Raw genomic sequence first — 72089 nt, 5'->3', positions numbered from 1 at the left:
TCAGCTGGTACTAAAATGTAAAATTCATTTCTTTCAACTTGATTCTTTTAAAAAGACATTACATTCTCTAGAGAGTTCACTTCTGATGATGAAAGCAATATAATCAGCTTCAGTTTTCGTTTAAAACAAAATATGAACATAATGTAGCTTTTACTATTTATGTCATTGCCACAGTTAAATATACAGTGGTATATTTAAAGACCTCAGAACACACCTAGCTAATGAACAAATGTAGCAATATTGTAGGTTTCTACTTTTAGTAAGTATCAGAGAATATTAGCTTAAATGACACATTCAAAATATTATTAGTACACTAATGTAAGTCACTCAAAATACCTTCCCCTAAATGTTTAGATTTATGATACATTTAAGGCATAAATCCACATTTGTCTTCTAAATTGCTTGTTCCGTAATTTTCAGTACTGAGTGGAGTTCTAACACTGAGCTACATTCTCAGCCCTGGAAAATACATTTAATTATCTCTATCCTGAGGATCCATAACAATACTCTGGTCAACATTTAACATTATGGTTAACCCAAACAACACTTAAGTGAGCCACGTTTTTCTGGTGATAAGGAAATGACAAACCTCTAAAATGGTGGAGATGGTAGTAAGGAAGTAAGTGCTTCCTGGGAACTGGTGGCATACCAGGAACATCGTCAATGCTCTTACTCTGTGGTTTCACTTAGAAAAGATTATTGCATAGTTTCTCCATTGAATGTGCTAATCTAGCATTGCTTCCAAATTCTATCGCATCTCTCTCCTTTGCTGGCCCTTCATGTAAGCTTCTGTTAACAGAACAAAAGACTTCCTCACTATATACACTTTTAGATTTCAGATTAAGGCATTAATCAGATTCGAAGTTTTGTTGTGTTACTAGAAACATGTGATTTGTCTCTTAGTAAAAGTGCTCTGTTTTCCAGTCATTACTTCTGAACAGTATCAAGTGAAGAAAATAGATTTTTTTCCCTGAAGTTTAAGATATAGAGATTTTGAAGACACTTAGATGTCTGATAGAAAATATCCCAGTGCAGTAATGGCATGCCAGAAACTAAGAACCCTTTTCTAGTTTATTCTATTGTGGGCATACAGCCTCTCAATCAAAAGGTAAAAAAAGGCAAGCAATACCCCAGTATGAGATTTCAAATTTGTAACACCAGATTTTATAGCTATGGAGATGGATGCAGGAGGGTTGGCAGTTCAATGGAAGTCTGAGATCAATAGACAGACCCTATCTCATCTCAGGACACACACACACACACACACACACACACACACACACACACACACACACACACACACACACACACAGAGAGAGAGAGAGAGAGAGAGACAGAGAGAGACAGAGAGAGACAGAGAGAGACAGAGAGACAGACAGAGAGACTCAGAGGGACAGAGAAACACAGAAAGAGAATAAGACAAAAGGACAAAAGGACAGAAGATAACAGAGAAGAGTGTCTTGACCCTTCACAAAAATTGCTGGAAGCCAAGAAGAGAAAAAAAAATTGAGATATTGAACTCATAGGAAACAGATAAAACATGAAATAGTAACCAAATCAAAAGACAAAGGAATGGAAAAGAAATCACCCCAAAGCAACAAGTTAAAAAAATACAAGATACAAGAGCACAGGCCTTTGATCTCAGCATCCCTGAGAGAGCCAGGTGGATCCGCTGGGTTGTAGAGCGGCCTGGTCTACAGGTAGAGTTCCAAGCTAGCTAGAACTATATTGCAAAATCATCTCAACAAAAATGCAATAAATTGTTTTATTTTTGTTAACCGAGTGTTTGTATATAAGACAAATGTATCGACCTTCAATAAGGAACAAAAGAAAGAAAATTTAGATAGTTTAATTTATCATCATCTTCCTGATCATTCATATGTAGTTTTCGGGTAAGAATTTTATGAGTTTTAGAGTAATGTTCTTAAAGTTCCAAATTTCTCATAGAAACTTCTAGGATATCATTTAAAGTAAACCACAATTTAGTGTTTATAACAAAATATATGACCTAAAAACTGTGCTATCTTCTGTGGTAAAGAAGAAACTAAAGGCCATGTCAAGAAGCAGAGAATAGTCTAATGTAATCGCGGTTCTGTTAATTAAATCCCAACATTTATGAAATATTAAGAGAAGAATTTATTTACTGACCTGAAAGGGAAATGAGAAACCTGTACACTGAAAGGAACTAAAATATTTGCTGCAGCTTAGAGACTTGATACATTGATGCATTTAAAAATCAGGACAGAATCAACTTTTAAAATTTTGAAAAATCCAGTTTTCAGAAATTTAAAGTAGATTTAAGAAAACATTCTTAGATTTCCAGTGGTAACGTGTAAGCTAGGGTAGCCAGCACCTACATAGGCATTGGTGTCATTTGTATGAGCTAAGCCATATGTGCCTAGCCACTTGTAGAGACACAAACTTAATAGTAACACTTCATATTTTTATAAAATACAAAGTAGATGATAAATTAGAGGATGCCCCAACATATAAAAAGACACGTGCTCCACTATGTTCATCGCAGCCTTATTTATAATAGCCAGAAGCTGGAAAGAACCCAGATGCCCTTCAACAGAGGAATGGATACAGAAAATGTGGTACATCTACACAATGGAATATTACTCAGCTATCAAAAACAATGACTTTATGAAATTCGAGGCAAATGGTTGAACTGGAAAATATCATCCTGAGTGAGCTAACCTAATCACAGAAAGACATACATGGTATGTACTCATTGATAAGTGGCTATTAGCCCAAATGCTTGAGTTACCCTAGATGCCTAGAACAAATGAAACTCAAGACGGATGATCAAAAATGTGAGTGCAGATCGCTCATGAGAGACACAGCCAGAATACAGCAAATACAGAGGCGATGCCAGCAGGAAACCACTGAACTGAGAACGGGACCCTGTTGAAGGAATCAGAGAAAGAACTGGAAGAGCTTGAAGGAGCTCGAGACCCCATATGTACAGCAATGCCAACCAACCAGAGCTTCCAGGGACTAAGCCACTACCCAAAGACTATACATGGACTGACCCTGGACTCTGACCTCGTAGGGTTGCAATGAATATCCTAGTAAGAGCACCAGTGGAAGGGGGAAGCCCTGGGTCCTGCTAAGACTGAACCCCTAGTGAACTAGACTGTTGGGGAGAGGGCAGCAATGGGGGAGGGTTGGGGGAAACACCCATAAGGAAGGAAGGGGAGGGGGGGGATGTTGCCGAAACCGGAAAGGGAATAACATTCAAATGTATATAAGAAATACTCAAGTTAATAATAAAAAAAAAAAAAAAAAAAAAAAAATTAGAGGATGCCTCCAACCAATTTGAAAGTGCTGCCTTCCAGTTGTAGACCTGGGTTATGGATATTTATGGATCCATTTTAATTGGACTAACACATAGATAATAGTGCCAATATGATCTACACACAAGGAGTAGTGGTAGTAAAACTTTAATTCCCATGACATATTTGTCTCAAGGGAACAAAATATAGCACTTATGCTTCATGCTTAGTGCAAGTGACTGTAACCTTTGACCAGTGATGGTGCTCTAATGGGACTATGTAGGTCTAAGATTTCCATCTCCGATAACCAAGTATCTTTGAAACTTGACCCATATGATTTATTATACTAACTAATTGAAATAACCTGCAAAGCTATCACTTAAGTTTCTTTGTTATGTACCCAGTACATTTTTAACGTCCATAAATCTTAGAGAAAAATGTTCATAGTCAACTTGTGTAAATTTCTTCCATTAACACATTCACAAGGTTTAGTTAAATCATCCGACTTTTAATATATATTTACTGCAAGTAAATTTAGTAGTAGCTTCTTTTGAGCCTCTACAGCATGAGAAGTTGACAATTGGGTAAAATAAATACTGATTGATGTGGCCTGGTAGCACTCCAACAAGGGCATACATAGAACTTTAGACACTCTAGAGTCTCGCCACTCTATTTTCAGAATTCAAAAACCTAATTTTTTGGCTTATATCATTAACTACTATTTTCTTTTGAAAAATAATTTTTATATGTTATCTGAAGCATTCTTTATCCTTTAAATTTTTGTAGCAAATTTTTGGAAGAGGACATTATGGAGCTTTGTCTGAAAGTTATTTCCATTTTCAGTTAATTCTTAACCTATACTCAAATAAATGAGAGGAGAATTTTGACCATATGATTTTAGCTGAGACTTCCTGGTACTATGAAATAAGGTATATTTCAGTCTCATTTATAGGGAATTAATGATATTTATCAGAATGATATTTAAATATTAGTTTATACGTTGCAAGCTTTCCAAACCTAATTGAGGGTTTTTGATTCAGATTAACTGTGCTCATCAAGCACATGAAGAAAGGGAGTAGGCGCAGCCCAGAGACTCAAATGCAGTATTTCAGAATGAGTCTTGTCCCACTGAGTTCATCAGAAAACTTTCCCCATCATCCTCATGGCCCATTCTCCCCAGGTACCTTCTGTAGAGAAATGTCTTCACTCCTTCACCTGTGATGATTACTCTTCATCAACAACTTAATTAGATGAAAGGATACCTAGGGCATTAAGAAGGACCTTCATTGTTTACATCTGTGAGGCTCTTCCAAGAGAGAGTTAAGTAAGGGGAGAATCTAGGAAGCATCATTGCATTTGTCTAGGGCTCTGGATTGAGTAAGAAGGACAATGCTAAGCACAGATGTTCATCTACCTCAGTTTCCTGACTATGTATGTGATATGAGGAATCTTCATGTTCTGCCATCAGCATGGATGAAATGCTTCAAACATTGAGTTAAAATAACCTGTTGTCTTCCATAAAGCACGTCTTGTTGAATATTTGGTTATAGCAACAGGAAACAACACAGAAAATTAAGACAAGAAATGTGGTTATTGCTGTGACAAATGTGATTTTATTCTACTTCAGCTTTCTAAACAACTTTGTAGAAGAAACGTAGAAGAGTTTGGAGTTTCATGCAGTAAATTCCCTAGAACACTGTAAACAGAGCCTAATGGATCATCAATTATGAGTTCAGAGGTCCCGAATTTCAGTAGAGATGCAGGCCAGAAGACATCACTCAAGCTTTTAAGAGGTAAACAAGGATTCAATTGTTCAATGGGTTAAAATGCCAATCATGTTACAATCTGGCAAAGACACTGGGTATGTTCTGCTTATGTCCAGAGAGCAGGACTTAATTAAAAATGTGAGTGGTGTTTAATTTGCATGAAAATTCAAGAAAGGAAAATGTTCAGTGTATGGTATGGTCTCTGCTCACTGCTCTAATCCAGCTTTACAGCAAGAGACCAGCAATGAAGCAGAAAGTATGGAAAATGTACAGGGAATTAAGAAAAGGAAAGGGGCCAAGATGAAAGTTGCTGGGAGTGTGGGAGCCAACAGAACAGCTTCAGTTGCTAATGAGATCAGCAAAATTAACAAGAAGCCACTTAGCACTGGGGTTTCAGGAAAGGTGGCTTGAGGGCCTTGGGTTTAACCTTTCTATATGAAGCATGAGTGTGATAATATCAAAAAACTGGATACAAGAGAAAGTGTGACTTCATTAGAAAGGAAGGGTAATTAAATGCATGTGATTATATATGAATATAAAAGCAACTACTGGGAAATGAGAAAAGAGTGAAAATAATTTATGACTACTTAAAAACACTTTAGAATATTAACTCCAAACACTCATCAAAGAGTGTAAATATATCTAAAATGTTTAATGAGCATCTACTCTGAACCATCTAATGAATGAGTCATTAATACTGTGAAGGTAAATAACACATATCACATTCAATAAGTTTAGGATTTTATGGAAGTTAAACTTAATAACTTCTCCATTGTGACAGGTTCCAAATAAAGATAAATTGAAATCTCATTAAATGTATAAGATGACAATGAATATGTTGTTAGTATATAATGGTTACCTCTATGGATTTTGTTAGTAGAAAAAAATGTATTATTATGTGATTAAAAATGGTTTGGAGGGTTGGGGATTTAGCTCAGTGGTAGAGCGCTTGCCTAGCAAGCGCAAGGCCCTGGGTTCGGTCCCCAACTCCAAAAAAAAAAAAAAAAGAAAAAAAATGGTTTGGAAATAAATGACTAAAACTAATTTATGAGAGGCTGGAAAATGACTCTAGGCACAAAAGCACTTGCTGTGAAAGCATGCCATCAAGTGTCTAGGTCCCCAACCCAATCCTCAGCACTATTCAGGGTGAAAACAGGAAGAACCCTGGGTCTTGTTGACAACCAGACTATCTCTATGCCCAGTGTCCTGTGATAGACTTTGTATCAATAGACTAAGGAGGAAAGTGACAAATCTTGATACCTCAAGTCTTCTGGTCCCCCAATCATACATAATTAGGGCTTCATACACAAATGTGTTTAGAAACCTAACATAAACAGACACACATAGACCCAAAATAGTAATTCATGAAATATAATTCTTCATGAATATTTTAGCAATACCTAAATTTATGATGCAATATTATTTATTCAACCTTAAGTTTTCTACACATTACCAGGGTAATATTATATACCATCATAACTGCATAGCATAATGAAACTAAGTGGAATTTTCCCACTATACAATCAAGAAAACACTGATATCAAATTGAAGCATTTTGCATAATCCAATTGCAATATCTAATTAGGAAATCCAATTACAAAAAAAGGCCTGAATTAGCTAGTTATACCTCTAGACAAGAAAAGATGAACATGTCAAGCAGAGTTCGGAATAGGCCATTCTCAGACTTCCAAGGAACTTAGAACTCTGATACTGGAGAATGAATGCTACTGTGGTGTATGCAAAAGGTTTCTAATCCACGGCGACATAGAGCAAACCATGGGCGTTGGTCTCTGTATCACAACCGTGCAGTGTGTTCATGAGAAAATCCTCAGAATCTATTACTTTAAACTATTAGAATATTATTTAGACTATTTAGAATATTTTATATGTAACTGATTATTTCATATATATATATACATATATGTATATATATATATATAAAATCTTACATATAAATACTGATTACTCTACTTTTCTGATACCACCAAGGGAAAGAAATCATGAAAAGATCGAGGAATAAAAGTGATATAGACAAAGATGCACAGGTAGCAATATACTCTGTATATTTAGACTAGTGCATCATCTGATAAAATGACTGAGACTAACATAATCTGATCAGAACAGAGGTAAGCATTATAGTTCACTAATGACAGGCTATCACTTTTATTCAAGGATTCTTCTTCCTATTTCCTATAAGTACCTTTCTATATCCTAGTGAATATGAGTCAGATTTTCTAATCTCTTTCTTCCAGTGCATATTCTAATGGCTCTGAAAATTCCATCTCATTGCTTCTGCAGCCCCAGATTCAATTAAGGAAAGAACCTGAGGTTGACTAAAGTTTAATGTGTTAACCAATTTTTTTTTCTGAAAACATTGGTACTTACAGGTATGTCTAAAACACCAGTTTTATTCCTGTTATCTATGAACTGTCTTCCAGGTGTATTACTCATGTCACCTGAAGAGATGACTTTCATAAACTCCGCAGTCTAGAGAATTCTCATGGAAATGAATGCCTAGTGTATTAAGTTCTGAGAAGCAGGGATCAACATATGAATTGGTCCATAATGAGACTCTCTTTAACCAAGCACCTCTTGGAAAAAATGATTTCATTGTTTTTCTTTTGCTTTCCTTTTTTTAATCATGGCTTTTTAGAAAGTTATTGATTGAAGGAATTTTTGGATTATTTGGAATATCAAAGAATATTTTGATAGTTGGTATAAATAAACAAAATTTACCTTTTACATTATTTTCTGCTTGGGATATTTCCTTCAGGAGAACACACACAAACACACACACACACACACACACACACACACACACACACACACACACACACACACACTGGACTACTCCATTGTGATGAGTTTCATCATCTAAGGTACACAGAGAAAGGATAGGTAGGTTAGGTCAAAGATTGCAATGTAGACAAATTGTGTTCATTAAAGCATCTTAATGTGTATAAGAGTGACGAACTGAGTAAATATTTGTTGAAAAATAATTTAATTCAAAAGTTGAGCAATCATCTCTTGGTTCCATGAGAAAGGTCACTGAGAAGTGCTTTCTCACATTCCTATGGGTAAGTGGTAAAGCAAATGTCACATGGTGTCACCTGGATCGGTGTTCTTAAACAGTACATGTGAAACTTTGCGTCTTGCCATTTCACCGTGATCTTTAGCATTTACCAATTCTCACACAATTCTTAGAGTACTTTACCAAATCGCACAAGTGGCTAGCTTCCCATTTTCTTTCTGAAAATTTCTATGATTTCTAGATACTTAATTTTCTTGATTTATAGTTTTTCCTTTCTCTATTATTAGTGGTTGATCCAAATTATTTTTCTGAAAATCCTTTTAATTGCAATATCTTGTTTATTTAAAAGTCTGTTTTTTAATTACTGACTTAAGAAACTACCTTTGCTGTAAATATTTCTACCTCATTTTTGGCTTATGTTTTGTTTTGTTGATGATTTGAGTAACTCTATGATTTTCAGTAATTGATATTTTGTACACAAGGTGAACACATATTGACATTTCCCTTTTAGATTTCTTAATCATGAGTAATTTTTCATATCAAACTTAAAATGAGGCTCATATGAGGAAGAAACATGGACATAAACTAGTAGACTAATATATAAAGTGATTTTGGGGATGTTTTCCAGTTAAATTTATAAATCTTGACATAAGTGGATTAGTTATGCCAAGCCATTAGATTTAATAATGTTTTTATCTTTCCATCTGTCCTATTTATTTCTGGATTTCTTCATTATTAATTGTCACCTCTGAAAATCTGTGAAACACAGATAAAATAATCTCTCATTACTTGATGACATTTGTGTATATGTGATATATATATATATATATATATATAATTTGCTTTCCTTCAGTGTAAGATTCATATTAAGAATATATTACTTCTTTTATGTCTGTGTTCGAAACATGCAATGTACTCAACTAGTGGTCAAGGTGGGAGGACTCAGTCCATTGTGGGTGGTGCCGTCCCTGGGCTGGTGGTCTTGGGTTCTATAACAAAGCAAGCTGGGCAGGCCAGGGGAAGCAAGCCAGTAAGAAACATCTCTCCATAGCCTCTGCATCAGCGCCTGCTTCCTGACCTGCTTGAGTTCCAGTCCTGACTTCCTTTGGTGATGAAAGAGCAATGTGGAAGTGTAAGCTGAATAAACCCTTTCCTCCCCAAGGTGCTTCTTGGTCATGATGTTTGTGCAGGAATAGAAACTCTGACTAAAACAATCATCACTGATGCTATCTATTATCACTGAACAAAATGTCATCTTTCAAACATTGTAAGCCTTGAAATTAGCATTTTAAACCTAGTTTGTGAAGCTTATCAAAAAGGACTTGAGAGAGCCATGAGTATATTGCTTTAGAGATGAGACAACTAAGGCTTTGTACACATTTAAGCATTGTTCCCAGTGCCTTACACTTATTGTGGCTAAGGTAGGGCAGAAGACAGGCAGGCTAGCTCTAAATTCAAGTTCTTTAGAGATATACATTGTAAGATGAACACATCTAAAGCTAGTTTTCCATTTGAGGCTATTTCCTTGCAATTTCCAATTTCATTTAAAGAAGAGAGTTTTATCTAGTTAAGTAACAAGTCAAAGAAAAAATAATGCATTCTTCTGTTGGCAAGATATATAATGTAATAATTTATTTACTTTTAACCAAATGGTGTTGGGGTTTTAGTATTTCTTTGTGAAAACTTAATTTCATATATTGTATCTGAAAAGGGCAATTAGTAATTCACAAGTAATTTAGGAAAGATTGCCTATAATATTGTAGATATTTACACAGTTTCCATAAATTATAATAAAAAACTATAATTTTTTGAACTGGAATTCTGTTGAGAGCTTACATTTACATAGAGTATCCAAATGCCAAATGTCCACGTGGATTTTCAAAAGCAACAATTTTAGGGGCATTTCACCATATAATTTAAATTAAATCCATTTTTATTCCAAAAAAACAGTAAGGCTTGTTTGTATTTTTTTTAGGCAGTGGCCACAGAGGGGTAACAGGGATAAATTATGCATACCCACTAGAAGGAAGCACTTGAAAATAATAGCAAACATTTCCCCCACTGGAGAAGCAAGTTAGGTGCAACTACCACAAATAGAGTACCTAGTTCACCTATGTAATGATGGGAATTATAATAAAAATGAAATTCACAGTATTTATTAACAAAGTATCTACCAAAACAAGGTAAGATCAAAAATGAAGAAAAAAATAAAAAGAACTGAACCTTGCTTAGTCAAAAAATGGAGATTTGAGTTAGAAGACTTATTTTTTTCCTGAAGTTTATAGCAGTTTAACATTAAAATGTGTGGATCTCTAAAACGTATCCACAGTGTCACATTTCATATGCTCACACTAACCAGCAGTGAACACTATTACTCATTCATTTCTTTCATTAGAAGTAAGTGCCTTTCCTATTTGAGCATTCCATTCAGTTCTGAATGACATGACACTCCACCCTAGATGTTTGACAAATAGCCTTCCTTTTCTTACGACATCCTTCCCTTTTTCTCTTCCCCTTCATCATTATTTGTTAAATAATTCCTATAATCATTTAAAACTTTCTTCCTGACTGACAAAGAACTATGAGACAGGCGGTGTACGTGAATCTGAAGCAACAGTAGTTAACTGGAAGAGAAAGCCCAGCTACTGGAATGTAGCACACATAGGTTGTTTTGACCAAAGAAGTAGACGTCACTTTCATAGGCCAAACTTTGGAGAATTTATCAACTCTTATTTGTTTTAAGCAATTTTTTGTCAGAATGTAAATTTGAGCCACAAGGAAGATAGAATGCTGAAAATTGGTCTGGGAAAAGGAGGTGTTTAGCTACAAAGGATCTTAGGAAAGTCCAAGATGGAAACCACTAATTATTATTAAAAGGAGATTATCCAGATGGACCCTTTGGAATTTTAACAGACTTTTCTCTTTGCTATGTCAAGAGAAGGATTGGCATTGGTGTAGAAATCAAAACAGCCTGGGCTGAAAGGAGAACATTTCTTTTTTTATTATTTATATTTGGAGTAATTGCCTGGGCCAATGTGGACACAGAGACTAGGAAAGGTGGTCTTACTTTGCATATACTTTTAAGATGAAACTAATAGCAAAAGCTGGCATTCTTGTGTGATTAGAAAAGAAAAGATACAACAGATGAAAAGGTTTTAAACATAAGCAGTGAGTATAATGAAGTCAAGCTTGTGAGCAAAGAATACTATGGGGTTTCATGCTGATGTTTAGGGGATGAGCTTAGAAAAGTCCCTGCTGTAAATCCTTTTTTGGGGGTTTTATGAGAGAAGTACATAAATAGGTTCTAGAATTTGAACTGAGATTAACATACAGTCATAACATGTTACTATCAACCAATATCAATATATTATTTAAAAATATTTTGGGAAGAGATCTAAGGGGGCCTCATTTACATGGAGAACATGGCTTAATGGAAAGAATGAATCAGAAATTGCCCCGATGGTGTGTGTGTGTGTGTGTGTGTGTGTGTGTGTGTGTGTGTGTGTGTGTGTGTGTACAGGATGGTGCAGGAAGTGAGCCAATAGAGAATGAAACAGGAAACCATAAAGAAAAAAAAAGTTGATCTAGTGTATGCATGAAGCAATTTTTATAAAACAGAAGGTAAGATTATGCACTCTGTACAGGAGTCATTGGCATCCTTGGTAACAGATACTTCTAAGGAGTCAAGGGTTTGAAAGCTTCCTTGAAACAGTCTCCAGCGAAACCATGAGGAAATGACAGGGCACAAAAGAATTCTACTCTTTGCAGGCTTTGGATATGTAGTAGAACAAAATGTGAGACCTGACAGAGGCTTAAGAAAATTGTTCCTCTTATTTTAAGCTGGGAAACTGAATTACATATTTATATGTAATAGAAATGAACTGATGAAAAGAAAAGTATCACCAGTATAGGAAAAAGAAGGAGACTTTTTACTAAAGAGAGGTCTGAAAATCGTGACAGAAAATTAGATTCAGTGCAAAGGCATCTGCACCTCATAGAAGTACAGTCAGACTCACTTAGTGGAAAAGGAGGAAGAACAGGCTAGATTCTGTTCTTTGTAGCAACTGTCACTATCATAATTAGCCATATTACTTTCTATTGCTGGTGTCAAAGTACTAAACACATGTTTAAAGAATGAAAAATGTAAAGACAGTCTCAGCAAGAAAGAAGTTGAAGCAAATATTTGCAGTGCTGTTTTCTTCTTTGGCCTGATGGTAGTAACCTTGCTTCAAAGTCTATAATTTCTGACACCATGTATATGTTCAACTCATGGTCCAGATGTTATTACAAACCCCTGCCTTCATCATCAGATCCTCTGGTAATTCAAATCTATTCTGTTTCTATTGTGTCTACATTGGGAACCAGTGATACCCTGGGTAAATCTACCCTGGCAGCATTAGGACTAACCTTATAATGTGCTAGTTTCTTGTCAGAGAAACAAAAAAATATACTTCCAAATTCTGGACACTACCTATTTCTGGTAGCTTAGGTGATCACAGAGTCTTTTACATGTGTATGATATGGGTATATTTATGCAAATGCATATAATATATTACCATTGACATGCCCAAACTAAACATATTTACTTTTCAGAATGTTGCAGAATTTAAAACTTCTGAGATTAATGTGCAATGTTTATGATAATTCAAAGTAAGAATATATTCCAAGATCCCTCTGTATCTCTATATCTTGTGATTATTTTAATTTCCCTTCTAAGAAGGACTGAAGCATACACACTTTGGTTTTATTTCTTTGCTTTCATATGGTCTGTGAGTTATATCACGGGTATTCTAAATTTTGTTTTTTGGGTCTTTTTGTTTTTTGTTTTTAGCTAATATGCACTTATCAGTGAGTACATACCATGTGTGTTCTTTTGTGACTAAGTTTCTTCACTCAAGGGGATATTTTCTAGTTCCATCCATTTGCCTATTAATTTCAGGAAGTCATTGTTTTTGATAGCTGAGTAATATTCCATTGTGTAGATGTACCACATTTTCTATATCCATTCCTTTGTTAAAGGAAATCTGAGTTCTTTGCAGCTTCTGGCTATTATAAATAAGGCTGCTATGAACATAGTGGAGCATGTGCATTTGTTATATGTTGGAACATCTTTTGGGTATATGCCCAGGAGTGGTATTGCTGGGCCCTCAGGTAGTGCAATGTCCAATTTTCTGAAAACCATCCATTCTGATTTCCATGAGTGGTTGTACCAGCTACAATCCCACCAACAATGGAGCAGAGTTCCTCTTTCTCCACATCTTCCCCACCATCTATTATCACCTGAGCTTTTGATCTTAACCATTCTGACTAGTGCGAGGTGGAATCTCAGGATTGTTTTGATTTGTATTTCCCTGATGACTAAGGATGTTGAGATTTTCTTTTTTTTTTCTTTTTTTATTACTATTCTTTTATTGGATATTTTATTCATTTACATTTCAAATGTTATCTCATTTCCTGGTTCCCCTCTGCAAACCCCCTATCCAATCCCTCACCTTGCTTCTATGAGGGTGTGCCCCCACCCACCCACCTCCTCACACACCCACTCCATCTCACCACCCAGGCATTCTCTTCCACTGGGGCATTAAACCTTCACAGGACTAAGGCCCTCTCCTCTCACTGATGTCAGATAAGGCCATCCTCTGGTACATATGTAGCTGGAGTCATTCAAACTACTTCAGCTCATTCAGTCCTTTCTCCACCTCCTCCGTTGTCACAGTGCTCAGTACAATGGTTGGCTGCCAGCATCCACATGTGTATTTGTCATGTTCTGGCAGAGACTCTCAGGAGACAGTTATATCAGACTCCTGTCAGCAAGCACCATTTAGCATGCACAATAGTGTCATGGTTTGGTGTCTGTATATGGGATGGATACCCAAGTGGGGCAGTCTCTGGATGGCATTTCCTTCAGTCTCTGCTCCATACTCTGTCCCCATATAACCTTTAAACAAGAGCAATTCTGGCTAAAAATTTAGAAAGCACTCCTCAACGTATAACCAAAATGTTCTCCAACATATAACAAGGACACATACTCCACTATGTTCATAACAGCCTTATTTATAATAGCTAGTAGCTGGAAAGAACCTAGATGTCCCTCAATAGAGGAATGGATACAGAAAATATGATACATTTATATAATGACTTCATGAAATTCACAGGCAAATGGATGGAACTAGATAATATCTTCCTGAGTGACAGAATATAGTCACAAAAGAACACATATGGTATGCACTCACTGATAAGAGGATGTTAATCCAAAAGTTTGGAATATCCAAGAAACAATTCACAGATCATATGAAGCTCAAGAAGAAGGAAGTCCAAAATTAGGATGCTTTAGTCCTTCTTAGAAGGGGTGTCAAAATATTTAGGGGAGGTAGAGAGAGGGCAGGTCTTGGGAGGAACAGAGGAGTAGGCAGGAAGGGGCAGTATCGGGTATGGCAGGAGACAGTGATGATATACAAAGGGCCAGGAATTTTAACAGAGGTGTATAGCAATGGGGGATGAGGAACTAGGGGTAGCCACCAGCAAGTCCCAGATGCCAGGAATGCAAGAGGCTCCCAAGATTCAACAGGGATTAGGTTAGCTGAAATGCCCAACAAAAGAGAAGGAGAACCTGTAGAGACCAGATCCACAGGTTAGGCAAGACCAGAGTTTGGTGGATGGGGATACCCTCTCATCTCTAAATTTTTAACACAGAATAGATCCTGCCTAAAGGAAATACTGGGACAAAGTATGGATCAGAGACTGAAAAAAAAGGTCATCCAGAAACTGCTCCAGCTGAGGATTCATCCCATATACAGACACCAAATCCAGACACTATTGTGGATGCCAAGAGGCACCTGCTGACAGGAGCTTGATACAGCTGTCTCCTGAGAGGCTCTGCCAGAAAATGACAAATACAGATGTGGATGCTTGCAACAAACCATTGTAGTAAGCACAGGGACCTCAATGAAGGAATTAGAGAAAGGACTGAATGAATTGCAATCCCATAGAAAGAACAACAGTATCAACCAATCAGAATGCCCAAAACTTCCAGCGACTAAACTGCCAACCAAAGAATACACATGGAGGGACCCATAGCTCCAGTTGCATATGGATGGACTTGTCAGGCATTAATTGAGGAGAGGCCCTTAGTCCTGTGCAGGCTTGATGCCCCAGTGTAGGGCAATGCCCAGGCAGCAAGGTAGAAATGTGTGGGTGGGAGAGGGAGCACCCTCATAGAAACAGGGTGAGTGAGATGAGATAGGCGGGTTCTGGGGTGGGGGGGACCTGGAAAGGGAGATAACATTTGAAATGTAAAAACATAAAATATCCAAAAAAATAATTTTTATTAAAAAATTGGAGATGAGTGGGTAGCTACAGCCTCCAATCAGGGGCTCTGTGTAACCTCTGCACATGGTATCTGCAAGTTCTCCCTCCCCTTTGATGGACACTTCAGCTCATCGCATGCCTTTGGGTCCTGGAAGCTTCTTGCTTTCCGGGAATCTGGGGACTTGTTGGTGGCTACCTCTAGTTCCCTCTCCCCCATTGCTACTCACATCTGTTCAATTACCTGGCACTCTGAATATCATACCTGTCTCCTCCCATACCTGGCCCCCCCCCATGTTTTCCTGTCCTCCTCCTCTCTTCCTCCAAAGTCCCTCCCACCTTCTACATCCTGTGAGTATTTTGTTTCCCCTTCTAAGAAAGACTGAAGCATCCACACGTTTGCCCTCCTTCTTCTTGAGCTTCATATGCCCTTTAAGTTGTATCATGTGTATTCTGACCTTTTTGTCTAAAACCCACTTGTCAGTGAGTACATACCATGTGTGTTCTTTTGTGACTGGGTTATCCCACTCAGGATGATATTTTCTAGTTCTATCCATTTGCCTATGAATTTCGTGAACTCATTGTTAATAGCCAAGTAATACTCCATTTTGTAAATGCACCACATTTTCTGTATCCATTCCTCTATTGAGGGGACATCTTGGTTCTTTCCAACTTCAGGCTATTATGAATAAGGCTGTTCTGAACATAGTAGAACATGTGTCCTTGTTGTATGTTGGAGCATCTTTTGGGTATATGCCCAGGAGTGGTAGAGCTGGGTCCTCAGGTAGTGCTCTGTCCAATTTTCTGAGGAACCTCTAGACTGATTTCCAGAGTGGTTGTACCAGTCTGCAATCCCACCAACAATAGAAGAGTGTTCCTCTTTCTCCACATCCTCACCCGCATCTGTTGTCACCTGATTTTTTGATCTTATCCATTCTTACATTAGTAGAATTTCAGGGTTGTTTTGATTTGTATTTCCCTGATACTTAGAAGTGTTAAACACTTCTTTAGGTGTTTATTCGCCATGGGATATTCCTCTGTTAAAAATTCTTTGTTTAGTTCTGTAGCCCATTTTTCTTAGTAAGGGTTATTTGATTCTCTAGTGTCTAACTTCTTGAGTTCATATTGGATATTAGCCCTTTATCAGATGTAAGGTTAGTAAAGATCTTTTCCCAATCTGTTGGTTGCCATTTTTGTTTCTGTTTTTGTTTTTTTGTTTATTTGTTTGTTTTTCCTACTGACAGTGTCCTTTGCCTTATAGAAGCTTTTCAGTTTTATGTGCTCCCACTTGTCAATTGTTGATCTTAGAGCATGACTGATTGGGTTTATGTTCAGGAATTTTCCCCTGTTCCAATGTGTTCGAAGTTCTTTTCCCACTTTCTTTTCTATTACATTCAATGTATCTAGTTTTATGTGGAGGTCCTTGATCCATTTGGAATTGTGCTTTGTTTGGATCAATTTGTAGTCTTCTACCTGCCAACTGCTAATTGAACAAACACCATTTGCTGAAAATCCTCTTTTTTTCCACTGCATGGTTTTGGCATCTTTGCCAAAGACCACATGACCATAGATGTATGGGTTCATTTCTGCATCTTCAGTTCTATTCCATTGATCTACCTGCCTATACCTGTACCAATAACATTTAGTTTTTATCACTATTGGCTTGTAGTACAGCTTGAGGTCAGGGATGGTGCATCCCCCAGAAATTCTTTTATTGTTTAGGATGTTTTTTGGTATCCTGGGCTTTTTGTCATTTCAGATGATTTGAGGATTAATCTTTCTATCTCTGTGAAGAATTGAGTTAGAGTTTTCATGGGGATTGCATTGAATCTGTAGATTGCTTTTTGTAAGATGGCCTATTTTACTATGTATAATCCTGTCGATCCATGAGCATGGGCAGTATGGCATGATAAATGCAGATGTGGATGCTGGCAGCCAACCATCAAACTGAGCACTGGGATAACAATGTAGGAGTCAGGGGAAGGATTGAAGGAGTTTAAGGGGGTTGCAACCCCATAAGAACAACAACAATATCAACCAGCCAGATCCCCCAAAGCTCCCAGGGATTAAACCACCAACCATAAAGGGGCCCCATGACTCCACCTGCATATGTAGCAGATTTCCTTATCTGGCATCAACGGCAGTGGAGCCCCTTGTGCCTATGGAGGCTTGATACCCCCAGCATAGGATAATGATTGTGTGCCAAAGCAGGTGTGAGTAGGTGGGTGGGGCTGTAGCTCTCTCATAGAAGCAGAGGGAAGAAGGGTGGAAATAGGGGGAATGTGGAGGGGAAACTGGGAAAGGGGATACCATTTTAAATGTAAATAAATAAAATAGCCAATAAAATAAATGAAAAAATGCCAATATATTCTAGATTGACCAGTGATTATATTTTGTCTGATTTCTGAGAATGCTGTATGTTCAGAAAATTATCTAAAATGTACTGATGCCCACATGACGTGAAGAGTAGACTAAGCATGTAGTGACTTATGTGGGCTTATCTAGTAGAAACAAGCATGATATTGAACAGCAAGAACTCATGCTTACAGTAAAATATAAAGCCCGCAGCCCATTTTCAAATGATAAGCAAAAATGATTTTGGATTTAATGAAACATAAATTTACTGAATTAAAATGATATGAAATGCAGAGTGTTTCATTCACAGTTAATTCAGCAGATATCTATTGATAGAAAACAAAATTGTAGAAAAACACTTTCTTGTTCTTATAGGGTGAGTAGGGATACTTGCTACTTTTTTTAGTGTAAATCTTTTTAATTGGATATTTTCTTTATTTACATTTCAAATGTTAGCCCCTTTCCTGTTTTCCCCTCTGAAAACTCCCTATCCCATCCCCCTCCCCACGTTCTATGAGGGTGCTCCCTCACAATCCCACCCACCCATTCCCTCCTGCTTCCCTACACTGGGACATCAAAACTTCACAGAACAGAGGGCCTCTTCTCCCCTTGTTGCTTGAGGAGGCCATTCTCTACAACATATGCAGCTGGAGCCATTGATCACTCCATGTATATTCTTTGGTTGTTAGTTTAGTCCCTGGGGGCTCTGAGATGTCTGGTTGGTTGATATTTTTGGTCTTCCTATGGGGTTGCAAACCCTTTCAGCTCATTTAGTCCTTTCTCTAATTCCTCAATTGGGGACCCTGTTCTCAGTCCCGTGGTTGGCTCTGAGCATCTGCCTCTGTATTTGTCAGACTCTGGCAGAGCCTCTCAGGGGAAAGCTATATCAAGCTCCAATCAGCATGCACTTCTTGGATCCTTGCTACTCTTACAGAAGACCTGCGTTCTGTTCCCAGTAACCATAGAATTGCTCACAACTGCCCATAACTCTGTATCCAGGGGTTTCAATGCCCTCTTCTAAAATCTAGGGATGTCTGTCAACCAAGCAGATAATAGACATACAAACAGTCAAAATACTCATACATATGAAATAAAATAAAGAAATCTAAAAAAATATAAAGGTAATTAAGCAACTATAGATCAGAATGAACAATACAATGTTTAAGATGTTCACAGAACTCTGAGAATAAGAAGGAAAGGAACTAGATCCCTGAAACAACAGAGCAGAGTGACTAAATACCTGTGGGTAGATGCCTGATCAGCCTTTAGAAAGGTACTTAAAAACACAATGACTTTTTCAGAGTGCTAGATGAGCAATATCCAGAAAAAGAAACTAGCAGAAAGCAAGGCATCCTTCCCAAAAATCAACTGACCAACATGCTGTGTAGAGACCACCCAAGCATGGGCATAATGGAATTAGTATGTCTCACATATACAGGAGTGACACTGTTTGTACCATAATTGTAAATAATTTTTCAAGTTTCTTATATTGTTGCCAGTTTATTACAACCTACAACATTCAGCATTGATCATAAAACTCGCTTTAAATAGTTCTCTTCATTCCAAAATAACACTTATGTCTGATTCATTCAGAATATTAAATGTTTAACACTGGTCTCTTTCATAGACTAATTTATTTCCATAGCTCCCAAGAGAATGTATTCAGCTTGACACATATTTTACCTGTTAAATGTTGTTTTTCTATTAAAATTCATAAAGTCAAGGAAAACTCCAATTCAATAGAAGTTAAATGCTTTACCTCCCACCTGTCATCTGCACAAACCATATAATTTTCCTAAAATTATGCAAAAATTAGCTAATTAAATTTTAATTTGCTAATCCTTGCTCAGTTAAACTAGTGACATATGTAAATTGGCTGCTAAGCCTTTTAAAAATTTCAAAGCAAATGATAAATAAAATATCTTAAGTTTAAAAAATATAAAGAATCTAGTAATTGACTTAATATATTGGTAGATATTTAAGTAATCCTATATTTATTATAAGCAAAAATCAACATATTAATAAAAACTTGATGGAATGCATGCTTAAGTATGATAATTATTATAACATAAGGCCTATAAGTATATAAGAATATAGAAAATAATAGTGGGCCTCAAAATGACAGTATACTCCAATGTTTACTTAGGACATTATACTAATTTTATAGATTTTCTAAAATAATCATTCACTTTTGTTTGCCTCAATAAAGAAAGTATCTACTATACTTATTAGAGAATTAATTGTAATCAATTAGCATTGGATTTCATTAAGAAATAAATTATCGAATATCAACATGATTTCTTAAAATCAATGTGACTTACAAATTATGGACAGATCCAAATCACTATAGTTGATGGATTGAAATTTCAGAATTAAGGCAGCTGAGCTTTTGAAAGGTGTGCTGTGCCTACCATTGTGAGTGCACATAGAGACCTCATGTGCATGAGGAAATAGCAATCTACTAAGAGTCAGTTCTCAAAAAATAACAAAAACAAGATACTAAAGGTAACTAACCACATGAATTTCTTTAGAAAAAGTCTATTCAGTGATCAATTCTTTTGACAAATACTTTATTTACTTATGGTAAATTGTTGTAGGGCTGGAGATCTACCTGAGGGTATTGCATGCCAAGCAAGGGTGCCACCACTGTTACATGTTCCCCAGGTCTGATCCTACATTGTTTACAGTAATTGAGTAATATTTTGAAAATCCTAAAAGGATATGAAATGTCGCTCATCTATTCTATAATGGAGAAAACTCTCTTGTGCCATTCTCACATACTGTTTGTAGAAAGCTTCACATGTCTACTAGTTTAAACAACTTTGTGACAATGAGTCATAACAACATAGAAAGCCAATACTGGTGCTTACCATGTTTACCTACTTTGTTCAGAGTACTATAGCTGAACTGATTACACCCTATGCTGACCTATGGAGATGACTATTGAATAAAACCGAACATCGACATTCATCACATTCTTGCTGAAATCTGAAATTGGACTAGTTACTCCTAGAATCAGCTTGCTTATTCTTGGCATTTTTAGATACAACTTATTAGAGTAGGGAAACTCAATGGAGTCATCTACGTTGAATTTTACTGAAGCCAAGATTCACAGCATAGTTTTTGGGTTCTTGATGATTTCATCTGCAGAGAGTTTACATATATGATGAAATTTGCTAGGAAACTTATGCTTGTTTATCTTTGCCCTGTGCAATTTTCCATTTTATAAACATTATTAACCTTTAAAACAATGCTTTATATCATGTGTGATCTATTCATGTAAGTTCATCCAAGTACCACAACTAGATAAATTCCATAGCATTATGAATTTGAGTCTTCCAGGTTTTATTTAAGTGAAGTTTTAGATATTGCATTAGCTTTACAAACCATGGCCACCTGTTACAAGCATTTGTCATTTGATAAACTTTTGGTTACACTAGGAAATCATTTAAATATTTTATTAAATGCACATATTTCTTGAAAGATTTCTCTGAATATACTGTCCATTAAACTTGGAACTGCTAAAACTACAAAATTTGATTGAATTAATTCCATTAAAACCCTTAAATATATATAATCTCACAGATATGACTTTAAGACCAATTATACCACTCATCTATATTTTATAAATACACTTTCTACTAAATGCCCATTAACATTGTTCAGAAGACCTTTGAAACAATTGCCAATGGGGCAGATTAGCAAACATGCAAAGAGCCACTGGCTCTGAAGGGCATTTCATGTCATAGCAGCAGAGAGTAATCAACCAGAAATTAATCCTTTTCATGTTGTGATCCATATAACTGTGGAGTGAAATGTGATCTTGACATGGGGAATTACAGTTGCTGGCAATCAGGTAAGAGAAATGCTCTTCAAGTGACACCATTTTGTGAGGTTTCAATTAGTTCACCCGATGGGGGGCTTCAGGATGGCAGGAGCATGTGTCAAACCAGTGTCAAAGGGCTATGAAAACAGAGTCACTTCAGGGAATCACGTGCTACCTCTTCTCATCAGCCCACTTAGACGTTACCCTCAAGAGCTGATTAATAGGGAGTCTTGTGGAGGTTTGCTTTGCAGATGTGGAACTTGGTGGCCTTTCCTTTTGATTGTTGCTCCAGTAACACAGGCTGTCTCATTACATAACAATAATAAAAACGTAGAGAATCCCTTAAGGATTAATGGATGGAGATAGTTTTGTGCACCAGAGGAGTTGCGAGCTACTGAAGCTTATCTATCATTCCTTCTTCAAAAATATGTTGGAAATATGCTTTTTTGTTTCCTTGAATTAAATAAATGGTAAAAACTACACATTACCAATGTGGTCACTTCATATTCATCATGGGAATTCTTTTACACAAAGTGATGATGGGTGTATTTGATTATACTATAATAGGTATAATTGAATGTGATAATATGTTTCAACTTATTCATCTGTTCACCTGACCAAAATCTGTGCTACCTATATGCTTATTGTTGTGAATGTGAATGGTAATTCTAGCACTTGAGATGTTTCCCAAGCTGAAGAATAAGGTATAATGTTTTTCTGTGCTTCTAATCACAAGTTCCAATGTCATTTTCACTCTACTCAATTTCAGAAGTCAAAAATAAACACAAACTCTTAAAATGTGCTAATCTGAATTTAATACACAAAATCACGTGTAGTAGAGACAAGTGTAAACCCAGCGTTTCACCATATAAAACAACGATGCCTTAGATAAGAAGAACGAAGAACATTCTGCGGATCTCAACACTAAAAAAAAAAAAAAAAAAATGAAAAGAAAAGAAAAGGAAAGGAAAGGGAAAAAAAGGAAGAAGAAGGTTTAGTGTACTAGCCAAAAACATGCAACAGCTAGGCAGAACATTGGCACATTGAACGGGTGAAAAATCTTGCACAAACCAGGCTTTGGAGCAAATGTTTGCTATAAAGCTACCCCCACTTAATGAGAATTTAAAGAGGTCCCAGGGTAGCTGAGGCTGCGCCAGGCACTCACGCAGAGTTGCAGCTCTGCTTTATACTCTGATGGAATCTTCACCTGTCCAAGACTGAAGAGGCGTCAAGGGCTGTTTTACAACTTAAAGATCTATAATTTAAGACAATTTTGCCTATGGGAGAAATAATCACTTTTCCAAAGCCAAATTACTAAATATAATTTTGTTTTTAATGAAAATTTTATGAAGTACGTATAATACTGGGGAACTTAAAAATTCCTCATGTTTGTGATTTTTATTAAATTAAAGTACTTTAGAAGGTTATATTTGTTATGTTAGAAAACAAACTAGTTAAAAATAAAATATTAAGGACATTTAATCTCTAAATGAAGAAAATAACAATAAGAAGAGAAACTTTGTAATTAAGGCCAGTGTTATCAAAGACTGCAAGTGAAACCTTTGCATTAGGTCAAATTATAAATTTTGTCAAGGTTAGTAAAATTATTTTAGGAAATGTTGGTCTCTAAATTTTTAATTATAATTTCACAAAAGTTGATAATTTAGAATATATCCCTCTGGGTGATGACATCTGCAAGACTCCTAAATTATCTATCAGGGATATTAACTTATGTTAAGCCAAGGCAGTTACAAATAAGTTTGAAGAAAAAAATCTACAAATTTTTACTGAATCAATCATGGTATATGCAGTTATACACTAAATTTTGTATTGAAGTTTGTATCAATGTGCATCATTTTTATCTATTTAAATGAATTGTTAATTTTTATTTAATATAATCTGTTTTCTTATCCTCTCACAACTACTTCTATATTCTCCTGACTTCCTCTTACTATCTCCTCAAAAAAATATTAAAAAAAAGTCAGAAAGATGCAAAAATGAAAGCACAACAAATGAGCCAAGAGATTTTTAAGACAAAATGCAAAAACAAAACAAAAAACAAAAAGCAATAATCCCACAAAAACATACATGGTCTGGAACAAGGCCTCTGTCACATATGTAGCAGACATATGTGCTGTAGATGTAGTTTAGTCTCCATTGCTGCCTTGTCTGGTCTCCGTGGGAGAGGATGTGCCTAATCTGGCAGAGACTTGATGTGCCAGGGTGGAGAATACTCAGGGGGGCCCACCCTTTCAATCCCCTCAACCTCTCAGAGGAGAAGGTGAGGTGGTTTGAGGTAGGGTCTTTGTGAAGGTGAGACATAGACCAGAAACAGCTTTTGGAATATAAACAAACAGTCAGACAAACAAACAAACAAATAAATAAAATACAACTAGCTTGGTTTTGTTTTGGCCATCTACTCTTAGGCATGGTGCCCTGGACTTTGATTGACATAATAAACAGTGACATTTCATTAGACAAAATTGATCACCACCTCCACTTGCCAGCAGATTTCAATTGCAAGTAACTTCCTTGCAAGGGTGGGGCCCTTGTCCACTTCACCTTCACAGTGCTGGGACTCTATTTTGCTTGACCCTATACAGATTTTGTGTGGGCTATAACAGTGAATTGAGTTCATGTATCCATCAGTCTTGTTGTGTCTAGAAGACACTTTTTTTGGAGTCATCCATCACTTACAGTTCTTAAAATAATTTTGCTCCCTCTTTCACATAGAACCCTGAGGAAGGAGTTGATGAAAACATCCCATTTAGGAATGAGTGCTTTAAAGTATCTCACTCTCTGTGAATTGTCCATTTGTTCTGTCTTGATTAACATTTGTTATAAGAACAAGATTCTCTGAAAGGGATGGATATTGTACTGGTATCTGGATATAGCAATATGGCATTAGAAGTGATTTTATTGCTGTATTTCTCTTTAGTAGCATACTAGGTTAGGTTTTCCCTTAGGACCGAGTATTGTTTAGTATCAGATTCTTGGACACTTAAGCAGAGGGACTTGTGAGTTTCATCTCATGAAATCTGCCATAAATCAGGTTAGAAAAAGTGGTTGGTTTTATCCATCATAATTGTGCCACTGTCACACCACAATGTCTCTCAGGCAAGACTCACAGTTCTCACGGTTCGAGCTGTAGAGTAGTTAGAAGAATACCTTCTACAACCATGAATGCTGGTCAGCAGGGGTGAATCTTTCAGTTAGGAAACAGTTTTGCTTCTCTGGGATTGATGATATAAGAAAGTGTTGGCTTCTAAATGGAGTCTTACCATCAAGTGGTTATTGAGAGCAACTCTGTGTTGCTTTGGGGTTTCTTGGTAATCCTTTGCCTAATGACTCAGCAAAATTGAAGACCCAGAAATGAAACCATTCAATATGGTCACTTGGTCGTTGATAAAAGAACTAAACCATCCAATGGAAAAAAAGACAGCATTTTCAACAAATGGTGCTGGTTTAACTGGCAGTCAGCATGGAGAAGAATGGAAATTGACCCATTCTTATCACCATGTACAAAGCTCAAGTCCAAGTGGATCAAGGACCTCCATGTAAAAGCAGATACATTCAAACTAATAGAAAAGAAAATGGGAAGTGATTGTTCTGGGAGGGTGGTAATGAGGGGAGGATGGGAGGGAAGCCCATATAGAAGGGAGGAGGAGGGTTAGGGGATGTTGGCCCAGAAACTGGAAGGGAATATCAATCAAATGTAAATAAAAATACTCAAGTTAATAAAGATAAAAAAAAAAAAAAAAGAAAAGAAAGAAAGTGAGGAAGAGTCACAAACACATGGGCACAGGGGAAAATTTCCTAAACAGAACACCAATGGCTTATGCTCTTAGACCAAGAATTGGCAAATGGGACCTCATAAAATTACAAAGCTTCTGTAAGGCAAAGGACACTGTCATTAGGACAAACCAGTAACAAACAGATTCGTAAAAGATCTTTACCAATCCTACATCTGACCGAGGGCTAATATCCAATATATACAAAGAACTCAAGAAGGTAGACACCAGAATATCAAATAATCCTATTAAAAATGGTCGACAGAGGTAAACAAAGAATTCTCAACTGAAGAATGTCAAATGACCAAGAAGCACCTAAAGAAATGTTCAGCATCCTAAGTCATCAGGAAAATGCAAATCAAAACAACCATGGGATTCCACCTCATACCATTCAGAATGCCTAAGATCACAAACTCAGGTGACAACAGATGCTGGAGAGGATGTGTAGAAAGAGGACCACACCTCCATTGTTGGTGGGATTGCAAGCTTCTACAACCACTGTGGACATCAATATAGCAATTCCTCAGACAATTGGACATAGTATTATCTGAGGACCCAGCTATATCACTCATGGGCATATACCCAAAAGATGCTCCAACATATAAAAGAACACATGTTCCACTATTCGTAACAGCCTTATTTATTACAGCCAGTAGGTGAAAAGTACCCAGATGTGGTTCAACAGAGGAATGGATACAGAAAATGTGGTACATTTACACAATGGAGTACTACTCAGATGTCAAAAACAATGACTTCCTTAAATTCAAAGGCAAATGAATAGAACTAGAAAATATCATCCTGAGTGAGCTAACCCAATCACAAAAGACACACATGGTATGCACTCACTGATAAGTGTATGTTAGCCCTAAAGCTCAAATAACCAAGATACAATTCATAGTTCACATGAAGCACATGAAGAAGGAACACTAAAGTGTGGACTCTTCAGTCCTTCTTAGAAAGGGGAATAAAAAAACCCACAATAGGAAATACAGAGACAAAGTGTGGAGGAAATAATGAAAGATAGGTCATCCAGAGACACTCCATCTGGGGACCCATCCCATATATAGATACCAAACCTAGACACTATTGAGGATGCCAAGAAGTGCTTGCTGATAGGAGCCTGATATAGCTGTCCCCTAAGAGCCTCTGACACAGCATGACAAATATAGAGGTGGATGCTCCCAGCCAACCATTGAACTCCAAACAGTGTACCCAATGGAGGAGTTGAGAAAGGACTGAAGGAGCTGAAGGGGTTTGCAACCCCATAAGAAGAACAACAATATCAACCAACCAGTTTCCCCTAGAGCTCCCAGGAACTAAACCACCAACCAAAGAGTACACAGGAATGGACCTATGGCTCCAGCCTCATATATATCAGAGGATGGCCTGGTTGTGCATCTATGGGAGGAGAGACCCTCAGTCCTTTCAAGGTTAGATGCCCTACTGTAGGGGAATGTCAGGGTAGGGAGGCAGAAGGAAGTGGGTAGGAGAGTAGGGGAGCACCCTCATAGAAGCAGGGGGTGGGAGGCAGCACATTTCTGGTGGGGAAACTGGGATAGAGGATAATTGCTTGAAAGGTAAATAAAAAAAATCCAATAAAAAAATGAAAAAAGTCACAAGCAACAAAAGACTACTCATTCACATATTCAGAAATCCCAGAAGAACACTAAACTAGAAGCCATAATGCAAAGGCCAAAGACAATCTTTGCACTTCTTTTAGAGGCTCCCGAGCCTGCAAAAGCCATTCTGTTTGGAGCTGAGTGTTTCAAGTTCTCTTCCCCTGTATAATTATGGGTGTGAGTTTCTAGATGTTTTCCCATCTGATGTAGAAGGAAGCGTCCTTGATGATGGCTGAGCAAGGCACTGATCCATACAGGTGACTGCAATTAGTAGTTGTTTTGTTGCTACATTTTAAAAACATACATTTATTTATTTATTTATTTATTTATTTATTTATCTATTTATTTATTTTATATTTTATATTTTATAATTACAGTGTTTGTTTTTACCCTAGATACTGGATGCTCTAATCTAAGTTTTTGGTCACCCAGCCAGCATCCCGTATACCTTGTATTATTTGCCTTATGCTTTATATCAAATCAGTTACTGTTTGGTAACTCTACAAGCTTTGTGTCCAATTTCCCCACGATATTTTGTAGGTAGGAAGCCATTGTTAATTCAAGGTTTGTTGCTATCTATGGTTTCTCATTTGATAGCATGCAAAGTACCTTCCTGTACCAAAGATGCCATAATGTATGGATGAAGACTATGTAGACACCAGTGTGAATTCTTTACAACCAATGAGTTGTACTGGTACTGGAATCTTCATTTAGTGGCAAGTTATGGCCACTTGAATCTCTGTACAATTATTTGGTGATTTCCTTTAAATCATCTTCATATATGTATATATTAGGAAGTCCCATAAACCATGTATTAGGTTCCCATCCTACCCTTAAAATGGCCCTTAATTTTAGCTGTTTATCCCCATATTCCTTCCCTCCTCTTCTCTCCCCTTCCTATTTGATCTGCCCATTCCAGCCCACCATCCGCCCATAAATATCTATTCTATTTCCCTTTCCAAACCATATTTCTATGTACCCCAATTTCTAACTCTATACTTTTTTGTGGCTCTATTATTTATAGTTTAGTTAGCCTTGACTTAACTAATATCCATATAAAAGTGAATATTAAACAATCTTTGATAGATGACCAAGATAAGCTGCTTTTTGAAGTAGGTCTATTCCCATAATCCTGAAGAACCACAACACTGATTTCCAAAGTGACCATTTAAGTTTACATTCTCACCAGCAATAAATGAGTGTTCTCTTGGCTCCAAATCTTCACCAGCACACTGTCACTTGTTTAATTGGTTTTAGCCATTATGACAGGTTGTGCTGATTTAATGAAAATGGATTTAATGAAAAGGCCCACTAAGTATGGTGCTACTAGGAAGTATGACTTTATTGGAATAGGTGTGACCTTTTTGGAAAGGGCATATAGCTTAAGTTGGGCTTTCAGGTTTCAGAAGCTCAAGTCAGATCCTTTGTTACCTTCTCTTCCTGCTGCCTACTGATCCAGATGTAGAACTCTCAGCTACTGTTCTAGAACCATGTCTGTCTGCTTGCCACCGTGCTTCCTGCTTTGATGATAATGGACTAAACCTCTAAAACTGTATGTAAGACCCAAATAAATGTTTTTCTTTATGCGAATTCTTATGTTTCTGGTATCTCTTCAAAGTATTAGAGACCCTAACACAGGTATAAGACATAATCTCCTATAGTTTTGATTTGCTTTTCACTGATTACTAAAGATTTTGAAAATGTTTTTAAGTATTTATCTGCCATCCGAGGTCCTTACTTTGTGAATTCTCTGCTTAAATCTGTATCCCCATTTTAATTTAATTATTTATTTTCTAGATATCAAAATCTCTGAAGTACTGCTGCTGAGGGCTATGATAGTATCCGTGTTCCGTGCTGCACAGGAGGGCCTGTGGGTGTCTGTTGTCTGTGCTCTCACAGGAGGAGGCCATGTTGTGTCCATTATGTTCCAATAGGTAACTGGGGTGGGTTGGGATGGGAGCAGTGGACCTGGAGAAACTGGCAAGGGAACGCGATCAGTGTGTGTTATGTGAAACTCCCAAATTATCAATAAAAATATTATGTGGAAAAGACAGATCCGTGAAGAATTTTGTTGAAATTTTAGCACTATGAACTTCTTTTTGGTTGGATAGGCATTGTATTATATTAATTTACCAATCCATGAGCACAGGAGATCATTCCATCTTCTGATACCTTCTCTAATAATTTTCTTCAATGTCTTAAAGTTTATTTTTATCATATAAATAGTCATATTGCTTGATTAGTTGGTGTTACCTTATGATATTTTATATCATTTGAGGCAATTTGTGAAAGATTTTAATCTACTGATTACTTATACTGTTATTGTATAGAAATGACTTGATGGTGAGGAGCACAAAATGACAAGAATCTCTATATCAAGAGTTGATCACCTCACAGGTCTCCTGCAACACAGTACATTGCTTTATTTCTTTTTCATTACTGGGAATTTACATCAGGACCTCATGCAGGAACTGTAGGCACTGTACCAAATATCTGCTTTTATACTCTTCCTGCCTTTACTCTGATAGTATATCTTTAACAGCTATATACTGTGTATAGGTAGAAAAATCTAAAAATACTTAAAATTCACTGGAGGTCAATAAGAATAAATAGAGCTGTTGCTAACGACAGGTGTATAATTGTTCCGACACTAAAAGTATCTAAGTCATCGGGAAAAAATTCTACAAACTAACCTTTGGGAACAAGGCAACAAAGATTTTCTGTACTGTACAATTCTATTGCCAATAGCCACAGCTTCAATTCCCTTTGCATAATGAAATATTATTTGTTCAAATATAGAGTCCTACATGTCCTTGGGGATATCAGCCAAAGAGAGAGAGAGGTATAAATTATTTAAATAGTAAAGAGATTAAGTAGTTTGGAATGATAATTTCCCTTCAAAAGTGGCAATAGTGTAGAGAAGGGCTGGGAAAGGATAAACTCAGGTGTGTGTGTGTGTGTGTGTGTGTGTGTGTGCGAGAGAGAGAGAGAGAGAGAGAGAGAACGAGACAGAGAGAGAGACAATGAGACAGAGAGAGAGAGAGAGAGAGAGAGAGAGAGAGAGTGTATAAACTAAAATTTAATGGTATAATACAATATCATTTATGGAGTGTAATAAAATCTTATGTGTTTCTGGGTTATGAAAATTGTAATTCTATGATCTAAGATAGATGTGTCCAGACAAAGATCACGGACTTTGCAGAGAGACCAGGAGGGCTCCTGGTGTGTTCCTTCACTGATAGAGTAAAAATATAAACAGGTGAGTGGTTTCTCAATGGGACTGTGTACTTTGAGCATGAATGGAAGAAGTATTTCCCATGGGAAGATGCTCATAGGAACAATAACTTGCCCTGTTCCTTCTTGTTCTGTCCTGCTCTATTCCCTGTCTGTAAGAAAATGTATTCTTATGATGGTCTGAAATCTCTAAAGCCATGAACAAAGTAAATCATTCTTTGCTGTAGCTATTCCTGTGAGGTTTCTTGTCATAGTAATTGTACAACACTTACAAGATTGCCTTAGCTACTGTTAATCCCTTTTATTACTATGTAAATTTATGATTTAAATTTTTCCCACAGAAAAATACAGAACATTCAACATGGATTTTAATTTTTTTTTAATCTATAGGTCAATTGGGAGATTGATTTCTGAAAAACAGTACTCCTAATTCACGAACATCAGATTCATTTCCATGTATTTCAATCTTGTTGACTTTTTTCTCCATATTTTATGAGTATAGCATTTATTTATTTTTAACTTATACTTAAATTGATATTGGGACTTCGATAAAAAATTGGTTTCTAATTTAATATTCAGTGTCTACCTCTAACCTACAGACATTCAATTGATATCTGTGTGTTGGTCTTATATCCTTGAACGTTGCCAAAAATGTTACTTTAAATCACTTGAGAATCAGTGAAAATTTTTCTTTATGAAAAATTGTCTTCTAAATATAATGCAACATCTTTTTTCTGACCTGGATTCCTTAATTGTTAATTTTTTCTAACTTAAATGTCCTTGCGGAAGGGGTGGGGGATTTAGCTCAGGGGTAGGGCGCTTGCCAAGGAAGCGCAAGGCCCTGGGTTCGGCCCCAAGCTCCGAAAAAAAAAAAAAGAACCAAAAAAAAAAAAAGTTTAAAAAAAAAATGTCCTTGCTGAAATACCTCTTAAAATATCCAATAGTTGTAAACAAGAAAAATGCCCTCTTATTTTTTCCCCCACAAACTTAAGGGGAAAGCAGTCTTTTAACTAATGTATTCTCTCAATGGGAGTTTTCATAGCTGTTTTTCAAGTGCAAAATAATGTTCAAAATTCTTTTATTCCCCATTACTTGCATGCTTTATCATAAATTGATATTGAATTTATCCAAATCCTTTCTGCTTCTCTTCAGGAAAATAAGCATGTGTCCCGTATCCTTGGTTTTTGTTTTAATTATTTTATTTACATTCTAAATGTTGCCTCTTTCCAGGTCCCCCCTCCCAGAGCTCTTCACTCCACCCCTCCCCCCAAGCCCCCCCAGCACCTCAAAGAGGGTTCTTCTCCACCCACACACACTCACTTCACTCCTGCCAGCTTAATTTCTGCAGGGTTAGGCACATCCTCTCCCACTGAGACCAAACAAGACAGCCCTCTGCTACACATGTAGCAGGGGCCATGAAGCCATCAATGCATACTCTGGTTGGTGGTTGTCTCTGAGAGCTCTGAGGGGTGCAGGCTAGTTGATATTGCTGTACATCCTACAATGTTGCAATCCACTTCAGCTCCTTCAATCCTTCCCCTAACTCTTTCATAGTGGTCTCTGACCTTAGGTCAAATTTTAGCTCTAAGTGTCTGCATCTGTCTCAGTCATCTCCTGTTAAAGTCTCTCAGAAGTTCCATGCTAAGTTCCCGTCTGCAAGCACAACATAGCATCAGTAATGTGATGGATCCCAAGTTGAGTCGATCACTGAATGGACTTTCCATCAGTCTCTGTTCCATTTTTCCCCTCCATTTCCTTTAGACAGGAACAATTCTGGGTCAGAAATTTTGAAGACGTGTGGTTGACCCCATCCCTCTACTTGGCGCCCTGTCTATCTACTGGAGGAGGTCTCCTCAGGGTCCACCTCCCCATGGTTAGGCATCTCACCTCAAGTCATCTCACTAATGATCCACTTCATGAAGTTGTTTTGAGATGTAAAACTACCCTTCTATTCATTTTGTCATGGTATGTAATTTCTTCTATAAGCTGCTAGATTTGATTTCTAAGTAGTGTATTTTCATTTTTGTCTATATAATGATAAGGGATATAGTTCTATATTTTCACTATAATGCACTTATCTAGTTTTGGCATCAGATGGACTTGTCTCATAAAATGAGTGAGAAACATTTTCTCATAGGTTCTAAAATATTTCAGAAAAGTTGTTATTAACTGTAGCTGTACATTTTTATACAATTTATTAGTAGAGCCATCTGGGACTCAAAATTATTTTTTGTGTTTACTTACTTAAGTTTTGTATAAAGTGTTTGCCTTATGGATTTAAAAAAAATCCAGTAATCATTTTTCTTATACCAGTAATAATGTTTCTTAATATTATTCTATTATAGTTGATTATTTTGATATTATATGCATAAGTTATTTTATCCTTTTCTAATTTTTTATTACTCTATGTATATATAGTATGTGTAAGTGTGTATATGAAGTTTTGGTGTTTACAGGTTAGTATACATGTATACTCTCTGGGTTTTTGTGTATGCGTGCATGTGTATGTGACTGAGAGAGTAAAACAGAGATTTTGAGAGAGAATGATTGTAAGAAAGGACAGAGAGACTGAAAGAGAGATAAATCAAGAGAGAAGAGATTGACAGACAGACAGACACACACATACAGAGAGAGAGGACAGAGACAGAGAAACACAGAGAGACAAAGAGACAAAGAGATACACAGACAGAGATAATGAGAGAGAGAGAGAAGGAGAGAGAGGAGAGAGGGAGACAGAGAGACAGAGAAAGAGAGAGACAGAGAGAGAGAGAGGGACAGAGACAGAGACACAGAGAGACAGAGAGAGACAGAGACACTTAGAAAGACAGAGAGACAGAGAGAGACAGAGAGACAGAGAGAAACAAAGAGATACAGAGACAGAGATAATGAGAGAAAAGGAGAGAAAGAGAGAGAGAGAGAGAGAAAGAGAGAGAGAGAGAGAGAGAGAGAATATGAGAAATGCTGTGAGCACCATCTGATGTCAGAGGACAACCCCCAGCAGTTACTTTATTCTTTCAATTAGTTTTATGTAGAGTTTCTTTCGTTTGTGATTCCATTAACTGATCTGCATCTTTCTGGATGATTTTTCTATCACTGGCTCCCATTTTATAATTTTATGTAGAGAATACTGCAATTATAAATGTACACTAGAACATTGACCAGTTTTAAAAATAAATGTATATTGCATATTTTATGTATATTGCATATTTTATGTATATTGCATATTTTATGTATATTGCATATTTTATAGTTTTAGATTTCTTTACATTTACATGGTTTGTCCAACCTCTCCCTCTTTACATAGAACTCCTCCCATTTCACCCCAAGTCCTTTATGTTCATAGCCTCTTCTATTTAAATTTTTAATGTTGTATATATAAAATATATGTAAATATGCATATGTATGTTTATGTTATATATATATACACATATATAAATACAACTACCTGAGTCCTTTTAATTTTGTTCTCACTAATGCAAATATATGTATAAATTTAGGACTGATTATATTGTATAGGATTACTTTCTGGGTAGTTCATATCTGAAGAATATTGATTCTCCTTTTCAGCAGCCAGAAATTAACTGTCTTTAGCTCTTAATCTATGGGTGGTATTATGTGAGATTACCCCCGCCTAATATAGCCAGACCTTTTAGGCCACCATGTGGTTGAGATGTGTGCAGCTGTGAAATGATGTCTTCTATATAAAGGGTGAGGATGGTCCCTTTGCATTTTAACTAGTTTCTGGAGCTCTGAGCTCTAGACTTGGGTATGTGGTAAGCTCTTTAACGCCAAGCTCTAGGCTAAGAAACACATTTTTTCTTATTTAGTTTCTACACTGTCATCTTGACTTTACCACTCATTTCCCATGTGAACTATACGTTTTGACAATAAATGGCTTCAGCTCCTTTTCCTTGAGTTTAACTGTTTAAGAGAAAAGTACACATCATAAATTTGAAACAACTATTTTTCTCACTAATGCATACACATTCCCACTAAGAGTTTGCTTCACTAGCATTTAAAATTGTTGTGATTTTGTATCTACATTTATTCAGATAAAACCGCTCAATCACCCATGTGACTCTCTCACTTAAAGTGTTCAATGTAAAATTTCATATTTTTATATATTGGTTCCTGATAATGATTTCTATTTTAATAAATCATAGCTGCAGAATAGACTGCAGCAGATTGCAATGCTTTTGATGTAGTCATGCCTACTTTACTTCATAACCCTTATTTTAAAATTTTAGATCGACCTTTGTCACAAAAAAACAACGTGCTTCCTTCTGTCCTTCAGAGGAGTGTTACATGTCTACTTGTTCTTTGGGTAGATGTGATGCTTTATTTTATCTTATTGTAGTTTTTACTTTCTACCTCTTTGAGTGATTTTGTACCTAATTTTCTATCAGTTATTGAAAGTCAGTTACTTGTGTCTCCAACTGTTATTATGAAACAATCATTCTAATAATTTTGTCAGCTGTAGTCCTATATTTTGATTACATGTATTGTGTCATTTCTTGACTGCAATAAGCTTCATTCTATTACTTTGAATTATTATTTTCAAGTGAATTAAATCTTTCATAATAAACTAGAACAATCATTATACAGGCCTAGAGTTCTTTCTAAAGTCAGTTAATAGAAGAGAGTATCAGCATATAGTTATATTATTTGGTTTAAATGGCATGATTATATTATTGATGCTTAATGTGATTTCATTACGCTCTTACAATCAGGGAGTCATCCATTGCTTCTTATAATTTGGAATTTTTGGTGACATATTTGGAATTTTTGTATATCTGGTAGCATATTTTGTCTTATTTCTCTTATTTTTATTTTGAAGTGAAACTCACATATAATAAAATATCTGGAATAAATAATTAAGTGAAATTTAGTAATCATGGATGTAATATAATGCTCCAATTGAGAAGATATATTGGTGACTATAAGTTTATATTTGGTGTCTTTTCCTCCTCTCTATTGTGAAAATGAAAGGGTATTATTTGTGATCTGCATTTTTTCAGTGAGTTGCTAGTAATCAATCTTCCCAGTGTGCGTGATTAGTGATGTCTCTCTTGCTGCTTAAGGAAATGAGTCTTTGTCTTCCAATGTGAGCATTTTTATTGTGACACCCCACACTCCCTCCCCACTTTCCTTCGATGTATGTGGGATGAAAGTACTACTTAAGAGGAGTAGGACCACAGAGAGGCTGTTTTGAGGGAAACACCAAGAAGTGAGCCCACCAGGCACTTTGCAAAACTACCTCACTTCAAAGAGTTACCCCTCAACCAGGATCCCCACATCCTTGTTCAGCCAGATTCTAACCCAATCTGAAGGAGGAATGAGGGAGGCCCCACTCCAACTTCAAACATCTCAACTTAAAGGGCAGTTTTAATTTAGTAATCTTATTTTTTGAATAATGCTTTTCTATGATGCATTTCCTTAGTAAAAATTCTAATAACTACTTTTAATTTATTTTTATAATGGACTTATATTGTTTAAGATATTCAATATTTCAGGGAAAAATACAATTTTCAAAATTGTTTGTTCAGTAATTAGATGTTTTGTCTGACCTAGATTATTTAAAATAAGGGATTAACCTTGAATGAACTTTCTACGGCACCAATAATAGAATTAATATAACTACAGTTATTACTCCACTGCCCCAGTGTTTACAGTGTCTGATTTTCTTACTGTCCTTTTTTGGGGGAGGGTTTATTCTATTTTTTATTTACATTTCAAATATTGTTCCCTTTCCCATTTTTCCAGACATAAGTCCCAATCCCATCCCCTTCCCCTTCTTCTACAAGGGTGTTCTCCTCCCCATCTACCCAACTTCCTGCCCCCCTAAATTCCTCTACACTAGGGGTTCAACCTTGGCAGGAAAAAGGGCTTTTCCTTCCATTGGTGCCCAACAAGGCCTTCCTCTGCTAAACATGCAGTTGGAGCCATGGGTCAGTCCATATATAGTCTTTGGGTCGTGGTTTAGTCTCTGGGAGCTCTGGTTGGTTGACATTTTTGTTCTTATGGGGTTGCAAGTCCCTTCAGCTCTTTCAATTCTTTCTCTAATTCCTCCAATGGGGGTCCTGTTCTTAGTTCAGTGGTTTATTGCTAGCATTCATTTCTCTATTTGACTTATTCTTGCTGTGTCTCTCAGGAGACATCTATATCCAGTTCCTGTCAGCAAGACCTTCTTAGCTTCATCAATCTTACCTAGTCTTGGTGACTGTATGTGTGTGTGTGTGTGTGTGTGTGTGTGTGTGTGTGTGTGTGTGTGTGTGTATATGTGGCACATGTGGGGGTAGACTGTGAATGGCTGTTGCTTCAGTCTCTGCTTCAAACTTTGCCTCCATATACCCTCCTATGAAATATATTTCTTCTCCCTTTTAAGGAGTTAAGCATCCACACGTTGATCATCCTTCTTCTTGAGCTTCATGTAATCTGTGTATTGTATCTTGGATGATTCAAGCTTTTGGGCTAATATCCATTTGTCAGTGTGGGCATACCACGTGTGGTTTTCTGTAATGGGGTTACCTCACTCAGGATGATATTTTCTAGTTCAATGCATTTGCCTATGAATTTCGTGATGTCATTGATTTTGATAGCTGAGTAGTACTCTGTTTTGTAGATACAACACACATTCCACTGTTGAAAGGCATCTGTGTTCTTTACAGCTTCTGGCTACTATAAATAAGGCTGCTATGAACATAGTGGAGCCTGTGTTTTTGTTGTATGTTGGATCATCTTTTGGGTATATGCCCAGGAGAGGTATAGCTGGGTCCTCAGGTAGTGGAATGTCCAATTTTCTCAGTAACTTTCAGACTCATTTCCAGAATGGTTGTGCCAGTTTGAAATCCTACAAACATTGGAGGAAAATTCCTCTTTCTTCACATCCTCGACAGCATCTGTTGTCATCTGAGTTTTTTATATTCTCATTCTGATTGGTATGAGGTGGAATCTCAGGGTTGTTTTGATTTGCATTTTCCTGATGACTAAGGATGTTGAACATTTATTTAGGTACTTCTCAGCCATTCAATATTCTTCAGCTGATAATTCTTTGTTTAGCCCTGTACCCCAGTTTTTAATAGGGTTATTTGGCTCTGTGGAGTCGAACTTCTTAGGTTCTTTGTATATTTTTGGATATTAGCCCTCTATCAGATGTAGGATTGGTAAAGATCTTTTCCCAATCTGTTGTTTGCCATTTTGTCCTAATGACAGTGTCCTCTGCCTTACTGAAGCTTTGCAGTTTTATGAGGTACCATTTGTAGATTCTGGATCTTAGAGCATAAACCATTGGTGTTTTTTGTTCAGGAAATTTTCCCCAGTGCACATGTGATCAAGAATCTTCCCCACTTTTTCTTCTATTAGTTTGAGTGTATCTAGTTTAATGTGGGGGTCCTTGATCCACTTGGATTTAAGTTTTGTACAGGGCAATAAAAAAGGATCGATTTCCATTCTTCTACATGCTGACCTCCAGTTGAACCAGCATCATTTGTTGAAAACGCTATCACTGGATGGTGTTAGCTCCTTTGTGAAAGATCAAGTGACCATAGGTGTATGGGTTCATTTCTGGGTCTTCAATTCTATTCCACTGGTCTATCTGCCTGTCTCTATGCCAGTACCGTACACTTTTTATCATTATTCCCTATAATACTGCTTGAGGTCAGGGATGGTGATTCTCCTAGAAGTTTTGTTTTTATTATTGAGTATAGTTTTTGATATTCGGGGTTTTTTTATTTCAAATGAATTTGTAAGTTGCTCTTTCTAACTCTATGAAGAATTGAGTTGCAATTTTGATGGGAATTCCATTGAATCTGTAGATTTATTTTGACAAAATGGCCATTTTTACTATATTAATCCTCTCAATACATGAGCATGCGAGGTTTTTGCATCTTCTGAGATTGTCTTCAATTTCTTTCTTCAGAGATTTGAAATTCTTGTCATATAGATCTTTCACTTGCTTGGTTAAGTCACACTGAGGCATTTATATTATTTGGGACTATTGTGAAGGGTGTAAATTCCCTAATTTCTTTCTCAGCCTGTTTATCCTTTGAGTAGAGGAAGGTACTGATTTGTTTAAGTTAATTATATACCCAGCCATTTGCTAAAGTCGTTTATTAGGTTTAGTAGTTCTCTGGTGGAACTTTTGGAGTCACTTAAGTATACTACCATATCATTTGCAAATAGTGATATTTTGACTTCTTCCTTTCCAATTTATATCCCCTTCACCTCCTTTTGATATCTGATTGCTATGGCTAGGATTTTAAGTCTGTATCGAATAAGTAGAGGGAGACTGGGCAGCCTTGTCTAGTCTGTGATTTTAGTGGGGTTGATTCAAGTTTCCCTTGATTTATTTTAATGCTAGCTACTTTTTTGCCTGTTTTGCTGTATATTGTTTTTACTATGTTTTGGTATGCACATTGAATTCCTGATCCTTTAAGGGCTTTGATAATGATAGGGGGTTGAATTTTGTCAAATGCTTTCTTAGCATCTATTGAAATGATCATGTGGTTTGTTTCTTTGAATTTGTTTTTATAGTGTATTATGTTGATGGATTATCATATATTCAACCACCCCTGTATCCCTTGTATGAAGCCTACTTGATCCTAATGGATGATTGTTTTGATGTGTTCTTGGATCTGTTTTTCTAGAATTTTATTGAATATTTTTGCATCGATATTCATAAGTGTAATTGGCTTGAATTCTCTTTCTTTATTCAGTCTTTTCATGTTTTAGGTATAAGCCTAATTGTGGCTTCATAGAAGGAATTTGGTAGTGCTCCAACTGTTTCTATTCTGTGGAATAGTTTGGACAGTATTGATATGAGGTCTTCTATGAAGGTCTGATAGAATTCTGCACTAATCCCATCTATCTGGTCCTGGGCTCTTTTTGATTGAGAGATTTTTAATAACTGCTTGTATTTCTTTATGAGTTATGGGGTTGTTTAGATGGTTTATCTGATCCTGATTTAACTTTGATACCTGGTATTTGTCTAGAAAATTACCCATTTCCACCAGATTTTATGGTTTTGTTGAACATAGGCTTTTGTAGTAGGATCTGATGATTTTTTGAATTTCCTCAGATTCTGATGTTATGTCTTCCTTTTCATTTCTGATTTTGTTAATTTGAATGCACTCTCTGTGCCCTCTGGTTATCCTGGCTAAGGATTTATCTATCTTGTTGATTTTCTCAAAGAACCAGCTCCTGGTTTTGTTGATTCTTTGTATAGTCCAAGTTTGATTTCAGCCCTGAGTTTGATTATTTCCTGCCTTCTACTCCTCTTGAAAGTATTTGCTTCTTTTTGTTCTGGAGCTTTTAGGTGTGCAGACAAACTGCTGATGTATGCTTTCTCACTATTGCAGGCACTCAGAAGTTTTCCTCTAAGCACTGCTTTCATTGAGTTCCATAAGTTTGGGTATGTTGTGCCTTCATTTTCATTAAATTATAAGAAGTCTTTAATTTCTTTCTTTATTTCTTCCTTGACCAAATTATCATTGAGTAGAGCCTTGTTCAGCTTCCATGTCATTTACTGTTCAGCTTATTGTCATTTTTAATGTTATTGAAGACCAGCTTTAGTTCATGGTGATCTGATAGGAGTATGAGATTATTTCTATCCTCCTGTATCTGTTGAGGTCTCTTTTGTTACTGATTATATGGTCACTTTAGGAGAAGGTACCATGACGTGCTGCTAAGAAGAAGGTGTATCCTTTTGTTTTGCGATGAAATGTTCTATAAATATTTAAGTCCATTTGGTTCATAACTTCTTTAGTTTCTCGATGTCTCTGTTTAATCTATTTCCATGATCAATCCATTGATGAGAGTGGGGTGTTGAAATCTCCTACTATTATTGTTTGAAGTGCAATGTGTGATTTAATAACGTTTCTTTTATGAATGTAGGTGCCCTTGCATATAAAACTTCAAGGGCTTCATCTTGGTGGATTTTTCCTTTGATGAATATGTTTAATGAATATGAAGTGTCCTTCCTTATTTTTTGATGACTTTTGGTTGAAAGTCAACTTTATTCAACATTAGAATGGCTACTCCATGTTCTTTCTTCAGACCGTTTGCTAGGAAAGCTGTTTTCCAGCATTTTACTCTGAGGTAGTTTCTGTCTTTGTCTCTGAGGTGTGTTTCTTGTATGCAGCTAAATGTTGGGTCCTCTTTACATATCCAGTCTGTTATTCTATGTCTTTTTATTGGGGGATCGAGTCCATTGATGTTAAGAGATATTAAGGAATAACGATGCTTCCCATTATTTTCATTGTTAAATGTAGAATTATGTTTGTGTGTGTCTCTCTTCATTTGGATTTGTTTCAAGGAGATTATTATTTTTTTCTTTGCTTTTTCTAGGGTGTAGTTTCCCTCCTTCTGTTGTAGTTTTCCTTTGTAGGGCTGGGTTTGTAGAAAGATATTGTGTAAATTTTGTCATGGAATATCTTGGTTTCTCCATCTATGTTAATTGAGAGTTTTGCTGGATAGAGTAGCCTGGTCTGGCGTTTGTGTTCTCTTAGGGTCTATATAGCATCTGTCTAGGATCTTCTGGCTTTCATAGTCTCTGGTGAGAAGTCTGGTGTAATTCTGATAGGTCTGTCATTATATGTTACTTGATATTTTCCCTTGCTGCTTTTAATATTCTTTCTTTGTTTTGTGCATTTGGTGTTTTGACTATTATATGAAAGGAGAAATTTCTTTCCTGGTCCAATCTATTTGGAGTTCTACATGCTTCTTGTATTTTTATTGACATCTCTTACTTTAGGTTAAGGAAGTGTTTTTCAATAATTTTATGGAAGATATTTACTGGCCTTTTAAGTTGGGAGTCTTCACTCTCTTCTATACCTATTTTCCTTAGGTTTGGTCTTCTCATTGTGTTCTGGATTTCCTGGATGTTTTAGTATTAGGAACTTTTTGCATTTTACATTATCTTTGAAGTTTGTGTGCATGTTTTCTATGGTACCTTCTGCCACTGAGATTCTCTGCTATATCTTGTATTCTGTTGGTGTTGCTTGTATCTATGACTCCGGATCTCTTCTCTAGGTATTCTATCTCCACAGTTGTCTCCCTTGTGCTTTCTTTATTGTTTCTATTTCCATTTTTATATCCTGAATGGTTGTGTTCAATTCCTTCACCTGTTTGGTTCTGTTTACCTGTATTTTTTTAAGGGATTTTTGTGTTTCTTCTTTAAGGGCTCCTATTTGTTCACTTGGGTCGTCCTATATTACTTTAAGGGAGTTATTTCCTTCTTAAAGCCCTTCATCATCATAAAATGTGATTTTATATCTAAATCTTGCTTTACTGATGTGTTTGGATATCAAGTATTTTGCTTTAGTGGGAGAGCTAGACTCTGATGATGCCAAGTAGTCTTGGTTTCTGTTGCTTAGGTTCCTGCACTTGCCTCTTGTGAGGTTGTCTCTGGTATTGCTTGTTTTGCTGTCTCTGACAGTGGCTTGACCCTCTTGTATGCCTGTGTTTATGCACTCCTATAGATCTATTTTTTTTTCAACCTGTTCTGGAGACAGAGAACTTTGCTCTCAGGTGTGTAGGTGCTTCTGGCAACTGGCTTTCAGCTCTTGGTGTAGGCAGAAACTCAAATGATCCTGCCCCTAACTGCTCCTAGGTCCCTGTGCCCAGGTAGCATAGAAGATTTCATCTTGGGTCAGGAATGTGAGCAGAGAGTAGTCTCCTCTGAATTTTCAGGAGTGCCAGCCCTTCTGAGAGACCATCTCTCTCCCCCAAGGGATTTGGGTGCAGGAAACTGTGTGACTGGTTCAGTTCAGTTCTGGGTGAGGGCCAGACCCAACAGGTTCCTGCTGCTGACTGCTCATATATTCCAGAGGCACTATGCCATTTCATCTTGGACAAGGATTTGGGAGAGGTGGGCCAAAGTGGCAGAGAGCCCTGTGGTCTTAGGATTGTCAGAACTTCTTGGGGTTCAGCTCTCTCCCCCATTGGATTCCGGCGCAGGGAGCTGTTGGATCAGTTCTGATCAGATCTCAGCACAGACAGAAACCGGAAGTGCCCTGTCTCATAGGACTTCTGCCTTTGTATGTCCTGAGTCCACCAGGCAGGTTGCTTGGAGAAGAAAAGTTGGTCTTACTTCTGCTCCCAGGTGTGTAGGCACTTCTGGCGACTGGATTTTAGTTCTTGGCACAGGCAGAAATCAGAACTGAGATTTTACTTTTTAAAGTTGAGACAGAGTTGCTTATTATGACTAACTGGATTTTGTGATGAACAATTCAGTCCAAATTTTCATATTAACTTTTTTGCATTTTTCCTATTTTAGTTTCATTATTGACTTTTCTTTCATTCTTTATTTTATAATTATTTATCTTATTTTAGAAATTATAATTTAATTCCATAATGTGTTTTTCCTTTCATTTCTCAAAACCCCTCCTTGCACTCCTTCAAATTCATGATTTTTTTCAATATTCTGTAAACATATATAAATTATAATATATATGTGTATATATAGATATGTATATATATGTATATGTATATACATAATGTATACATTTCTAAGTACTTAAGTATATTCTGCTTAGTTGGTCTACTCTTATTCCTATGTTTTGAAACAATTTAAAAATACAGTGATACTCAGAACAGTAAACAACGATAATCTTGGATTTCTATGTAAACACTTAAGTTATAAGACTTCATAATATATTAAAGGGTATCACCGCATTATCTGCTATACTGGATGTTTCTAAGTTATTAATTCAAGACTCATGCTGCATATAAATATATCTCATTATTATTTTTCACCTAATAATATGCCAAGCATTGCTGTTTCATAAACGAACACCTAAATATTTCTCATTACTATTTTTGGTCTAATAATGAGCCAGGCAATGTCCTCTCATACTTTGTGAGGTTTACAGTGTCCAACAGAAGTGACAAGAAATCATTTGAGTTATGTATGACTGAAGCGCAGATTTCAAAATGATGTTTGAATGTTGCTAGGAATGTTGGGATATTGCAGCATGTTCATAACTGTGTGACAAAATTCAAATTGTTCCTTCAGCATCACCTAAGTGCATGATTAAATTTAGTCATTCATTTGGAAGAAATTTTTTTGGTAAATCAATCATATTTTTGTTAATCTTTATCTTCTTACATTTCTGTCTTCTAGAAAAATCATATTCCCTCAAAGTGTCAGTTCATTATAAAGGTAAAAGATAATATAGTCATTTCAAATAATATATATTTCATACTTTTAGTGCATTAAACACTACTTGTTCTTTCTTTATGAGTAGGTATTCCTACTTACTGACTCTGAATATAAGCTTTTATATTTAAGTATTAACAATTTTCCATCTGAGTGTGTGCACAGAGTCTTTCCATATATCATAATGCATGTAGCCTTATTGAAGATGTTGATTTCAGATTCCAGTTTTTCAATGTATGTATCTTATTAAAAACAAAAATAAGAAAAAGAACTGAAATAAATTCTTCCCCTAAATCCATGTAGACTGCATGTAATTGCTGAACAAATGTTTATTTCTTTGGATAGAGCATAGAGCAAGACTTTTGTAAACAGTCGCTAGCAAAGGTCAATTAAAGCTTGTCTTTCTCGTAATGATTATATATGGGTGTTCTGCTTCAGAAACACAGGTTGTGGTTGGCAAGTCAGAACAACTGTGTCTTTTCTAGGTCATTGGATGGGAATGGAAAAGTATAGGATGCTTTAATAAATGCTTCTGGGTCAGAAGTCAAGTGTTTTGCTTCTCAGCTTGGATTCCTGATGATTTTCTTTCCTTAGTTCCTTCTGCCTCAAAAACCTCTTTTAGATTCTATGTTTTGCAACAGTAAGGTTTGGGATCTGCCTCACAATACTTTTAATTTTTTAAAATATAATCTCACTTTCTCTTCTTGTGTAACTATGCCCCTACTTTGGAACATATTTAGGTAGTTTTTGAACACTCAGTTTACCCTATGAAGTTGTTTCTATTCATGCAAGCTGTTTTATGGACATTGTTCTTTTATTTTCTTTAATAAATGGAAGATGATGATACTATAATAATTTATTTCTTCATTCTGTTTGAGATTTGGTAAAATTATTTATTGCATTATTAAATTTTTAGAACACAGCATGGTTCCTGGCAAACACTGGCAGCTCAGTAAATGTTTGTTAAATTAATTACAAATTTGTTAGCTGTAATATAATTCTATTCTTGTCTTCTATACAAAATATACAATAACCAAATTAGAAGAAATAGTCTTTAAATGAATGATAAGTGTTTGGTAGACTGCATTGGACGGATCTATTATAGTGTAGACCTGTTAATAAGAAGAAAATTAACTGAATAAAAGCCTTGATCAGATTGAATAATTCCTTTGTCCATGGAACATTTTTCTATTAATTTATGTAGGAGCGTCCAGAACCCAGAGGGTGGTCTCACATATAGTTGGTGGTTTACACTTAAGTCAGAAATTTAGCTAATCAAAATCCTGTGAGAAAGCCAGAATAAGCCACCAAGCAGCAAGTTCTGCTTTTATTTCCTACCCTCTCCTCCCTTCATGATCAGTTATAACTTAGGATAAGCCAAATGCACTTATCTCTCTTATCAGGATATTTCATCATAGCAACAGAATGAATGTATGACGATATATAGAGAGTAAAATATGACTACATGGGTGAGATTTGCAATCAAATTACAGTGATTAGTGAATCCATAACTTTGTTGTGTTGTATACTCTAAAAATCATGTATAGTAATGACTGAGAAATGATAATTCATTATAAAGACAATTAGTTCATTGTGTTGTAGAATCTAGAAGCTAGTCTTTCTTCTCAGCTGTGCTCTTATACTTACCAACAAACAATGATGTTGAGTAAACAGAACTAAGAAGTCAATTTCTAGTTTGGAAGATTAGAAGATTATTGAAAAAGAACTAAGTTTATAGTATGTTTACAAAGAAGAAACTGGAAAGAAATTTTTGGGTGAGTTAACCCTACACTGATCCATGAAATGGGAATGCTATGTTATTGAGAAAGCAAATGAACACCTGCTAATAACTGATTCACATATGTGATAAAAGTCACAAGTAGCTTTACCAGGTCAACTTTAATACTAACCCATGGTCTGTAACTAGGTTAAGGATGAGGGTACATTAATTACCAAATGTAAATTAAAAGAAAGCTTACCAACTGTGTATAACATGGAAAACAATCATTTTAAGCATCCAGGACTTATATTAACATGGATTACACTTTGGCACTGTGGGTTTCAGGCTAGTATTAGACATTGAATATAGATTCACTACAGTTAATGATGCCACTGTGGTTGAAAACTAAAGTGCTTCATCTTTGTCAAGCAAATCTTGTGTTTATCTTATATTGATGCTCCAGATCTACTAAAAACTAGAATTATATTTTGGGAGGTTAGAGGAATAAATATTAGAAATAATTAAGCATTACAACAATGGCAACCAACCAGAGCTTCCAGGGACTAAGCCACTACCCAAAGACTATACATGGACTGACCCTGGACTCTAACCTCATAGGTAGCAATGAATAGCCTAGTAAGAGCACCAGTGGAAGGGGAAGCCCTTGGTCCTGCCAAGACTGAACCCCCAGTAAATGTGATTGTTGGGGGGAAGGTGGTAATGGGGGGAGGATGGGGAGGGGAACACCCATATAGAAGGGGAGGGGGAGGGGTGGGAGGGATGTTGGCCCAGAAATCGGGAAAGGGATTAACATTCGAAATGTAAATAAGAAATACTCAATTAATAAAGAAAAAATGGAAAAAAAGATGTTTATTTTACAGATCCAGTGTCCAGAAAAGTTTAAAAAAAGAAATCAATGATCTAATTTGAAATAAGCAGATAGTTTTTAAAAGACACTCTTTCAAATAAAATGTACAAATGTCTGATAAGCTCACATGAAACAAAACACTAGACTTGTAGGTAAGTGCAAACCAAAAGCACACATTAATTCTTGATGCCAGGAGGAGCACACAGATACTTGAAGATATAAAGTCGGCTTTCTGGTAATTTTAGCCTCTGAAATAATTTTGTATGTAATTATCATTGAAGTATCTCATCAAAATATCATCCATTATCATCTGGATCAAGGTTGTCAAGCATTAAATTAAATTATGATTTTAGGGTTGAAAAGATTGCTCAGCCCTGACTGAATTTCAGGTAGTCTATGTTCAAATCCCAGCACTACATGGTTGCTCATAGTCATCTATCTATAACTGCCATTCCAGGGGATCAGTACACTCTTCTCTCTCCCATGCACTCATGTAGTATGGCAAACACTTATTCTAAAGATCCACATATATTAAAAAATATTGAAGAATAATTCTGCCATTTTGTGACTTAGGGATGATGCTTGCTTTCTGCAGTACTTACCTAGCATGCCAACCTCCTCATAAACTGTGTAATCATTTAAATGTCTATATTCCCAGTACTGAAGGAGCACAAACTGGACAAAGTGCAAGGACATCCTTAGTACATAGCACATGCACTGAGATTACACTAAGATACATGAGATTCTATCTCACAAAGAAAAATACACTCTTTTTGTGAAATTCATAATTTTATTTATTTAGACCCCAAATATTTCACCTGCTCCCTAGTACCCTCTGCTGAGATTTTTTTCCTATCCCCATCTTCTTTGCCTCTGAGAGGGCATTCCCCAGATCCCGTCCATCCTGGGGCATCAAGTCTCTCTACAGGAACAGATTCATGCTCTCCACACAGTCTTCTTCCGCTCTTTTATTCTGTCTTAGAAGGAGCAGCGATCTTTGGAGTGAGACACACTTGGAAGCTTGGTCTGGCTCCATTGTTTTAAAGCACTTTGACTCAAGACAAATTAGTTAACCCCACTGACCTATGTTTCCTCCTCTAAAAAGTAAAGTTAATAACTCTGTCATGGTTCTGCTGCCTGGAGGGCTGCCTAATCTGTGTGAAGTGTCGAGCAAAGTGTTTGGCACTGCTAAGTAATGTTAATTTCCATTATATTATAATTTCATTATTATGGCCTATTTACTGGGGCTTTTGAGATATGAGTAAGATACAGTCTGAGCATGTAAATAGAATGTCATAAAAGGGGAAGACTTCTGACAGAGAACTAGAGGGACTCAGAAACTTAGCCTGTTTATAGACCATCTTCTGCCTTAGGAAACATGGAACTATCTATATATTCCATAAAGAACACTAGAGGATTTCCTTTAAGTAAACTGATCACTTCCAGATAGTAAATGAGACAGGCAGAAAAACAGACAGAACATGGCACACACACACACACACACACACATACACACACACACTTGTAGACACACATAAATGGATGCTTATATGAAGGGGTCATCTAAATAAAGAGGCAGTCAATAATCCTCATGCTAAAGATAACTTCAATAAGCTTTTAAAACCATAAAGTTACACAAACATATTCTATCTTTAAGTTAACTTGTTAAATTTTATTTTGTTACCAGTATTAATAAATATCTAATCAAATTTACCCTCTTTGAATGTTCTTACAAGAGATTCTATTACTATGACAATGTATATACATATATATATATATATATATATATATATATATAAAAAACTTCAAAGGCTTCAAAAATTTTCTATCCTGAAATCTCTTTTATATTCTCAGGAGATAGCCTATGACAAACATAGAATATCTACACATAACACATACACAGCACAAGGCACCCATAGTACACATACCAGCACACACACATTTCACACACACTCCAATATGCAAATATAGGAGTATTGTGTACATATGCATGACACACCAGCACATAGCATACTGACACATATAGCATGTCACAAACAACAGAACCAGCACAGAACACACATACAAAAAGTATGTTCACAACACATGTAGCATACACACACACACACACACACACACACTGCACAAAGGTGGATAGGAGAGAGAGAGAGAGAGAGAGAGAGAGAGAGAGAGAGAGAGAGAGCGAGCACATATACCATAAACACACATGAACATTTCATCACATACATAAATCAGAAAATACATTAACTACTACAGGACTTCTAAGAATAGATTCATTATATAATTGTGCATTAACTTCATATAGTTTCAGTAATCAATGCATTCTCTACTACTACCAAGTCTATTCTCAAGTTTTCCTGTTAAAATTTTAGTTATTAATTACTTAATTAAATACACATGGTAATTAATAGAAGCATCAAGATAATAGAGAGACTAGATTTTTAATTTATAGGTATATATCACTCTGCCCTACTATGAAAGAGACTTAATAACAAGTAATGATTTTTTCTTTAAGTAGAGAACATGTTCTGATATGTTGGGAAAACAGCCACTGTCAGAATGCTGTTGGAGTTTTTGAGATGCTAGGGTCTAAAACACAACACATGATCCCTTTGCCTGAGCTTCCTGACCTACGTTTTTTTTAAGGAGTGTCCAATTCAAACTGTATTAATTCAAAGGAGTTCAAATTTAATGGCCAGTAAGAGAGAAAGAGGCAAAAAGAAATTAATTTCATTGGCTGAAAAATGTGAGTTTCTATATTGCTTTTCTGAACCCTATGAAACTAGAAGGGCAAACAGTAACCTTATTTGAGTGCAACCAAGGCACTTTTGTCAGTAAAATTATTTTGTAAAATTATTATCAAAATTCCATCTGTGACCAAATGACTATCAAGTAGAGAACTGCTGTTGTCCATGTGTGCCCAATCTGGTCTCCCTGATTTCTAGATTTTTATATCCAAGTTCATCATTGGAAAAACTGGACCTAAAAATATGTGGACTGTGGGGAAACTTATATATGTGTATAATAAGCACACCGGAGTCTGACTTCTACTTCAGTTGCTCAGGATTTGTTAACTATATGACATCACAGCTCAATGAACTTTCTTTCTTTGGAACTAGGCATATTTTCTTGTGCAACTACTATGAGAACTATATGTGATAATGTGTTTACAAATCAAATGGTGTTCAAGGGAAACCTGTCACAAAGATGACCTGTAGCTCCACTGAGAAGATAGATTAAGACCCTTCTATAAAAAGTCTAATAAAAATTATATAAATTTATAAATCTATATAAAAAAATGTCCTCTAAATTTGACTCTAAAACCCATAGATTAGTTCAGACCTTGTAAACAAAGGTTCATTGAACAGTGGACAGTAGTTAACTCAGAAATCTAATTCATTTCTGGACTCCTGTCTTACTGCCCATGGAGTATATGAATTGGTCTTAAAATTTAATGAACACATATTTGAATGTTAAGTCTCAAGAGTATTACCATATGAGTGAGACAAGTGTGTTATGCATAACAATGATCAATGATTTAGGTTGGCAAAATCAGGTTCAAATCCATGTATATTATTTCTTTGACTTTGGAAAGGCAACTTGACAAAAGTTTAGTTAGCTGAAAATAAAAGCATATAACACAAATAAGAAATGTGTTAGCAAGCACTCAGAGTTTGGGGAAGATAATACCACAAATTGTTTTAATTACATGCCAAGCTCATAATAAAGAGCTTTAAGCAGATGAGGTTTTTCAATTGATATCTAGTGCTAATCTCCTTGTTTTGTTTAAATGGCCCCCTGCCAAAAAAAAGGCATGCAAAGATACAAAGTACAAGAGGAAGAGCTTATTTGACTCTTAGGACATCAGACATGGTATACCATGGAAGAGAAGTTATGGTCACAGGGTCAGCTACTGCCATAGCAGTAGAAGGAAGGTTGTTCACATATCCATGGATTTGGAAGCAGAGAAAAAATGGTTAGCTCTTTGCTGGATTTCCTATTTTTATTTTAAATTGAAGCCTGCATTGGATCTGCCCACATTCAGGGTGGCTTTTCTTTACCTTTTCAGTAAAACATCTGAAAATATTGATAGAGATGTGCCAAAAGTTGGAGCCTCATTAATCATCATCTTGCTACTTAATCCAATCAAGACGACCATTAAAAACCATGGTCACAGTATCTGTGTTATAAGTTGCTTGCAGAAGTGTTAAAAGCAGCTTTGCTTCACATGAGTGACATTCAGCCATCAAATTAAGACTTTAGCTCACATTGAATCCACTCTGTTTCAGAAACCCGTTAAGCGATTCTCTGGGCTGGCACTGCAGTGAATGGACATAAGAGAGCTTGTTTTTCCAGGTCAAACTTACTATATTTATGCTCAGGGAAAAGCAAAACAAACAGACAAAATACTAGCATCTGTGAAGCTACCAGTGAAACCTCATCACCTCTTCACTGAATATCAGACAAACAGAGCTAAGAAGAAGAAGAAGAAGAAGAAGAAGAAGAAGAAGAAGAGGAGGAGGAGGAGGAGGAGGAGGAGGAGGAGGAGGAGGAGGAGGAGGAGGAGGAGGAGGAGGAGGAGGAGGAGGAGGAGGAGGAGGAGGAGGAGGAAGAGGAGAAGGAGGAGGAGGAGGAGGAGGAGGAGGAGGAGGAGGAGGAGGAGGAGGAAGAGGAGAAGGATAAAGATTGGGCATGCCTGTCCAAAGTTATTAAAAATAATAGGCATTTAGGATTTTTGTGCCCTGTGGAAAAGAACTAGAAAGGCTAGAAGTATGTGTTAATCTCTAAATTTTATTGCATTCTCATCTGACTGTAGCTCCGACAGCTGTTCCATGTATTTCAGCTGAACTGACGAAGGCTCTTGGGAGAAGCAACTTTTAACACTGAACTGCTTTTATCTTCATACTCTTTTTCTAGCCTCTTAAAGCATCATTCTTCTTTGCACTCGAAGTAGCTTTTGTTTAGTGGCCTGGAAGTGATGCTGCCATGCATCCCTCACATGCAGGAGCACAAGTGCCAAAAGGAGGGCAGTTGTTTCTATCCTGAGCAGTCTACTCCGGGGCTGAATAATAAGGCAGAGCACTCGTGACAGCTCCACACACTCCTCGGAGGGTTATCAGTGCCTCCTCTCCTCATAAAGGACCTCATCGGAGTGGAAGGAAGAAATGTTCTTTCTTACAAGCCGACCAAATCTTACAAGGAAAGAGAAAGGGAAGCTGATCTCAGCAGTCACTAGAGAAACTGCAGTTGAATTCCTTAGAAAGTACACATGGGAATCAATAATGCCAAAAAGAAAATACTTCAGAGTGCTCACAATTCACACAGCCACAACTCTTAAATAGGATATAAGCACATGGTCTGCATGGTGGCTAAGGGAGGCTTCAAAGACCACCACCTATCTCACACGCTTGAGGCTTTGTGTAGCTTCCATGCTTTCAGGTTACTCAACTCTAAATAAGAATGATTTTAACACAATCTGATGTTCAAAGCAGGCAGCAATAATAAATATTGGAGAATGTGTTGTATAAAGAATAATTGGTTAAAAACAAAATTTTGTAAAATAAAGAAAATTGGTTTCAACTGGAGATATTCAACAACCAAATTTGAAAGTGATATGAAGACTCCTCTGGGTCCCTGTCTGTCCTCCTCTCTAGAGTCTAGCATCACACTTGCAAAAGACTGTAATGCTCTAATGAGCTGTGTCACTCGAGGCATCATGTAACTGAACACTTGAATGCCCATTGGTGCCACTCTTTAGGAAGGCCATGGAAACTTTAACAGATGGAGATTTGCTGGAGGAAGCACTTCACTAAGGGGAAGGCTTTGAGGGATGCTTGTCTCATCCCATTTTCTGTTTTCTCCTTCTCAGGTGTGGATAAAAATGTGATCAGCTAGCTTCCTGCTTATGCTACCATGATTCCTCTGATCACTGCCGTGCCTTCCCTACCACATCAGACTCTGTATCTCTGAAACCATAATGCAAAAAAAGAAATATCTCCTCTAAATGGCACTTGGTCATTTGGCCACAGTGTTTTCCACTGCAACAGAAAGATTACTAATGCCGACTGTGAGATCATTGAGGTTAAGGACTATATCTAACTGTTCTTTATTCAACTTTTTGTTACTTATGGGATCTATGAATAGCTTAATACACATGACACATTAACCAAAACAAACTTGCTAGGTATATTAAACATTTTATAAATGCAATGTTTAATTAAAATGATGCAATACTCGCATTATCATGGATACATGAACTCAATTATTTGATGCTAATTTTATACCTAGAATAGCTAAAACCTGAAAGTTTTTCCTATTAAAGCAGGAGCTAAGAAGTACATCAGAGGCAGAATGTTTGTATCCAGACTCCTCAGCATCGGAAATTCTCATGTTACTAAATGGCTTTCATTGAGCCTCCTTTTGATACAAGGATAAGAAAATGAGGAAAAAAATCCTTTACAATCTAAACCCAAATGTTGCATAACTTTCTATTAATAAAGTATGTTCTGATCAATTTCATGTTTGTCTAAATACAACATTTTTTGAAAAAAAGAAGAGTACATTATCCATAGGTCTGACAAAAGTCTGATTAAAAAGAAGAATAATTTATTTTTGTTTTATCAGATCTATATATACACAGAGAAAAACTGGTATTTGTATCAGTGTGAATGTGTATAATGAATAAAAATTAAAAATCTTCCTTACCTCATGAAACTAATTTCTTTTCTTTCATCTAATATAGTTACACAATGCAAACAGTATAAACTTCCCGTTTCATAAGGAATGAATGTGTCTGTGCTTCCAAGGTTCAGGATTTGTGATGAGTAGGAATGGAATAAACTCAGGTTTCTTTTTCAATCATTAGGACAAGAAATGTTAAGTATAGAGGTAATAAAGTCAGAGAAGTGATTACATTTTGAGTACCTTGATGTCGCCCTGTTAGTGTTACTGGCAGGAATCCCAATATCAGAGCTTATGTTTAACATTAACTGTAGCTTAAGACAACTTAGTGAGCTTCATTGAGCGCCAGCTGAGTCCTCTGTAACAGTAAAACTGGTCTGACCCTGATGACACTGTGTGCCTTACAAAGTGACAATGTAGCATGAATTAGAACTAGGCATGGATTGCAGCTAAAAATAGTCTATTTACAGGCATGCTATAGGCACGCTTCTAAGGGCAGGGAGCCATGATCACTCCAATTCTCTCAGATGTGCTCTATTATTCATGACTCATGTCTAATATCTCATCTGCCCTGTCAGGTGGACAGTGGAAGAGAACAGAAATCTTGATGTTTTCACCTCTAACTTGGACAATCTACTTTCAATTGTTCATAAAAATAACATGGCTGTGTAGTAGTGATGATCTTATTTTAAGTAAAGCATTTTAAATGGTGACTTAAAAAGTGATTTTGTCCTATAAACAAATTTAATCATACACCTATTGTTTTTAAATTGAAACATACATGTTTCAAGCCTACAACTTGAAACACACTGTAAAATTCAGAGTTGTCTTAATCACACATTAAGCCATCTCATAATTATTCCCCATGATTTCTGTATCTGAAATAGGACCCTGACTTATCTTCTGCGACAGATTGCACTATTCCCCAAAACACCTGCTATCCTCCCCGAGGGACGGTGTCCTTAAGCAAGATTATGTGCATCCGTGCCATGGCATACTCTACAGAGACTGTGCCATTTATTTTGACCAATAAAATTTGTAGAAGCATATATCATATCTACGAGATTCTCTGAATAAAAACTCACAATACTCCTTTCTGAAACAATTTTGTCAGCTTGTGCCTAAGAGGTAGGATGCTCCTAACAAGATCCCCCAGAGCTCCCAGGGACTAAACCACCATCCAAAGAGTACACATGGAGGGACCCATGCCTCCAGCCACATATGTAGTAGAGGATGGACTTACCTGCCATCCATGGGTAGAGAGGCCCTTGGTCCTGTGAAGGCTTGATGCTTCAGTGTAGGGGAATGCCAGGTGGGAAGGTGGGAATGGGTGGGTTGGTGGGGGAGCACCCTCATAGAAGCAGGGGTGGGAGCGATGGGTTAGGGGCTTGGCCAAGGGGAAACCAGGAAAGTGGATAACATTTAAAATGTAAATAAAATATCCAATAAAAAAATTGAAATGCAGACTTTTAATTCTTTGTTCATTTGTTAATCTGGATTAATCTAACCTCAGATGATAAATGCTGGGATATAGATTTTAGAATGTTAATATTTATAATGCTCACTTGTTAATCATTCCTCATTATTCATGGTGTAATGTCTATATTTCATCTACCTGGAATTTAAATAGTCTTTTTCATCTCCTGGTCTCATTAACTCTACAAGTTCAGTCTTAGCATCCACTAAGGTTGGACTGTTTCTGTGTACTTGAACAAGAAATGTTCCTCACAGGCTCACATATTAAATATTTGGTTTTAGTTAGTGACACATTTTGGAAAGGTTATGGAACTTTTAAATATGGATATGTAGTAGAGGATAGCCATGTCAGGCATCAATGGGAGGAGAGGCTGTTGGTCCTGTGAAGGCTGAATGCACCAGTGTAGGGAAATGCCAAGGTGGGGAGGCAGGAGTGGTTGGATGGGTGGGGGAGCACCCTAATAAAAGCAGGAGAACAGGGATGGGATAGTAAGTTTCTAGAGGGGAAGCCAGGAAAGGGGGTAACATATAAAATGTAAATAAATAAAATATCTAATAGAAAAAAAAAAGAGTTTCAGTTTCGTGAAGGAAGTATGCCTCAGGGTAGTAACTGTGAAGGTCTATTCTCATCTTATCTTCCTGCTTCCTCTCTCCTACTTCTTGTATGTTGTTGTGATGGGGTCTCTAAGCTTCTTGCTCTGTTTACCTGCTGCCCTGCTTCCCCTGCCAGGATGGAATTTCCCTCTGGAATTGTTAGGTAAAATAAGCTCTGTCTGCCATTAAGTTGTTAAAGTTATGGTATTTTGTCACAGTAACACAAAGTTGGGTAATATAACTTCTATTCCTTAGAGAATTTTATGATAAGGCATTTTTTTTCAGTGTGTTTCTTACTTTCTGGATGCTAGAAACATCTAATGTATCCTGCAAACCCAACTTCATATTTTGTCTAGGAAGTCTATAGGCATAACCTGAACTTCAAAAAAAAAATTGTCCAATCTCTACACTCAGCATTCCTTTCTGCCTGTGCATTTTCTTTTGTCAGCTTCCTTAGCATAAGAAAGCATAAATATAATGTTTTAATTCTCAGTTTAGGATCGCATATGTTTCTCTGTTCTGGAAAATTCTCAGTGGAAACAATTCCTGGATACTTGTTTCTATTTCCTTTTCTTCTCTTTATAACACAAGTCTTTAAAACAAAGACTTGTTCGTAAGAAATGGATTCCTGTGTCTGACCTGAGGACGTTTTAATTCCTTTCTAAATATCAAGTTGTGCAGAAACAATAGGATTGGGAACATTGAAGTGTGTGCTTTGAAATCAAAGAGTGAAGTATTTAAGTAGAAGCAATTAAACCACATTCAACATGATTTACTAACTTATTTCTCTAGTTCTTTCCAAGTCCCATTGAGCAAGAATTAAAAGAATTTTTATTGACAGAAATCCTTTAATGGAGGGCTTTCTATTGTAAAATGAAATTAATTGTCAGGAATCTATAATGCACACTTTCAATTGCATCTGCTTCATTCCAATTAAATTATCAAAAATTTCATACTCTCCCGACCCCTTACTCATGTGACCCTCCAGAGTCACCTTAGCCATAATTATTGTGAAAAGAAATTTATGTCAAAGGCTCACAGAAGGCTTTCAATTCACTTTCCAACTATAACTCCAAATAAGGGCATCACTACTGACCAAGACTATGATATTACTAAATAGATTTAAATTAGAATTCGGTTAAGAAATGAAAACACAGAGGTTCTGTTTTCGATCCCTGGGTATCTGACAGGATAGGCATGAGAGAATGTTTCTTAGAAAATTGGCAGTGGCGATAATCTCTGTCCTTAGAAACTTTCACACCAATATTAAGAGGGACTCAGAAAGTATCAACTTGCACATTGGTATAGACCTGTCAGAAGACACTACTTAGGAAAAAGGCATGAGATATGACATGTGCTCTGCATTGGGCAGCAATGATGATACAGCTCTTATTCGAATCACAGAATGATAGAATGCCTAAGAATGAACAATCTCATATTTGTTCTCTAGTTCTTCATTGCTATTTGAATACTTTGACCATGTGACCCTTTTATTAAAGGAAAATGGCTCATAACAGATGGAATTTCAGCTTGAGCATGATGTGTCAGTCCGAAGGGTAAGGAAGACAGACTTGATTTTAGAATCGGTAGAAATAAAAACAATGCAAAGTTATCTGGAGCCAAGCCTCATCTATGTATGTAAATTACTTGTCACTGGAACATAAGTGCTTCACAAGCATCTCTGTATTATGTAGATCTGCCTCTATAAACATGCCCAGACTACAGCCTTTTTAACTAAAGCATGGCTAATCAAAATACAGGACACGTGGGATATCATGTCATCATTGTCATTACCTTTAGAAATATGGCATTACTAGGTATGTATCTACAATACAATCTGTTTGTTGTTCACTTGTATGTTTACAATAAATTCATATAGCACTAAATATATATGATTGTTTAATTCATAGCTAATATTGTTATATAATGCTTTGTCCATATATTTTGCTTTTGACAAACACTTTTACGTCTCATTCCCAGGACCAGTTGACAAAGAAGAAGGAGTCAAAGAAGAAAGAGAAGGAGAAGGAGGAGAAGGAGAAGGAGAAGGAGAAGGAGAAGGAGAAGGAGAAGGAGAAGGAGAAGGAGAAGGAGAAGGAGAAGGAGAAGGAGAAGGAGAAGTGGGGGAAGGATGAGGAGGAGGAAGAGGAGGAGGAGGAAGAAGAAGAGAAGAAGAAGAAGAAGAAGAAGAAGAAGAAGAAGAAGAAGAAGAAGAAGAAGAAGAAGAAGAAGAAGAAGAAGAAGAAGAAGACAGACAGACAGACAGACATATAGAAAACCACCTTTAATGGAACTGTAACTTGATTCCATAAGTTTCTTTTGAATTACCAAGCTAGCAAGCACAAACAGAACAAAAGAATGAGGGGAGGTATATTAATTTAAGCACTAGGGACAATTCAGAAAGCAGTATCTCCTAGAAAAAAAGAGAAGATGGGAAATTGCATACACCTTAATACAGGAAACACTCCAAATCCTTCTGCAAGGCAGATGAGTTCTTAAGTGCTTTCTTTTATTTTTAGACACACACACACACACACACACACACACACACACACACACGTGTGTGTGTATGTGTATGTATACATATACATATATACATATAATAACACACATATATATATACATATAATAACATATATATATGTATAACATATTCATACATATCGATGGCATGACTATGGAAATCAGAGAACAACTTGAAGGACTTATTTCTCTCCATTGATCATATGATGTGTATCTAACTCATAATGGCAGGCTTGGCTACATGTATCTTTCTGTACTGTGCCATCTCACTGGCTTGGCAGGCCCATTTTTGAGCTTGCTTGGTTCAAAGTCATGCTTCTTAACACAGTACATGTTCAAAAAAATATGAGGTGTTTTGACCAGAGAATTTTGTATTCCAGCCAGGGAAGATTGTTCTAGTTCAACACCAAAGAGATAATCAGAATAACTATAGAGTTAGGCCTTGTTTTCTCTGGCAGGAGAGAGAGACCCATCTACTTTTTTGGCCAGAGTTGCTTGCTTTAGAATTCGCAAAAATGTCCGTTCCAATTGGTGGCTGGAGTAAAATAATAAATAGGCTGAAGGAAGGTTGGAGGAGAAGGTCTATGTCACAACACAATCTTAAACATGTAAATAAAATCATGAATAATGATTGTAACCTATGAAAAGCAGTCACAAATGTAATTTCTAAAACCATCAGAAGACAATATGCTGAAATTGCAACAGTAGTACTTTCTAGAGACTCTTTGTCTCATTGCCCATTTCTTTTTAGCATGATATTTATAATTCCATCCATTAAAAATAAACATTGGTGAAAAGAATCTGAGGAAATTTAAAGGTGAGACTCACAGCTTATCCTTGGCAAGATTAGTGTGCTTACAGTAGTGTAAGAGATCTGCTCCTCAGACTTAAACCGTCTCATTGGAAATAATTGATTCTTATTGTCAAGAGTGCTTCATGGAAACACTATGGTTTACCTTGATCCACGTTTCAAATGTATCTCTACTTCAAGAATTGCCTTAACACCGTACACAATATTGGCCTTTCCTGACCCTTTATACAGGATTAAAGCACCATATAATTAACTTCTTTATATACAGAGTTACAACTTAATGAAAACGTGAGGTGAAATGCCCAGACTTAATCTTCAGACTCTCTCTTGTCTTGCAGTATAAGCTCTTAAGGCTCTTCTCATTCTCTCTTAGCCCTTTTGATCCTTGACCAGATGAAGTTTTGCTAACTGCATCCAGATGCCTCATCAAAAGAAATGCACAGAGAGTTTATACATGCCCAGGAGAGAAGGGATAGATTTTCAATTGTTTCAATTGCTTGCTATGACAAGCTTTTGGGAACTCTGTCTCTGGGGTGAGTCAAACTTAAGTGCCAATCGTAGGTCTGTATTTACTAGCAGCATAATTGTTAGCAAATTACTGACTCGGCAGTCTTCGTTACTTTGTTTTAGGATGAGAATAATCGGACAGGAGAGATGGTTGATCGGTAAAGACTTTGCTAGGAATACAAGAAGACCTGAATTCAATCTTAATGCCTACATAAAAAGCACGGTGTATGGCATGCACCTGTAATTTCAGTGCTGTAAAATCAGAGACAGGAGAATCCATGGGAACCACTGGCTATCCAATTTAGTCAAAACAGCAAGCTACTGTTTCAGTGAGTCTCTGTCCATAAAACTATTGTAGAGAGCAATTGAGGAAGAGAACGTGCATCTATTTTATTGTGTGTCTATGCATACGCAGACACACAAACACACACACGCATGCACACACACACACACACACACACACACCTGAAAACACATATGTACATACAAACATATACTCACACATATACAGAATAGGAAATAAAATAGGAATAACAATAATTGCAGCTTATAAATTTATGTGAAGTAAAAGACGACATAAGTCAGAACTAGTATATTTTAAGGACACAGTCAATTCTTTTTAGTCATCAGAGAACTATCCTGTGGGTCACAATTATGATTCTAATTCCCTTTCCCACCATTCTTTCTCACCCATGTTTCAGGTACCTTCTGGTATCTTAATCTAAGTCACATAGAAGGATTTGTTTCTGTTTTATCCTGCTTATAAGCAAAGCTGTCATCTTCCGAAACATTTCTTTCTTCCTCCCCAAAACAGGATTTGCTGGGCCCAAGAATGAATACTACAAAGTCAAGGTTCCTCCACAGCTGGAAAACATTAAGCTTTGAAAATGAGACACACGACTGGGACTTCTGCTGGTGTCTGTTCCTTCTGCTTCCTAACTGCTGCATCTACATGGGTGACATTTGGGCAGAACTGGGGCCAAGTCCAGAGACAGTAGAGAAGTGAAAGAAGACAGTTCCATAAAGGAGAACTCTTCCTGCCAGGGATCTTGCACAAACTACTGTTGTTGGTTGCTTTTTGTTAATGTCAGCCAAATTTTATCCTTCCTGATTTAAACTCAAAGCCTTTGCCCATGCTAATGACTGACTTAGAAGGCTAGTTTCCAAAGCTATTGCTTGTTGTCTTTCAAATAGAATATTTCTTCCACCTTTTGCGACGGTACAGAACAAACATTAACTCATCCAGGATGCTTTGCTTGACCTCCTGGACCAGGCAGACATTACTAGTTATATCACCTTTATCCTTGCAATTGTCATTATGTATGTTCTAAAAATGGTTATACATTTTTTGACTCCTATAAAGAGATGCCTGAGACTAGGTATTGTGCCTTATTGATTTCTAGATGTATGCGCTCTTAGAAAGAATGTCCAACGTTATACATTCAGTGAATATTTAGACATAGGAAAAAATGCATGAATGCAACAGTGGGAAAAATGAGATTTTTTTTCTGTTGTTACACAATCAGGGTCCTCTCATGACTGCTTCTTTCTGCTGTTTCTTTTTTCCAGCAACAGGAAAGAGATACCCCAAACATAAGTAACAGTTGCTTTTAGAGTTCCTTAGCCACATCAAAATACTCTTCTCCAAGGTTTACTATGAATTCCTATTGGTTTTACATCCAGAAATCTTAGCTCTGCTGATGTGACCATAAAGGAAGCAGGAAGGACAGCATGAAGGCTGCTCTGTCCTGAAATCTTCATTACCTTCTTCCTTTCTTGGTCTAAGATGATTCAATTCGATGTTATTTTCTCAAGATGGTTTTTAACCTCAGGATGCTAATGAAAAATTAAACTAGTTATATATAAAAAAGATTATAGTGTTGTTCTTCCAAACCTCACAAAGAATGAATCATCGAAAACTAGCCCAATATGAGTTAGTTTGATTTAAATTTCAGATCAGTTCATTGGTGGAGTTTATGTTCTAGTATATTGCTACTACAAATTTTCCTAAAATATCAATACAGAAATGTAATTAGATCTTTCAAGGTCCTATTTCCTCCAATCTATGAAATATGAATCACTTTCTAAAGGCTCTCTTTGCATTAGTAAATAATCCATATTGCTTAGAATATTTTGCATGTGGTAAACACAGCCCTGGCTGTATTATTATACCTCAGACATGTTCAAATTCAGATTCAATTGGCTTCAATTATTGCGACTTCAGACAATCAAAAGGGATTTCAGGTTAAAATATATGCTTGCAATGGTTCAGGGGATTTTATAATTCGAGCTCTGCTTTCTTTCTCGCTTAGCTCTTTAAGTGGCATGGGCCTAGGAGAGGAGAGTAGAAGCTTACCCTAATTGTAGAATGACCCAAGCAGAACAATGCATAGCAATGGTTCACAAAACTTTCTGCATTGTGAACTGGCTGGCATAAACTCCACATAGATAAAGTTCCATGTACTTTATAAAGCAAAACCTTTTGGGGTTTGTTTAAGGTCTTCCTTTTCTACTTAGGTTTTCTCAGCACCTTCTCTATGTTTATCATAAGAAAGCTCATCGAATTAAACAACATGAATTTAGAATCTCCTCTCCCAGACTTTACAAGAGGGCAACACTGCTCTAGAAAGGGCAACCAAGGTAGTGTTGGGCTGAGTAACAGCAATCTTGTCAGAAGACCCAATAGCAATGTTCATTCTAGAGATCCATGTGGTCAGGTATGAGAAAGAGAGAACAGCAATAATGCTCCAGATGGAAGCACTGAGGTGAGAAGATTAGGCCAGGAAGAACAAGCAGGGAGGGGACCTATTGCCTCCTCTTTGTTCACAGCTTTGGACATAGTGAGTTCAGCTCCAAACTTCTGAAAACTTTTATACTTGTCATCCTTCTCACATGAGAGATTTTAGTTTGAACTCAGGAATATATAATTAGGTATAAAATCCAAATGCTTTTTGGTAATAAACCATAAAGAAATACATTTTCTGACATGGCTAACCTTCTCTGTAATCTCAACATTTAGAAGATATAGCCAGGGGAATCAGGAGAAACGAACTGGATCCATTGCATGTTTGGTCTAAATTGTTTTTAACAATTTGCTTTAAAAAATGTGCATCACTGCCAAACATTTCACTAACATTATATTAGTTGCATTGCATCACATGCAGTTGTGACCCACAGGTCAAGTAGCATAAGTATGCACTCCTGTCCTCTGCAAGAACAAAAGTGATTAACCCCACTCTGAGAGGAACTGGGCATGGTAAGTAAGACGTAGACTCAGCAGCCACCGAGACTGAAAGTCGGCTTTACTTTATCTTTGTCATTTATTCACTTGCATAGCAACCATCAATATTCAATTGAGAATTCATCATGATCCCTCTAAACTTTTGGGATAAGGAAGTGAAGGAAACCGATCTGTCCTGTGGAGTCATGGAGCTCAGAGTGAAACAGTCTGTATAAACAACATGACTCTACACTAGATTCAGTACTTTAAAGCAGGACAGGGAGCAGAGGGAGGGTCTGTATTTCACTGTTATAATTGTTTCAATCAGACATGGCATCTGAACAAAGACATGGTGAGGGAATGCAGGACACAGAGATTTTTACAGCTTTATGCCCCAGAAAAATGTCCATCTGTCCACTTCAGTTTCTTAATCTGTTCAGTGGGATGAGCATAAGAATGGAGTTTAGGGTTACCATGATAGTGAAATAAATTAATATGTGTACCATTGCTCGAACTGCATTTGTCACAGAGTAAGTGTTAATATAAACATCCCCTACTGCCTGCAATCAGGCCCTGAAGACTAGTGAATGGCTGAGACTGTCTGGTCAAATCGTCACTAGGAAATTCACCTTTTTCATTTTCCTTTGCCATAGCCAGCTCTTGAGTCAGCTCTGAAACTATGTGTAACTCACAAGGACTAAATCTAAGGACACAGAGGAAGCTGAAACCAACCACTTAGCACAGCTGTCCTCAGGTAGGCACAACCGCACACCAACCATGAATGCCTTTGAGTCTTGTGCCTTCTTTGCCCAATGTGTGAAACTTCTCCTCCATTCATCCTCTTATCTGCAACAGGTCCAAGTCAATCTGCTTGCATTTTTCTCTGCCAGTCAGACCTTCCTAGTCTTGGCTGGATATCACTGACCTAGGGTGCCAATGAGGCCTATCTCATTAACACCTCTCAAATCTTCAGGGAAATGTTATCTGTGGGTGGTTACAAAAAAATGCGTCGCTATCAGATCTCTAGTGAGTCTCCACAGTCTTTTCAGTATCCAGGCCACCTTCTTTCATAACATCCATTATCTTCTTAACATCCATTATGCTATAATGCTAGAACCCCAGGGGAGGAGTCTGACAGACACAGTAAAATATCCACATTTCCAAAGCAAGGTCTGAGGGTAGCTTTCTGCCACCTGCTCATTTCTAGCCCCAATGCCATGTTCTCAGACATTGGGACTTTATACCTTTCACCTCTGTGGTAAATACAACAGTCTTAAATAGGCACTGTGCTGGTACCAGCAGCCTCTCACACCACTCAGCTATTTATGGATATTGGGTTACCAATGATAAGCATGAAAAGACAAATGCAATTTTGCTAGACTGATAAACAGGTTTCCGGAAAATAGAAGATGGCTACAACTTGACCTTAATTGAAAAACAAACAAATAAAAAAATGAGTATTTTTTTTCCTGGATAAGAGATTAAATTGACTGTAAATAACTTATAGCCTGAATTTGCTGGAACCTATGCATTTGAGATGTCTTACTGTAATAAGGATAAATGTAAAGAATTTATTTCATGGTACAACTGAACCTTAACAGTTTCAAAAATATCTACTATTTTCAAAAATTAAAAAAGTAAGTACATTCCTGCTATCATTGTTATTGTTGTAATTGTTTTTATAATAGGATTCCTCATTCTCTTTCTCTACTTTCAGATAATCTCCAATGAAGTAGAAGAAAATAAGGTCTATCTGTCACTTTACAGAAAAATCAATTCAAAATAAATTAAAGACCTTAATGTAAGACATGAAACGCTGAAGCCAAGGGAGGAAAACTAGAAATAAAAAAACAGTTCAAGATACAGGCATGCATGGGCTTTTGGAGCATGAATCCTGTAGCATGGGAAATAATCCCAAAAACTGACAAACAGGATTACATGAAATTAAGAAGCTTCTGAATAATGAACAAAACATTTTTTTTTGTTTTCTGGACCTGCCTCCAATACCATTATTCTCTATTTTTTTTCACTTCTATTTTTTTTTATTATTAACTTGAGTGTTTCTTATTTACATTTCGAGTGTTATTCCCTTTCCCAGTTTCCAGGCAAACATCCTCCTAATCCCTCCCCTTCCCCTTCTTTATGGAAGTTCCCCTCCCCATCCTCCCCCCATTGCCTCCCTCCCTCCAACAATCACGTTCACTGGGGGTTCAGTCTTAGCAGGACCCAGGGCTTCCCCTTCTACTGGTGCTCTTACTAGAATATTTATTGCTATCTATGAGGTCAGAGTCCAGGGTCAGTCCATGTATAGTCTTTAGGTAGTGGCTTAGTCCCTGGAAGCTCTGGTTGCTTGGCATTGTTGTTCATAAGGGGTCTCGAGCCCCTTCAAGCTCTTCGAGTTCTTTCTCTGATTCCTTCAATGGAGGTCCCGTTCTCAGTTCAGTGGTTTGCTGCTGGCATTCGCCTCTGTATTTGCTGTATTCTGGCTGTGTCTAAACATTCTTAGGAGTAAGAAATAGCCTACAGGGAGCATCAACATCCAGCCAGGCCAACTGTGCATAGGAAGCTAAAACTAATACTGGGGTCCATTCTCTATAAGCAAGGACAGAAATAAAAATGTAAAAAATTACATATTATTTATTAGACATGATATTATATTCTTAAATAATTTTTCTCATTATTAACTCTGCATTGGCTGGGTTCTCTACAGGATGTGAGGTAAGAAAAAGCATGTGAGATTATGGATAATATTTGTATGAGCAATGAATAAAACCCTAGAAACAGAAGTAGCAATTGTTGTAAGGGTGCTCCTGCAGCCAAGAGGGCAGTTTCCAACATTTGGCTAATAGCAACATATTAGCTAGGATGTATGCTATATATTTATAGAATTTATGGCCATGTGATGAATGAAATGTCCCCACATTTGAAACTCTAAGATGCAGGCATTCCCATAGCAATGTTCAATACTCATTGTGGAATTAGTTTATGGTGTATATACTAGAGGTTTGATGGAAAAGTCAGCAAGTACAATTTTGCTAGGGAATTTCTCTTGGTTTAAGCTTGTGGGTAGAATGAATATAGACCATAGAAGTGAATAACATCTTTGAGGTAACACTTATTCCATAAGTCATTGGGCAAGCAGTGTATCTAAACTCTGATAAAGGCTACAAGTACTAATTTCTGATTATACTTAACTACACAGGAGACCAAGGCAAGTTGTTCTTGAGTTTGAAGCCTGCCTGTACTCTCAAGACTCTCTCTCTCTCTCTCTCCCTCAAAACATTGAAAACAAATTCCATAAGCAAGTCTAGCATCCCCAAATAATGACTAAGCTAGGTGCCCATAGTTTCTATACAAGGCAATGATTACATGATACTATCATTCATTAAGCAAATATTTAGTAAATACTCATATTCCCACCACCATTCTGAGTAAGTAACCCCAAGCATTGATTGCAAAATGCAGGTGGAAATGTTAAACATCCAATATGAGAGCTGAAAATCCTACCCAATTATTATACTGCACATCTCAGTAACTACTCTGAACAGTGAGCAGCTTAACCTTTGTGCAAAACATTTAATAATGTGTTTTCCACTCATAAACTTTTGCATAAAGTACACAGAAATTGATGCAGCAATGAACTTGTAATTTATGAACCCAAACTTCCATCTTCCACGCTTTTCCCCAAACACAAATTACTATAATTAGCAAACCAGAGCCAATCATTTTCATACAAACTGGTGGGTAAAGGACAAGCTTAAACTATCATTGAGTTGGAGAAGATGACAGGGCACACATAGCAGAACAATTACCATGCTCTCTGAAAGCAAAGGGTATACAAGGGCACGTACCGTGTTGTTCTCTTTATGAGAATCAATGCCCATCGACAAGAAAATTCTCAAACATTTCCAAACAGAAAAGAAATCATAAAGGCATGGAAATTATACTCCAAATAGCATCTACCCTAGAATGTTACAATTTGTGAAAATTGCTTTGGAGTTTTTAACCTCTGGGTATGCAAAGGAAATGCCTTATTATAATCAGTACCAGCAATGCAGATCAAAGTGGCATTGTGGAGATGACACTCTCAGGAGATTTGGGAGCAGGTAAGGGCAGCTCCCCACATGCAATTTCCTGGCACTACGATTAATGTTTTACACTTCACCCAGCTAACTACAGAAGGTAAGAATCCTGTTACCTCAATTAGGCAGCCACTCCCCCCTTGCTCCTCTTTTATATACCTGACATGTAGCTTTGGAATTTCAGTCTAATTGTGCTCAGTTGGAAGCAAATAGTGAATTTTGAAAACAGGCAGTAACAGTTACAAATGCCCAGGGCTCTCCTTAGCAACATGATATGGACTGATAGAAGGAAGTTTCTTTAGTGAGATGGTATGCTTTGTTGTGTCTCGCAAATATATTTTAAATATATTTATTGTAAGGATGACTGTATGGCATGAATTGCCATTATAAATAGAATACCCAAAAGTCATTTTATAACAGGTATTTATTTTATGTTGTCAAACAAAGGGAATACTCTAAATAAGTTAAAACTAGACTTTGTGGGTTTCTCTATTCCAATAAGTAGAAATTGCATTGTTGGGGAGATGCAGGATCATGAAGACAGAGTTACTTCTCTAAATAATCTCTTTAATAGTCATAGAAGGAGATGAAATTAGCATCACTGAATTCATGGATAAAGACTGGTACAATACTTGGCATCTACATGGACGGTATGTGACTTACTTGTATAATAACCTCAAGAGGCAGACGACATAATATGTTCTTTCTCTACAATAAAATAAGAGTAAGCTATCTCATTTAATAAGTGTCTTATATGAGTAGGTCAACTATTTCAATTGAAACACCAGCTCTTTGAGACACATGCCATACTTTGAATGTCGTGGAAGGAAAAGGGAAATGTCTGGGAAGAATATTTTAGTTTATGAAATAACATGATCAATTTGAGTCAGTCAGTAAAATTCACATGTATGGTATAATTAGTTCTGTAAAGAGAAATTAGGAATGGGGATCATTCTTAATGTTTTATGTGAAATAGTTAGAGATATTTTCTAGAGTTTAACGGGCTTTCAGTTGGCAAGCAGTACTCAAATCAACTACATTCTATGGACAGCATCTATAAGAGGAACAGTCAATTGGTAAAGCTAGAATGAAGTTTACCCATTGTGAACCCAAATATAAAGTATGAAAAAATGCTGCTTATGGTTATCTATTCTATAGCATTGGAAACCTATGTCACTCCTCTTGGAAATGGTACTATGTCTTAGACAAAAAATAGTGTTTTTATCACTTCACTTTCAATACAGAGGAAGAATAAGTAACCCAGCCTTTTATTTCTACTTCAGGTTGTGTGGTTTTAAGACAGAAGGTATATATAATAAAGCAATTTATGAAACACTCAACTCTGGTGACATTTTAAACCTATGATTGTGTAAAGGGCTCATTATCAACACACAAGTTATGCTCCAATATAAGACTGTAGAACCTTTCTTTAAAGAACATGCAGCAGTCAGAGGGCAGGTGACCCAGGCATCCCAAATGCAATAAACTGTCTAGAAAGAATACCTTGTTCTTGGTTGGTTGTTACGGTTTGTTTTGCAAATGAAATCACCCTGAAATCTTCCACATCAAATTAATTGTCAAAAATATTATTCTTCGTGGAATATTATTTCCTTTGTTGAACTTCTATACTAATATAGCATGCGGGCAGTAAGGAAGATGTGAATAAATTAGCTGTGTTAGTGTACAAAGCCATGAATTTGTGGTGGCAAAGCAATTCAATTGAGTGAGTACTCTGTCAAACCACCAACCAAGTGTACACATGGGTGGGTCCATGGTTCCAGCTACATAGCAGAGGACTGTCGTATCTAGCATCAGTGAGAATGGAGGTGTTTGTTCCTGTGGAAACTTGTTCCCCCAGATAAGAGTATGCTAGAGGAGTGAGGCAGGAGTGGGTGGTTATGGGAAGAGTACCCTCTTAGAGGCAAAGGGATGGGGGATGGAATGTGGTTGTGGAGGGTAGACCAGGAAGGGGGACACCAATTGAAAAGTAAGTAAATAAAATAACCAATAAAAAGTTCTCAATCAAGGTACCTGGACATAAACTGACATAAACTCAATAACTTTGTTCATAATTTGTCCTCTAGGAAGGTATTAATTTTAAATGTTCCATCAGTAAATTCCCTAGTACATGCACTCCCTCCAGCATCATACTTTTTCCTTTATGATGAAGAAAGCAGAAAACCTTTCTGACATTGAACTTCTAGCTTTTAGACTTTTCTCTTTAATATGTATGAACAGAATCCCATACCCTTTTTATATCTGGTTTCTTTAGCTTACCGTATTTATTGTTTTGGTGATTCATCTACATCACTCTGTATGTTAGTTTATTTTTGTCTCAATATATAGATTTTTGTTAAAACATCTATGAATATGGATGTATTTCCACTGGAAGAATGAACTATAGGATATTTAATCATTTTGGTAAATATTTAAGTTTTCTAGTTGCTTTTTATTTTTATCAAGGTGACACATAATATATGTTGATATCGTGAGAAATGCACATAAACCTGTAATTGCTAAAGATATTTGTTCTTGTTCTGTAAATAAGAGTAAGAATTGTGATGGCTTATTGTTGATGTTGAACTACATAAAGACAATATCAAGATATTTTATCAAGTTGAGGTAATGATTTAACCACTTCTTTTTTTTTTATTTTTTTTTAATCTTTATTAACCTGAGTATTTCTTATTTACATTTCGATTGTTATTCTCTTTCCCGGTTTCCAGGCCAACATCCCCCTAACTCCTCCCCCTCCCCTTCTATATTAGTGTTCTCCTCCCCATCCTCCCCCATTACCGCCCTCCCCCCAACAATCAATTCCACTGGGGGTTCAGTCTTGGCAGGACCAAGGGCTTCCCCTTCCACTGGTGCTCTTACTAGGCTATTCATTGCTACCTATGAGGTTGGAGCTCTTTGGGTAGTGGCTTAGTCCCTGGAAGCTCTGGTTGTTTGGCATTGTTGTTCATATGGGGTCTTGAACCCCTTCAAGCTCTTCCAGTCCTTTTTCTGATTCCTTCAACGGGGGTCCCGTACTCAGTTCAGTGTTTTGCTGATGGCATTTGCCTATGTATTTGCTATATTCTGGCTTTGTCTCTCAGGAGAGATCTACATCCGGTTCCTGTCGGCCTGCACTTCTTTGCTTCATCCATCTTATCTAATTAGGTGGCTGTATATGTATCAGTCACATGTGGGGCAGGCTCTGAATGGGTGTTCCTTCTGCCTCTCTTTTAAACTTTGCCTCCCTATTCCCTGCCAAGGGTATTCTTGTTCCCCTTTTAAAGAAGGAGTGAGGCATTCGCATTTAGCGCACTCTCTCCCTACTTATTCACTATAGAACTCGAAATCTTAGCCAGAGCAATCAGAAATGAAAGGAGGTCAAAGGGATACAAATTAGAAAGGTAGAAATCAAAATTTCACTATTTGCAGATGATATGATAGTATACTTAAGTGACCCCCAAAGTTCCACCAGAGAGCTACTAAGCCTGATAAAAAACTTCAGCAAAGTGGCTGAGTATAAAATTAACTCAAATAAATCCGAAGCCTTCCTCTACTCAAAGGATAAACAGGCTGAGAAAGAAATTAGGGAAATGATACCCTTCACAATCCCACATCTGACAGAAGGCTAATATTAAAAATATACAAAGAACACAAGAAGTTAAAACTTGTTAGACTCTGAGACCCAAATGACCCTCAGAATTCTCAGCTGAGGAATATCGATTGGTGAGAAGTACCTAAAGAAATGCTCAACATCCTTAATCATCAGGGAAATGCAAATCAAAACAACATTGAAATTCCATCTCACAGCAATCAGATTGTCTAAGACAAACAACAACAACAACAACAACAACAACAACAACAACAAAACAACCCAGGTGACAACAGATGCTGGCAAGCATGTAGAGAAAGAGGAACACTGCTCCATTTTTCATGGGATTGCAAAGTGGTACTCTGGAAGTCAGTCTGGAGGTTCCTCAGAAAATTGGACATTACACTACCTTAGGACCCAGCTATACCTCTCTTGGGCATATACCCAAAAGATGCTCCAACATACAGCAAAGACACGTGCTCCACTATGTTCATAGCAGCCATAATTATAATAGCCAGAAGCTGGAAAGAACCCAGATGCCCTTCAACAGAGGAATGGATACAGAAAATGTGGTACATCTACACAATGGAGTACTACTCAGCTATCAAAAACAATGACTTCATGAAATTCATAGGGAAATGGATAGAACTAGAAAATATCTTGGGTGAGGTAACCAAACCACAAAAAACGCACATGGTATGTTCTCACTGATAAGTGGATATTAGCTCAAAAGCTCGAATTACCCAAGATAAAATCCACAGTTCACATGAAGCTCAAGAAGGAAATAATCAAAATGTGGATGCTTCACTCCTTCTTAAAAGGGGAACAAAAATATTCATAGAAGGGGATATGGAGTCAAAGTTTGTAGCAGAGACTGAAGAAATGGCCATTCAGAGACTGCCCCACATGTGGCACATATATATACAGCCACCAAAACTAGATTAAATTGATGAAACTAAGAAGTGCATGCTGACAGAAACCAGATATACTCCTGAGAGAGACAGCTAGAGCATGTCAAATACAGAGGCGAATGCTAGCAGCTAACCACTGAACTGACAACTGGACCCCCACTGGAGGAATTAGAGAAAGGATTGAAAGAGATGAAATGGGTTTCAACCCTGTAGAAACAGCAGTGCCAACCGACCAGAGCTCTCCAGTGACTAAACCACTACCCAAAGATTATACCTGGACTGACCCATGGCTCCAACTGCATATGTAGCAGAGGATGGCCTTGTTGGGCACCAATGGAAGGAGAAGCCCTTGGACGTGCTAAGGTTGGACCCCCAGTGTAGGGGAATGTCAGGGCCCGAGAAGGGTGTGTGGATGGGGATGAAAACACTCTTATAGAAGAAGGGGAGGGGACGGGATCAGGGGCTTATGTCCTGGAAACTGGGAAAGGGGATAACATTTGAAGTATAAATTTAAAAAAATCCCATTAAAAAGAGAAAAAAAAGAGAGGGATTAAATAGCATGAAAGAAGTTGTAGGAAGGGTGTAAATGAATTATCTCCTCTTTTTCTTAAAAGGCATTTATTCTTGTGTTAATTATAAATGATTTTCTCTGATGTAGAATTCTAAATTGACATTTCTCCTTTTCAAATCTTTAAAGACCATGCATGCATGGCTGTAGCCAGTGAGGCAACACTGAGAATTTTCTGGGTTTCCGTGTTCATCAGTGAATTTGATGCTGCTTTTGTTAGTCCCTGCCTCTGATCACTAATATTCCAGGTTTTATTCCTTCAGCTTTAGCTTTTATGACTTTTATGATTTTTTGATTGTTTTTTTGAGCATTTTGTGTGGAAGAATATATATATATTTCATATATATATATATATGTATGTATGTATGTTTCAACCTCAATCCTTTTCCTTCAGAATATAGATAAATAAGAGCTTTTACTTCTCTTAAAGGTCACTAAGCCTCACTACTGCCCTCCCAGTCTTCTACCTCTACTCCCCCATCTCATCCAAACTCCCACACTCCTCCTCCCTTTCTCATCAGAGAAGGTAAGGCCTCTCATAGGCATAAAACATCCTTAGAATAGCAAATTGACTTAAGACTACACACATCTTCTCTTGAGGCTAGATGAGGTAGTCCAATCGAGGAAACTGGTACCAAAGGCAAGCAGCCAACTCGGAGTCATCCCCTGCTCATGTTGTTAGGATTCTCAAATGAAGACCACAACTACACAACTGTGGCATACATGCTGAGGGCCTAGGTAAGTCTTATGCATGTCCCCTGGTTGGAATTCAGTGTCCGTGGGATCCTATGGGTCCATCGTAGTTGATTCTGACCCCTTTGGCTCCTACAATTCATCTTCTCTTTCCCGGGGTTCCCAAAAATCTACCTGAAGTTTGGTTGTGGGTCCTCTGCTTCCATCAGTTGCTGGTTGAAGCCTCTCTGATGGAGATCATGCTAGGTTGTGAGTACAGCAAGATATCAGGACCAGTGCTGCAGTGGGCTTCCTTTCTTGGCATGGGTCTCAGGATGGACTACGTGGTTATCTGGTCCCTTCATTTCTGGTCCGTCTTTACCTTTGCACATGTTATAGGCAGGAAAAATTTTCTTATGTTGGAGTTGTTTGTGGCTGGGTTTGTGTCCTCCATTGGAAGTTTTGCCTGGTTACAGGAAATGGCAGACTCAGGCTCCATATTCCCCATT

This window comes from Rattus rattus, chromosome 2 (assembly GCF_011064425.1).
Source record: "Rattus rattus isolate New Zealand chromosome 2, Rrattus_CSIRO_v1, whole genome shotgun sequence".
Classification (NCBI taxonomy): domain Eukaryota; kingdom Metazoa; phylum Chordata; class Mammalia; order Rodentia; family Muridae; genus Rattus; species Rattus rattus.
This window is presented reverse-complemented; position numbering follows the sequence as displayed.